Here is a 72,089-nt window from a genome sequence, read left to right as displayed (position 1 = left end):
ACAGTAGACAAAATGAACTTTCATTGAAGAAAGGGAGGTGTTGTGGCGTGAACTAGCAATGGCCTAGCCTAGTGAACGTCTAACCCTGAGGTCACACGTGGCAAGAAGATCTGCCTATATAAGACGTAGAGAACTCTTAGTTGTTGATTCTCACCATGTAATAAATGGTTTTATAAGTCCCATCTCCCGCCACCAGAAGACATAACAATATCTACTTTAGAAAAATTAAATTCTACAACATTAGCTTAGTGACTACTTAATTCTACATCTTCACAGAATCTCTAACAGCAGCTTTCTCATCATGATAATTTCCTTTTTTCCAAATGTGTCCATTCTAATTATCTGTTTAAAAAAATTTAACTGAACTTTTTCGATAGTTATTAAGCTAAAATTTTCCTGTTTAATCTTTTTGTTTTTATTAGATGTACCACTAGAAAGCCATTATTTCATATAAAGGCATTATGCGACCAAACACATATGCTAAACTCGAAAAGTGGAAATAGATGTAAGTGATTTTTTTTTCAGAAGAAGTTCTAATCGAGCGTCATAAAGAGGATAATTTTCGAGCATGGAGATAGAGATCTGGAAGGAAGTGGGACAGTCGTGAATGATTTAGTAGAATGAGTGAGGGTTCATTTTAATTTTCTCTTTGAAATTTTTTGGTTTTTTCGGTTTCAGTCGGCTCATTCATTTTTCCCCCGAAATCCAATTTTCAATCGTATATATTTTTCAACAAATTGTCTCATCAGTTCTGATTCGTTTTGTAGTTATGCACCAATTTACAGTTTCAATACATATATAACTCTACCAAAACGCAAATTCCTTATTCATTAACTGCAAAATAAAACAATGGCTCTGAAACAGATTAACAAAACAAAAATTGTTAACGAAATAAATCCATTTCAGTTTTTCAATGTACTCATAATGGATCAGAGTTTCATTTGACTACTTTAAAAGTTGCATGTTCAAAAGCACTATAAAAACTAGCGAGTGAGATTTCCCCCTTAGTTTTCATGTCCGTTTTCAGTGCGCCTTCTTCAATTATAATGTTTTTAGGGATTTCCGAATCACTAGGGGGTAGTAACACTATTTTGGTTTCACAATGTAGTTGGAGTTTTATTTTATTGATGTGACCTTGAACTGGTGAATAAATAAAATGAAAACAAGAGAGTCAAACATCCGTCCAACCCAATTCTCGAAACTTGGAAAACAATATCCTCTGAATTAAACATAAAATGACTATTTTTAAGATTCTTTTTGAAATTTTGGAGCGGGTTATAAGGTCATGCGATGGTGTGCTTTACTCACAGTTCTCTCATCACTGGCTACATAAGTTCTAAAAGCTATCAGGAGGTGCCAAAAACACAATCTGCTCTACTCTAGTTCAATAGAGCGCACTTGCTTTCTCACTGTCAAAAGTCAGTTTTCGGAGCGAAAATAGAATTATCATTACCCAAAATGCCTGAGAAAGATTGAGACCCAAATGAAACAGAATCACAAAAAAACGCGATTTCAAAATTTTCTTATCATTGGAATTTTTTGAAAATTTCATTGACTTTTTGTTTTATTCTTGCAGTTCTAATCTCTGAATTTTTTTTTGGAAGTTCTGGCTTCTCAACTGGTTCGAAGTCCTTCAAAGCGTCCGCAGTTCCCCTTGCTTTGCAATTGACAGAAGACGTTTTTTTTCCCCAAGTTTTGGTTAGGAAAATGCGCTCTCATACCTAGGTATTTAAGTAAATGTACTTCACAATTTTAATCGCGATAGAGCGCATTTGTACTGAAAACAACTCCGACCCCTATGTCAGATTAGAATGTTTTCGTTTTGTGTTTTCCTGATAAAAAACAAAGTTTTCGGATTCCAATATAAAAGTAAAAAATAGGAACTTTAGTCTTTCACCAAACGATTATGGAGCATTCATTGAAATTGAAGCGCTACTATCTAGATTTTGGAAATCAGCAAATAATTTTTCAGAAATTTTCAAAGAACTTTTAAAAAACATTTCCTAATTATACATATATTACATCTAATATCGGTCGATATTATTAATTATTTGTGGTTTTTATTAAAAATTGTCACTTTTTTCGAACAAATTTTCATGTTTCATTAACTTATTTTTGTCGTTTTTCAATCAGGGGTTTTAATATCATTTTTCGTCGTCTTTCAATCAGGGGTTTTAATATCTTCAATTTGAAACAAAGAACTATTTAACGTTTTTAACATTTATCACGACAGCGCAACACCCTGCTGATAGCCTTTCAAAATCTGTTTCAACTGATGCATGTCTTTCTTGAATCAAAAGAACCGTGTTCCGTAAGCATCTTTTAATTGAAAAACATTGTTGCTCTAGATTAAAAAGGATATCAGTTATCACATGATTTCAATCCTCAAAGCGGCAAATATTTCTATTGGGTTTACTTTTTTGAAAAAGAAACAAGAACTTTGAAGAAATTGAGGATTGGCAATTATATTTTCTGGGAGAATTAAGACGATGAGAACAACAAATGAGTTCTGAAATTTAGAGGAACAATCGAGTGTTGTTGCATTCGTCAAGCTGCTCATAATTCAGTGACTAGAGATGATAATTTTCAGAAACGGGATATGTGTTTTATATGAAAACTTGGCAATGTGTTTCAACATCTGCAGGAAAAAACCTCGTTTACATTTATTCATAATGATACCGTTTTGGTGTACATGTCTTCCGTTGATTTTTCATCAGACGTTTTTCTCTCACTGATAGGTAACTTGAATTTAAAACAGTTACTTTATGCAGTGCTAAATGGATTCAAATTGGAGTGTTTCTGAAGGTGAGCTATCAAAATTTCGATGTGCACATTTTAGGCCAATGCCTTTGTTTTCATCATGATCTACACCTTTCCGTTTCTATGTTCCTTTATTTTCTATCTAGACGCAACTTTATTACTCAACAGCAACAAAAAGTTCATGAACAGAGCGAAAACCAAAAAAATTCATTTTTTGTCACTGTCAAGTGTTGACTTATTTTTTATTTTTGCTATTGACAAAATAAGAAAAACCAGAAATAGATATCGAAAAAGTTTACTTTCCCATTTTCAGAACCGTGAACTGCAAAACTTGAAATATCACATCTGATCATCGAGAACCGACGTCAGATCTCCAATTTCAGCTTGAGCAGATTTCTCCAGTTCCTCCAAGCCCATTCATTAATGGCCGACAACAAACCAAAAGACTTTTCATTTCGGAATATTTTTTTAAAATAAGTTAACTAATTATTTTCAATATATGAGTTCTCCAATTTTCTGATTCATCATGTTGATAAATTCTTAACTCCTTTCTGAAACTTGTTAAGTCACTTTCATCTGTGATCCCGGATAGAAACATTTGGAAAATACCCCGTTTTTGATCATAGTCGTTGGCAGATAACAACTTGGAGACATATTCAACCGCCTTCACTAGCTTTTTTCTATTTTTGGACGTCTTCTAAATATTTGTGAGTTACAGTCGAATGTCAAATACTACCGCCTGGCTAGTTGCTTAATTCACGAATTATTTGTCTAACTCATGTTTAACACAAAAATATACGAAGAAACACTGAAAATATTTACTGTGGTCCTATATCGCAGTTTTATCATCAGAGCGTAATTGTTAATACAGATCTTCCTTCATAACGTATTGCATGTGTTTCACAAACCATACCGACTCAAACATTAGGCATCCACCAGAACTCTACCAATCAAAATTAATCTGAACCAGGTTTTAAATTAAAACATGTCAACAAAAACCAACTTCCTTTGCTTTTCAAAAATGGATAATGTATGAGAAAACTATGTAATCGATACATATGTCTACTACTCAGTTGCAATCACAGTTTCCGATAAAAGTTATAACCAGATTTTGTTTGAAAAGATGATATTTGAACCGTCGCAGTAGAATTCTCCTCTTGTTTTTTTTAAATATTATATAGAAACTCTGCTAACCGAAGAACACTTTTTGCAATGCCTCAAAATGTTGATAGTGAAACTGAAGAAAAAGAACAAAAAGGGAACCTTTTTAAAGACATTTTTAGAATCTTTCTTCAAGAAAATAAGATTTTTAAGGAATAATCAGTCTGATCCCTACCGACTTGACAGATTTCGTTATGAATTAATGGTTAATAGATTTTCCATTAATTACAAACTAAAAAATGAATTCTTTCTGATTCGCAAAGTCAATTAATTAGTTTAAGCTAAACCTCCAAGCATTCAAGTTGGCTTTTCAGAACAATAGTTGAAGACACAGAAAAAAATTATCAATCTGCAACTTCCAAAACACTACCATGGTAAGAAGAAACCTTGGCTTTCTCATTGGCGGCACTAGACGTATCGGCAACATCTCAGTACACGTTTTTTCTATGTAACTTTCGAAACCGTAAGAACTTTTTGAAACAGTAGACACCTTATCATGACAAATCAAAACGCGTCCTTGGCGCGCACAATTGCCCTACAGTTGTTTTTTTTTCAATATCCGGAACCACTACTCCAAATTAACCTCAAGTATTCCCTTATTAATTTGTTTCCCCCCGTTTCAGAGTATTAATATATTTTACCTTCTGATTTACACTAGAATTGAGCAGAATTCCGACTTCCCACTTCCTACTTCCGTTTTGAAAAGTTTGCTTCCGACTTCCGACTTCCGTCATTTCGTAACAGGGGAATTTAGGAGGAATGCATTTTGCAGAAATTCGTGGAAAAATGATCTAAAAAGGATAGGAAATAGGCTTTTCTCCTGCCACAAACTATTTTTCCAATGATTTTTGCGAATTTTATGATTTGTCTCTTGGAGTTGTGAATAGTTGCAAAAAAACTACTACCGACTTTCGACTTCCGTTTTAGAAAAAAATCACTTCCGCACAACTCTGACAGCAATTTTTTCTTGGCGACTGAACGAGCTAAAAGCACACCAGCGATGATATAATTAACAACTTCTATTGATGAAAACAGGACCAGGACAATCAGAGTCAATTAAAATGGGTGAGATTGAATCAGCCTGATATAGTCCAACAGAGTGCGATTGTTTCTTTAAAATCTGTTATAAATCTAGTTGTTCACAAAAAATATGTGTACGCCATTCAATCATACAAACTATCATTCTGAAGTATTGAGTCCATAACAATACGCCTGGTGAAACAGAGTCTTCAAGAAATATACGTACAGTTTCATAATGTTCATTTTCGCTTTAATTTTTAAATACGAATGGTTTTTTTTACCAACAGTTTTTTTTCTGATTTTCATTCTTAAGTACTTAAGTGATCATCAGAGATTTGGTGAATCCAGTACAACCAGACACCATTACATCTCACTTCATGAAAGGGATTCCACATATTCGTCCTACAGTAGTTTAATCACGCTCACAGAGTTCTGCAACTCTACTCCGAATTTCGTCAAGTACTAATACGTAACATGGATTATTTTTACACTTTAATTTACACTACAGCGGAATCTGATCTAGTTCGATAGAGAGCACTTTCTCCTTACAAGGGAATTGACTTTCCGTACCCGTTCAGAATTCTCTATAAAATTGCACACTGATAGTTTCGAGTCTGCTCTTTTTAATGATAATAGGCAAAAAGTGCAAAACTCCCGAAAAGTTGGATTTTTTTGCTCTGAAAGTTTGCTCATTTTTTCAAACGTTTCGGCTTGCCTCTCAGTTTCGAAATCCTCTCACTCAAATACGCCCCCAAAGAGGAGAGAAAAGCGAGCATCGGTGGCCGAGTGGCAAACGCTTGGACTGCCAAATGGAAGGTCTATGGTTCAATTCTTTCCCCCGGCGTTATTTTTTTCTTTTTTGTTTTTTTCGATTTTAATTTAAAAAAATTTGAAGTGTAAAAGTTTAAAAAATAGGTTTTCATGGTAGTATGTTTTTTAAAAATCAAAACCGCTAACTTCTTATCAGTCGCGGTAAAAAGCAAAGTCTGGAATGTTCTGAAAGAAAGGTATAAAAGGATTCGAAATCCGTCTCCACTGACTTCATTTTTATTTTTTTCTACAATTTTGCACCCCCTCCCCTTATGTCTGCTGATCGTATTCTTGACTACTGTACCTCATATTGGCGTGGCCTCTCTAAACGTCCTAAACTGGATGAGCAGGAACAGCGAGCAGCTACGGCTGTTTTGGAGATTTTGAACGCTGCCGAGGAAGGAGACTTCCAAATCGACTCCGAGGAGTTTTTCACCGAATTTGAGGATGATGCTAGGGACATCAGTGAGTTTCTTATATTTTTCTTCAGAAAAGAGTAAGACTATTTGTAATATCCCAGGCTGGACACCTGGAGATGAGGTCTACGATGCGATGAAGGTCTACGATGACGTCATCCAGGAACCTGGCAAGCCGAACATGATCCAGTTCAGTCTGGGAGAGTTCGTGGAGTTGGATAAGGTCGAGGAAGCTGTCAAATATTATGGATCGAAAAAAGCCTTCAACAACAATGGGTCAAAAGCTCGTCCTCCTCTCGAAACGATGAAGAAGCTGTTTCGTTTCATCAAAGACACCAACCATCTTAAAAAACTTCGAAATTACGAACAAATTGGTAAAAGCTCAGAAACCCCATTTTTTACAAACTTGGTTCATTTCTAGGTAGCGTCAAGTTCGCTCGTGCCAATAATCTTCAATTCTTATCGGAAGAGCTGAAGAAAGAAGTTACCAAACACCTTCACAACGGCAAGATTCTACATGATGCCACTCTTCGGTTTCTGATTGCTGAAATTCGAAAGAAGCATAACCTGGAGATTCAGAATTTTGAGGCTTCTGATACATGGATTGCCAAATGGAAAAGAGGGTTCGGGCTCTCTTCCAGAAAAATAACAAAGTTCGTTGCTCGTATTCGACACAAAAACAAGGATCAGATGGAAAAAGATTCCAAGAAATTCGTGAGGGTCGCGAACAGAGAGATGGCTTCTTATCCACTTTCGAATGTTTTCAATGCGGATCAGAGTGGCTTTCAACTGGAGATGCACACCGGAAGGACACTTGCCTTTACAGGAAGTAAAGACGTTCCCTGTGTAGTTCAAAACGTTTCGTCAACCACCCACTCTTATACAGTGATGCCTCTGATTGCAGCCGATGGAACACTTCACAATAAGTTGTTCGTTACATTGAAAGAGAGGAATGGGAGATGGCCGAAAAATGGACACTGGAAAGCTGATAACTTGGTGGTCACCTGTCATACGAGTCATATCATGACCAAGAATTTGATGAGAACTTTCTTCGAAAAAGTTGTTTTCGACTCTTCTATGCCGGACGATATTTTACTGTGTGTCGATTCCTGGGGCAGCTGGAAAGACGGAGCAGCAATCGATAGTGTCGAGCCACCTTCTCACAAATTGAAGATCATGATCATTCCACCAGGATGCACAGGATCCGTACAACCGTGTGATGTTGGAATTTTTGGTGGAATCAAAAAAGTTGTCAAAACTGTCACTGGATATGCTCAACTAACTTGCCCGGATCACAAACTCTTTTCACGGGATCAGACGTTGAAGGTATGAATTTTCATTCAAGTATTTCTTTAAAATCATATTTTTCAGATGCTATCCCAAACTTGGCAGCAAATGTGTTCCCCAAAGTTGAAAGATTGGGCGCGGAATGCTTGGGCAGCATGTGGATATGATGTTCCTCGACCTCCATTCTTCAAGACACCAGCCGAGGAACTATTCCCACGTGACGTAGCAAGACCATGTGATGAACCCAACTGTACTGCAACTTCCATGATTCGCTGTCTTTACTGTGATAAGTACTTTTGCTTCAAAGACATGTTCATCAAATTCCATGAGTGTTAAACAGTTATTTCAATCAATAAATGTTTACTTGTTAACCAGGAATTTACTGATAAAGTTCCATGTTGAAGGCAACCGTTACAAGAATAAAATCGAAAAAAAAAACAAAAAAGAAAAAAATAACGCCGGGGGAAAGAATTGAACCATAGACCTTCCATTTGGCAGTCCAAGCGTTTGCCACTCGGCCACCGATGCTCGCTTTTCTCTCCTCTTTGGGGGCGTATTTGAGTGAGAGGATTTCGAAACTGAGAGGCAAGCCGAAACGTTTGAAAAAATGAGCAAACTTTCAGAGCAAAAAAATCCAACTTTTCGGGAGTTTTGCACTTTTTGCCTATTATCATTAAAAAGAGCAGACTCGAAACTATCAGTGTGCAATTTTATAGAGAAATCTGAACGGGTACGGAAAGTCAATTCCCTTGTTAGCTAAATATGTGGAAACCGTTCGAGGCATCATTCTAAGATTTTGAGTGCAGAACAATAGCCCAGATGAAACAGATTATTAGAATAAATATGCAGTTTCAAAACATTCATTTTACAAGGGAACCCCAAGCACTTGTAAATTTGGAATTTAATGAAACTTTGGCAGGAGGTCAAGGACCCCTCCAATAGAGCTCCCACAAAATATTGGAACACGCTCGACACTCTGCTCTGAGTTATGGGCTCTCAAAGTTTGGCTCAGATTTAACATTTTTTTTTTTTTTTTTTTCCTACAGTACTTTGTGCATTTTCTTGAACCCCTAGCCTGAATTTCTTGAAATGTTCCCTTACTACTTTGCTCTTCTGTTTCATAACATGGATAGATTTTAATCTTTGAATTTCACCAGAATATTAACCGATTTCAGAAGTCTTTATCTACTTTTCATATAAAAAATTGATGAAAATTGATTCTTTCATTTTTCCGCTCACAACAACTTTTTCAAGAAATGATGATGTGGCTAAAATAGATATGGGGCATGTACGAGTTCTTGAAAATGTGCTCCACGGCAAAACAAGGTTGTCTATGAAGCGCACTTGCATTATTCCTTCACGTTGATTCGTTTTTGGTTACGAGTAGAGCCCACTTGCATCAAAACTCATTCCAATGTAAATTACTTGAAATTTTCGGTTTCTCAACCTTGTCTTCCACAGACAGTTCTATATTTTTCAGTGCTATCAATATCTTTGAATTTTATCTCTTTCACTCACTCTTCAAACTGAGCACTGCTTTGTACTATCGTTATATTGTGCGCCATGTTTTCCAGAGCTATTCCAACAAGTAACGTTGAGTTATATTAGTTAAAAAAGTTAAGACCCAGGTGAAACAGGTTAAAAAACTGTCCTATTTCTCAAACTCCTTTTGTTCTCTTTCGCAATTTCTCACTTTTTCTACACATCTTTGAAAATTCTCTAGTTTTTTTCAAAAGTACATGCACTCTAAGTTGTGAAAAACCCATTAGTTCTCCAATTTTCTGTTTTATCATGCTGATAAATGGTAAACTTTCTCCTGAAACTAGTACTGATTATCATTTGACCGTTTTGTTAATGGGAATCCTTCCACCTTACTTTGTTTTCTGATGTCACTGTGCTACTCTCTAATTGTGAGATCAACAAGAATTTTGATGATTTACAACTCTGGAACAGCTGTCTATTATTTCTCAATCTGCTCCGTGGGAATACTGTAGCCATCATCCTCTACTCAGCCGCACTCCGACCCATTAATATTGGTACTAATTGTAAGACAAACAGATTTTCCAAATGGCCATGAGAACGACAACACAGACTGCACAAGCCACGCCCACTTTTTCCCTGGAGCATGATGGGCGTGGTTTAGTATTAGAAGACATCTTTCTTCCCGTTTCTCATTCATTCCATGACTTGCCTCCCGGACATGGCAGTCGACAATCGGCTATTTGATTTTTATTGAATTACTACAACTTTTATTCCTTTTTTCGGTATTTGCTGTCCTGCCCTTCACAAATGGAAGCCCGAATTATTGCATCCAATCATGCACCAGTTGCCTCAACCGACAACCTCCAGCTTCAATCGTGATGATAAAAATGGAATCCAAAGAAATGGACGATCACCGGCAACGTAACTGAAAAAGGTTTTCCACTCAAAACCTTTGTGGACTGGCTCAACAATGGTATCAACTATGCCAAAGAAGGTCAGTATGCAAAGATGAAAGAAAGTCATATGACCGACCTTGAAATCTTTCGAGCCGAGACTAGAGACATACTTGCACAAGAATCAGTTTTCAATAAATGGACAACCTCACAATACCAATGCAAGTCTGATTGCGTTCGCCACCAACATTGAATTGGAAACACAAGATTTCACTTTCGTGGAACGTAAAAACGTGAGTTCCGCGCTTCTCACTTTCAAATTCAAGATGTCTTGTTTACAGGAAGTTGACAAGTTGCCGTACATGCTCTCACCAAATGGAAAAGGAGACCTTCTCAATTATGCTGGAGAAAACATTGCCGGATTGAACAGTGCTCAACTCTACGTGAAGGTTCCAGGATCCAGAACCAGCATTCACCCAGAAAACAGTGCTCTCGCGTCCTTCAACCACAATATCGGTCCTGGCGATTGTGTTAGGTACTGTGTCCCATTGAAGTAGATCTCTAATAAACCATTCAAATGTCTTCTGTGAAACATAATAATTAAATTATTTATGTCAACACAGCAGTTGTCTGTTGACTTCATTATTTAATATGATTTTACAGAAACGTGATCCTATGCAGATTGCACTCATTGTGCTAAAATTTTCAGCCTAAAAGTGTTTTTCCCGAAAGTTATCTCCAACTCTCCGTTTCATCGTGAACATGAAATTCAAAGTAACTTTTCTAATTAATCGTTTAGTTTCTATGAAACTCTGAAAATGGTTAATTGGAATTCAAGTGTTTTCCATGATGCACGTTTATTTGAATCACAGTGCTCTTATGATAAGCAAAATCTGACAGAGAAACAAATATAGATATAAATGTATACGAAAAAACGTCGAGTTCTATCAGTTAGGAAAGTTATCACCAGGGTGAAACAGGAGTAAAGGAGAATACTCACTTTTCTTTCATCTTTGAAAATTCTCTCGTTTTTTCAAAGGTACATGCGCGAAGTTGTGAAAAACCCATTAGTTCTCCAATTTTCTGTTTCATCATGCTGATAAATGGTAAACTTTCTCCTGAAACTAGTAGCGATTTTATTTTGGCATTTGACCGTTTTGTTAATGGGAATCCTTCCACCTTACTTTATTTTCTGATGTCACTGCGTTACTCTCTAATTGTGAGATTAACAAAAATGGTGATGAATTACAAACGTCACAGCTGTCTATTATTTCTCAATCTGCTCCGTGGGAATACTGTAGCCATCATCCTCTACTCAGCCGCACTCCGACCCTTTAATATTGGTACTAATTGCAAGACTAATGGGTTTTTCTAATACCCATGAGAACGAGAACACAGATTGCACAAGCCACGCCCACTTTTTCCCTGGAACATGATGGGCGTGTCTTAGTGGTATTTATAGTCCTGCCCCATCACCAAAGGATCAAATCGAAATCCTGCAATCATCCTTCAAATATATCCCAGAGCCGACGTCAGATCTCCAATTTCAACTTGAGCAGATTTCTAGCAGCGCCAGTTCCTCCAAGCCCACTAATGACCGTCAACAAACCAAAAGACTTTTCATTTCGGAATATTTTTTAAAATAAGTCAACTAATTATTTTCAATATATTAGGTTGTCCCATAAGTTTTCGAACATATTTTTGTTATTCTGCTATAGGAAAGAGAGCAAAAATCAAACCAAATAGTGCATGTTTTCCATTATATAAGACGTCGGGTTTATTGACAATAACATTCATTTCTTCTGGCTGCCTCCTATCAATGAACGCGGCACCAATCTTTGTCCCCGACCGACTTCATATTCGTCATGTGATTTTATTTTTGTTTCTATCTAACTCCAAAATCACTGAGATTGAAGAACGTATGGTTGAAGTTCATAAGGATAATGCCCCTCAACGGCAGACAATTAGCCGTTGGGTCCATCGTTTCAAAAATAATGATTTTTCTTTGGCCGAAGAAGCACGTTCTGGAAGACCAGTGGAGTTGGATATTGACAAGCTACGGGAGGTAGTGGAAAGTGACCCATTTCAATCCATTCGTGAACTGGCAACAGTAATGGGCTCTACTCACTCTGCGGTAGAAAGAGGACTGGGAGCTCTTGGCAAGGTAAAAAAAATGGGAAGATGGATACCACACAAATTGTCTAACTTTGACCTTGAGCGCCGAGTGGACATGTCACGGCATCTTCTAACCCACCATCCTAATTTCAACTGGCTGAATCATTTGGTTACGTCGGACGAGAAGTGGGTCTTATACGAAAACCACCACAGGAGAGCCCAGTGGGTTGATGCTGATAAACAGCCAGAGGATGTCGTCAAACAGGAGTTACACCCTAAGAAAATATTGCTCTCCGTCTGGTGGTCTGTTCATGGAGTGCATTATTGGGAACTGCTTCCCGAGGGGAAAACTATCACCGCCGACTACTATTCTTCTCAATTACAAAAGGTGAAGTCCAAACTGAAAACCTCCCCTCTACACGGTCACAGAGTCCACTACCTCCATGACAACGCAAGACCACACACCGCAAAGACGACCAAGTCTCTCCTGGCTACATTCCACTGGACAGTCCTTGCTCACCCTCCGTACAGCCCTGATCTCGCTCCTTTGGATTTAAATCTGTTCAGCGACATGCATCGATCTCTTGAAGGCCAGGACTTCAAAACAAAGTCAGAGGTCGAGAAATGGTTGAAGAAGTATTTTGACTCGAAGCAGCCTGAGTTTTGGCGAAAAGGTATTGAATCTCTACCTACTAAATGGCAAACAGTCGTGGATAAAGGTGGTCACTATGTTTGATTTTTGTAATATTCTGGCTTTGAATAAATTTGATTTCAATAATGTTCGAAAACTTATGGGACAACCTAATAAATGGGAAAAATTTCAACAGTTTCAGACAACTTATTTTATTTCATTCCCTTTCGTCAGCCGTTTCTGTCTATATTTTACAATTCTATATAGTATACATCTTCATCCTTCTCGCTCACACCCGATCTTTCTTGACAATATCCAGGCCAACTGAAAAATAAACAGAACACAGTGCTAGTCTGCATTGGAGTATCTCACTACGCTGTCACGAGGCTTGTTCGGAGTCGGAGAATCGGATTTCCGACTTGACAAGTCACTGCTCTATTTATTTTTCATCCAATCTTCACAAGGTTCTAATTGCACTTCTAATGTACAATACGAAATCGTTGTTGTCTTGAAAAACGTATTAGTTTGTTTTGAAAAGTGGCAATAATAGTAGCGTCGTAAAACAGTATCGATTCAATAACTCCTTTTTTCCAATGTGCAAATTCTGAATATCTGCTTTAAAAAGGTTTTATACTTCTTTCGATGGTTCACTAATTGAAAAATTTACTGTTTAGTTCTATTCTTTTCTTATTAGATGTATTTTTAGAGTATTGGTGCCTTAACATAGACTGAAATTACAGTTAGTTGTTATTTTTTGAGAAAACGATCCAATCGAGAGTGATAAAAAGGATGATATTATCGAGAGTGATAAAAAGGATGACAAAATCATATTTTCAATTATTTGCCTTCATCAATTCTGATGTCTGTTGTAGGTAGAGCCGTTTACAGTTTCAATAAATTTATTTGTATTCAACGCTACCAAAACAAAATAATTCATCGATTCCATTAGACATGAATTTTGTGAAAGCATTAACTAGAATCTAACTGCACTGACATGAGTTTCGAAGTAAATACAAACAGGATCAATTTAGTGTGACACCGTTTCAGAACTGCCTCGTCTGCAATGCGTTTCTTCAAAAAACATTCTCATGCCGTGCCACTCATCTCAAAAATGCTTCTGAAGATCTAGTTATTTCGCATTTTTTCGCTTTGTTTCGTTATTTTAATCACATTAAACACTGAGTTCATTGTCAAATAAAACAATGTCTATGAAACAGATTAACAAAAACAATCGTAAACGGAATAAATGATTTTCAGTTTCTCAAAGTTCTCATAATGGATCGGAGTTTTATTTGATTGATGGGACAGGTTCTTGGTCTAGAAATAATATGAAAAATAGCGAGTGAGATTTCTTCCTTATTTTTCATAACCATTTTCAGGTTGCCCTCCTCAATTACAAGCTGTTAAGGGATGTGTCAATCGGCCTGCCTTGTCAATTAACCCTTCAAAATCCAAGGAGAGCATCTTAGGTTAAATTCAGTCTTCGCTGTTTTTTGTTTACTTGGTGCCTTACTTAGCATTACTGGTTGTAAAACTAAGCTGTGAAGCACTGGTCCACACAATCCATTATCATACTTCAGATGACCCTTCTACACTGGTATTCCCCACGCTCCTCCCCTCCAACACTGGCATCCAGCTCCATGGTGTGTGCCCACAACCCAAAATAGTGATCAAGAGTAGATGTGAATGCATTCTGATGAAAACTCTTAAATCACGTGTATTCTTGTCGAATTTTCAATGTTTTATCAAAGTTAGAAAATTTCTATTCTATGTATATGTATCTCGTTTCATATTACCTTTGGAATTCGCGTGCACTGGGTTTTAACATGATTCAATCAGATGTGTAGGTTTCACAGGGAGAACTCCCCGGTTCACTTCTTTTCTAACTAACCAGTTTTTCTAGAATCAAAAACAAATTATCCGATGATATCAAGAATGTTTCATCAGCACGTCAAATTTCTGTTGCTTATCGATACCAACATTGAATTCTTTCACTTTTTCTCATTTAAACTGACACTTTCCTGAAATATCATACATTTTGAACTCTAAAACTTGCCACAATCCCTTCTCTCTAACAGTTGTCTTCTCGAAATGATACACAATTTTTCTTCCGTTTCTCTATAGTATTATTTTCATCTGGATGCAGACTGATTCCAATGACGAATCTGAAAATTATGCAATCGAAGACTGTTGAGCTGTGTATAATGATGTGAATGATATCTAATGAATGGCCTCAGTCTCCGATTTTCAGTGGTTTGTTAGAGTGATGCCTTTGGGTAAAAACATTCGCTAGTGTTATCAAATGGTTTTCGCCAAAGCAAACGAATATTATTTCTGTTTCGAAATGGTTACTTGCTCTCAATAATGAAAACTAGTAATGATAAACATATCATTAATTTTTTGGAATGAAATCGTTCTGAATCCGAATGTCGGGGAAATGAGAGTTGTTTGTCATTCGAAAAACACAAGTGTTATTAATAGCTAATGCGGCACAAACAGTAATGACAAGTTTCGAAATTCAGAAAAATATTATTTAGATGAGACATATGATCTTGGGAGACTTTTCAACTATGTTCATCATTCTTCAACTTTCTTTTCCACACCCAAGTCAGCTATCAAAAAAAAAATTCAGCTACTCAGAGTCTTTATTGCCGAAATTTTCCTATCCAAATCGATTTCATATAAGACGAATCAATGAAAGGTTATTACACTATTCTGTTTCACATAACTGATAGAACGTTGATTTTTTCTCTGAAATTGTTTCTACGTCCAATTCCTTGAGTAAAACAAACAACTGAATTCACAAGGAATTAGTCGCTAGTTTTAGCTAAAAACTATGAGAAATACACAAAAGCAAGAGAAGAACGACGCATTCAAGAGAGAATCAATACAATTTATATCAAAACCACGTTTTGATAAAAATTAACCTGGAACGGTCAAACCCCACAAAACACAGCTTTTTGAGGAATAATCTATTTATTACAACCACACGGCTGAAAACACACTAAAACACAAGAAAACTATAAAAATGGTCTAAAAACCAAAGAGAGAGGTAAAATCTACTAACGAGAATAACGGAGCACCTAACGTGCCTCCGCCAGCGCCCAAGAGTGCCGAAATTCTCCATTTTGAAACGAAATTGACAATATAGCTGCGAGAAATGCACGCGCGCCCGTAGGTCAAACGCGGCAACACAGTGACATACGGAGTGAGTCTAGAAACTCAAGCGACTTTAAAGAAATGTTTTTAGAAGAGCACACGGTGCCAACCGTACACTTGTTTTCAGAAAGACATTTTAAAATAGACAGATTGTTAGATAAATGTTTTGTATTATATCAGAAACCTGCAAGCATGAAAATGACATTTTAAAGTAGACAGTTTGTGAGATTTATGTTTTTTATTATCTGCTAGCATGACTTACTTATGTAACTAAATTCTTTCTTCTTTTCTTCTTACTTCATACACATTTTGAGTCAAATTCGTAACGAAAGTATGAAAAAAGTATAACTTTTTACTCTCAATTTCCATCGACTTTTTACTGATTGAAAAGGCGTTATATTATAATAATATCACTCCTTCTGGAACTGCACTTACAACAGAACATTTATGAACACAGTAGTACATAAATCATCAAAATAAGCAACTTACTTCAACAAGTGTATTTCGAAAATTCAGTAATTCTAAAAAATTATGTATTTTGTTTACACTGCACAGTCTCCCAGACTCCGAGTAAGAACTGCAAGGAAATTTTTGATCTACTCTCATGAAACGAAAAATTTGAGAAATTTGCAGGTCTAAAAGTGAATTTTTTAATTTTTAGCGTAAAGCTAAAGATGAAAAAGTCACTCCAATAAAGGCTAATGTGATGAATACACCAAGGAAAAACTATTATTTTTATAAAAACCATGATATCATGTCTTTTGAGTGTTGCATTTGATAATTTTACACAAAATTTTTTGGCGAATTCTCGGTTTCAAACTGTATCCAGCTCTCTATTTCTTGACGTTTACACCTCTATTATAGCTCAAAAAATCCGCAATAAATAGGTCTTCATTTCTGATGGATGGGTCACTTTTTTGCCGAATAAGTTTCGGGAAATAATGAAAAAACTGATTTCTCAGGCCAAAACTTCGATCTGTATCAGGGCCTTTATTTTTGCTTCAAAAATAGTTTTCTTTTTTCCGAAATGTTGCTTTTGCCTTTCTCGTTTTTTGTTATGGACAGTTTTCACTTTTTATTTCCTTTATTGTTCGTAATTTGAATAAAATCAAAATTTTCAGTTGAAAAATTAATAAAAAATTATTTTTGACTACTGTAGCGCGCGGCCTTTGCGCTCTACTGAGAACTTTCGCTTGCAGTTGTTTTTCGGGGTTTGGGAGACTGTGCACTGTTAAACAGAATCACAAAAAAGTTTGATCTGTGATCTACACCGAGTGAAACAAAGATACGGTAGGGGTTTAGTATGTACAGGAATTTAATATTTATCACTGTTTTAAGAGCATGACAAACAACGTGTCAGTTGATCAAGTTATTGATGCTAAGTTAGATTTTATGATGAATGCAGCGAAAATTGAGAATTTAGAACTTTCTTCCTGTAGTGCTTAAGACAACTGATATGAAATGAATAACTAATCATCTCATTTTGGGCATTGAGAAACGGAGCAATAACCAGGAGTGTTATCCCCGTGAAACCAACACATTGAATCTGGGGATTCTAATCTCCTAATTTTTCACTGTCGCTCAATTTGCATTAAAAAAAACTTTTTTTGAAGATATACATTTCCATAAAATTTTAATAGCTAAAAACACGTTTCGGGCTCACAATAAATTACTTGAGTTCATACTCTCATTGATTAAATTGGATTAATCGCTTAGAGCGCATTTACACTTCTTGGGAGAATCTGTATTTTCAGATAACTAGGTAGATTTTATTTATTATTTCAGTGGATTATCTCTCAAAATCTTTTTGACAATATTAAAAGATTTAGATGAAACAGTACCCGAAAATTTACATTTTCAGAGTTTTCATAATTCTACTCACGAAAATTCCTACCATTAAACTCAAAAATAACAGTCTATTCTGAGCCCTCCCCTATTTCGTTGGAATCTTTCACATTCCTGTTGCCTTCTTCTATCCATTATATTCGCCCTATCAACCGCGACTTCTGTTTTCCTTAATTAATTATTATTAAAACAGTTCAAAAATTTCATGATCCAAATAAAACAGATTCCCAATAAATTACACATTTGTTTATTTAATTTTGTCCAATCGTCCTATTTCTCTCCACTTTTATTCTCCACCAAAACTGCGTGGACTACAAGAAAAAACAATGTCTCAGAAACAGATTAACATAACTTAAATTGTTAACGAAATGAATGTTTTTCAGTTTCTCAATGTACTCATAATGGGTCGAATGATTATTTGATTAATGACGCAGTTTCCTTGTCTTGTAAAATTAGTATCAAAAATAGCGAGTGAGCTTTCCTCCTTATTATTCATAACCGTTTTCAGAACTCCTTCCTCAATTGTAAGGTGTTAAAGGATTCGTCAAAAAGCCATAACCCAATTTTCGAAACTTGGAGAACAATATCCTCCGAATGAAACAGATAAGGACCATTTTCAAGATTATTTAATTAATTCTAGAGCGGGTAAAAGTACATCGTTGTACTCTAACTACAGTCGTCTCACCGCACACTAAAGAAGCTCTAGAAACTATCAAGAGGGACCAAAAACACGAATTGTTCTGTTCTAGATCAATAAAGCGCACTTGTTTATTCACTATCAAAAACCTATTTTCGAAACGAACACCCCAGGTCATACTTGCAACGGGCCGGGCCGGCCTGGCCCGGCCCGGCCCGGTCGGCCCGGGTCACAGTACGAAAATTTGAAAATTTGAATTTTTTTGAAAATTTTTTGATTTTTTCGCAAAAAAGTCGAATTTTCGACTATGTTTTTACATATCGATAAAACTCAAGTGTACATAGGATTTTTGACTATTTTTGATGAAAGTTTCAAAAAATTTCGAAAAATTTTGTGAAAAAATTGTGCTCATTTTTTGACTCCGGGCCGGGCCGATATTTTGCAAGTATGCCCCAGGTGAACTATCAGCACAAAAATTTTGAGAAAATTGAGATTCCGCTGAAACAGAATCTCAGAAAAAAGCGATTTCAGAACTATCTTATTATCTTAAATTTTGAAAATTCCAATAATTGTTGACCATTCCAATAATTGTTGATTCTTCCTTCTTTTTTCTTCTTATTCCGTTCTTGCCGTTCTTTTCTCAGAATTTTTCAAATTTTTGTCAGTTTTTGCTTTTCAACTGGTTCTAAGTCCTTTAAAGCGTACGCAGTTACCTTTGTAAGAGACGGAAGATGTTTTTTTCATTAGTTTTTGATTAGGAAAGCGATCTCTAATATCTATTACCGTCACATTAGACCTATGACCGTCACATCCTATTACCGTCACATTATACCCGTCACATTAGAATTTTTTGGTAATGTCTTTTCTGGAAAAAATGTAATGGTAAAAAAGTAGGAAGATTAGTGGGGAGAATTAAGATTCAGATGAAACAGTACCCGAAAATTTACATTTTCAAAGTTTTCATACTTCTACTCACGGAAGCTCTTATTATTATAGTCAGGAAAAAGTGATCGATTATTATCATTATTAAATTATTTCACTGGTATTATGCTCCGAATGAAACAGATTTTCAATAAGTTATAGATTTGTTTATTTTACTTTGCCCATTCGTTTTATTTTTCTCCTCTCTTCTTCTTCTCCTTCTCTTTCAGTTTCTTGGATTCAAGTTTTTTCGGCTTCACATTTTCTTCCACTTCATTCGGTGTCTTGTCTGATTCCTCTTGAATCGGTGCGTGGACGAAAAGAGAGAAAAATTCACTCATAAACGTTTTTGCGGCGGTAGAGCGCATTAGAATACCTCAATGACCCCATTTACCTCATTGCAACTTTCGACATCTTTGGTTTCTTCTTATCATCTTCTTCTGCAATCGATTCCATCCTGACGGTGGGCATCGAAAAACGAGATGACTTTGGTTTTCGGGTTACTGGGAAAACAGTCTCTAGACTTCTTCTCTTCCGGTCGTTTTTCACATTGCTCATGTTTTTAGCAGAGGAGAAAATGTGAAATGAATTGATTTTTCAGAGAAAATGTCCTTTATATTAGCTAAAAATGCTGACAATTCAAAACTGGAAGGTCATCCCTTGTACATATGTAGTTTGATCAGGGTGGAAGAAAAAATTAGTACGTGATAAATTTAAATAAAAGGTAAATTCTATTTATTGTTTTGATAAAAAATTCAAGCATTTCTTGAAAGTGCAGTATTGTTGATTTAAATACAGGACTTTTATCTAGAGTTTGAAAAACAGAAAATAATTTTTTTGGGTAACTTTCCCGTGAATGCAATGAGTAGGTGCTCAGCTCCAAATGCGGACCAAGTGGGCACGCAACTCAACCGCAGCGCTTTTCAAAATCCCACGAAAGACCAATTGGCCTTTCCGGCCAGCCTTTGACCATGGAATTTCTTGTTGAATTTTTAAAAACAGGGTTGTTTCACATGTTTCCCACTTACGGCACAGAAAACCGTAAGGCTGCTTGTTGAAGTTGGTTTTGCGTTGAAAAGTTCAAAAAAAACCAAACAAGTGTAAATGTTAATGCGTTCCGATGAGAACTCTTTGAAATCGAAAAGTATTTCGAGATCGAGGGACTCACTGTTTCAACCTGAGCAGAAACAAATTATAATAGATCACTTGCAATCCACTAGCCATGTGTCAAGTTTTATACTTCTGGTATTACTTTGTCTTTGTAATTCGTATGGGGTTTGAACATAATTCAATAAGATGTGTAGGTTTCACAGGGAGAACGCCCCGCTTTACTTTACTTTTCTTCCAACTAACCAGTTTCTTTAGAAGCAAAAACATAATATCCTATGATACATATCAAGAATGTTTCATCAGCAGGCCAAATTTCTGTCACTTGGTGACAACAACATTGAAACTCTATTTTTTTCTGAAAATTGAAACTTTCTGATGATATTGACTTTTGTAATTATACATCTTCACAGAATCAGTAGCAGCTTTGTCACTATCAACCTGATACCCAATTATTCTTCCGTTTATCGATAATGTCATTTTTCATACAAATACAACTTGATTACTCTGATTTAGAGAAATATGGGCCTTGCTATAGAAAACTGCCAAATGAAGAATGTCGAGTTTTCCAAAGGATAAACGGGAATGTTCTGACATTTTTGGTTATTTTAATAGGTTATGAGGATCAAACGAAAATGACAAAATTTCGAAATTCAATAAATATAACATTTATATGGAACATGGGATAATGTTTTTCCCCGTTATTTCATTATTCTTCCATTTTTCAGCATTACCCTAATCCTTATCATGCTTGATATGTATATCGAAAAACGATGGAAAGTCAAATAATACCACAATTCTGTTTCGTCTAGCTGATATAATATGGTCTTGTTGTTTGAAATTGTTAAGAAATACACGGTTGTTGGTTATTCCCAGAATGATGTTTCAAAAAAGAATAATGTTTCTCAGATTTTTCGTGTCTTGGCGTCTTAGCAATTTGCCGCACACTCTTTCGGGCTACTGTTAAATTCCATGTTTTAGCTACTTTTTTGCAAATTTAATAACAAATTCTGTCTTTTGCATTTAAAAAATCTAAAACAACAATTTTGCTGTAAAATATAGTTCGATATGATCCAAAACGCGCCGCACAATTGCCGAAGTAGGAGGAGCCTATTAAGCCCCTCTCACAGATGAGAACACACACTACTCGGAGATACAAATTATCACAAGACAAAACTTTTCTGTTTCTCAAACTGTACTTGAAACTCCAATGACTCTTCAATTCTGGTTATTTTACAACTATCGTTTGTTGAAAAGTACCATCGGAAAGATTCACATATTAGACAGAAGTTGGATTTGCACATGTTGAAACAGAGTTACAGTGGGACTTGACATGATGATTTTTTGAAAATTCAATAACAAATTTCTGTGTTTGGGTTATAAAACAAATCAACATGATATCAATATTTTATTGAAAGTTCATAAATCTTGCACAGATGAAACAGGAGACCGAAAAAAGACAGGTTCAAGACTAACTAGGGAAGGCCTCCGGATGACCGTTGAGTTAGGGGCTATATCGTTGGAAAGCTGACTAGGGAAGGCCCTCGACTCGGTCTGGAGTTATGGGACGTGACCTATATCATTAGAAAGCTGAGAAAACGCTGATTTTAAATGTATATTCAGTTTTTGCCCTCGAGGACTGGTATTCGAGAAAACTTACTTACTTAGTTACTTAGGTCAGTTGGTGTGGGCGCGGATCACAGCAATCCATTTTTTTTCCGATCATTGGCGATTGTGCTCCAAGGTTCGATCAATTGAGTTCCTTGTCGCACTGAGATTTCTTTTCTCAAGGAGTCGGCCCATCGCATTGGTGGTCTTCCTACTGGCATTTTCTCATTTCTGGGTATCCATTCTTGAAGTATCGTTGTCCACCGATTATCGTTTCTTCTCATCGCGTGGCCAGCCCAACCTAACTTTCGTTTGGTGATGAAGACAAGAGGGTCTTTCACTTCCGATCAAACAATTCAATGTTTTATTTTAAATTATTCAATGTTTTCACTGCTCTATTTCTTTTTCACCTGATCCACTCACTTCGTTAATAGCACTTCTAATTGTTTCTCACGAAAACTTGGTATATTTTGAAAATATATATATTTATAAGCGTCGTAAAACAGTATCAAATCGATTACTTTTTCCAAATATGCACATTCTAAGTATATGTTTTCAAAAACTTTCATACTTCTTTCGATAGTTAACTAACTGAAAAATTTACTGTTTTATCCTATTCTTTTCATATTAGATGTACCACTAGAAAACCAATAGTTCTCTTACTGTCGAAAAAATAAAGTTTAAGTTCTGGGCGGAGCTTAAATTTCAAGCTTAATTAAGCGGCGCGGTTCTAATTCCAGTTGTTCTTTTCCAAATTAAGAACCGCGCCGCTTGCAGTTTAAGCTCCGCTCACAAATTCATGCGCTTGCGTGTTCTAGCCCGCGAATTTTTTTTTGAAAATCCTTGTCGAAACTTTATTTTTTCGACAGTATGTCACAGTGCCCAAACTCATATGCTAAACATGAAAATTGAAATTGAATGTATGTTGTTGTTTATTTCAGAAAACGTTCAATTTGAGAGTGGTAAAAAGGATAATCATTAAGAACTAGTGACGGAACCGAGAATGAGAGCTGGTAGGAAGAAGGCCAGTCATGTCTGATTTTGTCAAATGATTGAGGTCTCATTTTTCATTTTCTCATTGAAATTATTTAATTTTTTTCAGTTTCAGTGTGTTCATTTGTTTTTCCCCGAAATCATATTTCCACTGATACACGATGAATTGGAAAAATAAAAATAAAAAAAGTTTGTGTTTTATATATTTGAACTGCACTTTTTAACAATCAAGCACGTAAGTCACGGTGGGGGTTTGATATGCTGGAACATTTCGCTCTGTTTTAAAAACATGACAAACTAAGTCTCAGTTGATAGAGTTATTGGATGAGAGAGTAGCTTCAAATGATAAATTTTATGATGTATGCAACGAAAATTGGGAATGAAGAACTTTTCGCAATTGAAAGTATTCTCGGATATGAAAAAATCTGGCACACAGTAAGTCATACAAATGACTTTTATGTTTTTCTTGATAAAACTCGCAATCCGTGTGCAATCCGTTATCCTTGTGAAACCAACTCATTGAATCTTGGGATTCTAATCTTTAAATTTTTCACTGCCGCTCAAATTTGCAAAAAAAAAATTTTTGAAGATATAATTTTTCCATAAAATTTTAGTATTTAAAAAACGTTTCGGGCTCACAATAAATTACTTGAGTTCTTATTCTCATTGATCATAAAACATAAGTTTAGTTGCTTAAAGCGCATTTACACTTCTCGACAGAACCCGTGTTTTCAAATGAAGTATCTCTCAAAATTTGTGATAATCTGAAAAGATTCAGATGAAGCAGTATAAGAAAATTTGCATTTTCAAAGTTTTCATATTTTTACTCACGGAAATTGCTACCATTACATTTAACAATAGTTAATTTTCATCCCTATTATTCTTCTTTCTTATTTCGTAGGAACCTTTTGCCTGCTTCCATGATCCAGGTCAAAGGAGCGAATTTGCAAATTTGCAAATTCGTCCGATGTCTTTTATGGTTCCTCTTGAATCGGTACGTTGGCGAAAAGGGAACATCTACAGACAGGGCGTCTTAAAATTTAAAGTTTATTTTCCAAACTTTTTATTGAAAATCGACTCAAATACTTTTTAGCATTAGAGCGCATTAGTATTGACGATGAATATTCGAAAGTACTGTTGATTTAAATAAAGGGTCTTTTATGTGTATTTCAAAAAACAGCAAATGATTTTTTGGGTACATGAGTTGGAATTAAGTTTTCTGTTGTTAAATTGCAATAAATGCGATATTGACCAAAACCTTTATTGACGTAATCGGATAAAAAACGCGTATCTTCGGGCTACGATAGACTTTTACCCACTGGCAAAGCAAATTTTCGGGCGCTCGTGGTTCAAAATTTGTAAAACTTTCTCTTAAATACAATGAGTAGGTGCTCAGCTACAAATGCGGATCAAGTGAACACGCAAGGAAACCGATAAGATAAGGAGATTGTGAAACTCACTGTTTCAATCTCAGCATAAACAAATCATTGGAGATCTCCTGTAATGATGCCCGCATCTGTCAAAGTTTTAGAGTTTTATACTTCTGGCATTGACATTGAAATTCGTGTGCACTGAGTTTATTCAATCAGATGTGAACGTTAAACTGGGAGAACGCCCCGGTTCACTTTTTTTCCCACTATACAGTTTTTCTTGAATCAAAAACAAAATGTCCGATGATATAATTTATGTTTCGTCAGCAGCTCTAATTTCAATCACGTATTGATAACAACAATGCTGTCGATCTTTTTTCATTCATTGAAACTGACATTTTTCTGAAGATATTCACTTTTGAAATCTACATCTTCACAAAATCCTTAGCAGCAGTTTTCTAAGCATGATAAGCAATTTTGCTCCCGTTTCTCAATAATGTCATTTGTCAAACGAATATAACTTGATTACTATTACAAACTGAAGAAAATCTTCGCAATCGAAAACTGTTAAGATTATGACGAAAAAACTATCTATTGAATAGGCTCATTAAAAAATTCAATTGCTAGTTTGAGTGGCACATTTGGTTTTAAAAAAGTTCGTTGGTGTATTCGACTGGTCTTCACCAGTGCAAAGTTAGCAACTGGCGGATATTGTTTCAGTTTCACTGTTATTGCTTTTTTCCAGAAAGAAACTAGTGAGGATTAATTGCCATAAAAAGTTTGACTTGAAATAATTTCGGAAATCGAATTTCGAATAAAAGGGAATTTTCTGACATTTTTTGTCATTTTTTTAAATAGATTATGTCTCAAAAACTGCAAGCTTTCGAAATTCAATAAATATATTATTCGGATGAAACATGTGCTACTACTGTAATGATTTCCCTGCCATTCCTCCACTTTCTTTTCAACACCCAATTCAGCCCTTCGTAAATAATTCTCAGATATTCCATACACTTATGGAGCTTGATATATGGGAATAATGTTTCAAACCAGTCGGTTCACGTCGCCTGACGGCGACTAAACCTCCTTCTCTACACCACCCTTCTAGGTGTTATAGTAGATCGTGATTGACCCGGAAAGGAATCCTCTATTCAATCCGAAAACGAACTACACGTTTCGAATCCCCTATTTTTTCTGAATCCGATGATATCAAAAAATCCTTCACGTCGTCACTTTTTAGAAAACAGCCCGTATCTTTTTATGACGTGGATCAATCCGAAAACGAACTACACGTTTCGAATCCTCTTCGAATCACCCACGTAATTCATGCGGGGCATGGAAAACGCTGGCCCGGCGAGGAAAGAAGAGCCGACGCTTTGCCGACCGTCTCTCCCCCTTTTTCCGCTGCCGATTCTCACGTGTTTTATCAATGTTTCTGCTCCAGAAGACGTCAATTTGAGAATTTTGAAAAAAGAAAAAGACGGGAATCATTAAGAGAAAATTTCTGATCTTTTGGTCGTAGTTCGAAGAAAATCGGTTCAGTAGGAAGGGCGGTAGGATCGGCGACAGACAGACAAACATACAGCCGTTTGCGTTTGTTAATAGTAAAGAAGATACTAGTAATAAGACTATACTGTTCCGTCAAACTGATATGTAATATGTTTGATTTCTTTCACATTATTATTACTTATTTTGAAATAGACACTTGCTTTGATTTATTTTTCTGTGTTTTTTACAATTATCAGAATGACCTAGCTTCTTCTCATTCACTTCATTCTAAATAGGCATTTTGTGTAAAATCATTGAAGCCAAACATGAGAGAAAAATTATATTGAATGAATACTGACTATCAATTTCCACCAATTTTTTTTCAACAATGTTTTTGTCCGAAACTCATTCAACTAACGTGCAAACTATAAAAATTACTATCTCTGTTACTGGAACTGTACTTGAAACAGAAATTTTATGAACACGTTGATATGTATAAAGTAACTGGAAAATAGCAATTTCTTTCGAAACAAGTCACACAACTCCCATAACTCTAAAATTCTGGTTTTATGTAAAATCTCAATTGATCAAAAAGCGCACCTTTAAAAAAATAATAGTCTAATCAGATGGAAGTTGGATTTCGATTCTTCTTTACTAAGAAGAGCTCAGTAATCAAATCAGTTTTAAACTTGATCTGTAATCTAGACACAAAGAAGCAGAGTTACAGTGCGGGTTTAATATGATGGAAACGAATGTTTTTCACTGTTTCAAGAACATGACCAATTAAGTGACAGTAGATTGAAGGCAGTCTGAGAAATTTTTTATTTATTTTACGGATAGTTTTTCGAAATTTCGTTTTTGTGATGTTACACCTGTCATACAAACTTATGGTGGGACAATTTCAAGTATGAACAACTTTACTATTTCAAAAATTTTATTTTTCTTGCGGTAATTCATAAAATCAATTGATTCGTGGACAAAACCTAGTATTATGAAGACGTAGGGTGCGGCCGCCGCGAGGGGCTGGGCGAGCTTTCTTTGAACAGAAAAATTTGAATTCATAATATCTTCTTTAGAAATACTAAATTCTACAACATTAGTTTAGTGACTATTTAATTCTACATCTTCACAGAATCTCTAGCAGCAGCTTTCTCATCATGATAATTTCCTCTTTTCCAAGTGTGCCCATTCTAATTATCTGTTTAAAAAAAATTTAACTGAACTTCATTTGATAGTTATTAAGCTAAAACTTTACTGTTTAATCTTTTTGTTTTTATTAGATGTACCCCTAGAAAACCATTGTTCCATATAAAGACATTATGCGACCAAACGCATATGCTAAACTCGAAAAGTGGAAATAGATGTAAGTGATTATTTTTTCAGAAGAAGTTCTAATCGAGAGTGATTAAGAGGATAATTTTTAAGCACGGAGTCGAGAATGAGATCTTAGTAGGAAAAGGACCAGTCGTGACTGATTTAGTAGAATGAGTGAGGGTTCATTTTAATTTTATTATTCTTTCAAATTATTTGATTTTTTCGGTTTCAGTGGGCTCATTTATTTTTCCCCCGAAATCCAATTTTCAATCGTAAATATTTTTCAACAAATTGTCTCATCAGTTCTGATTCGGGTTGTAGTTATTCACCAATTTACAGTTTCCCTACATATATAATGCTACCAAAAAAAGCCTATTTCTTATTCGGGCTAGGATGCATTCTCAAAGTATTAACTAGAATCTAACAGCACTGGCAAGAGTTTCGAGAAAAAGACAGATAAGAAAAGAACAATTTAGTGCGACACCGTTTCAGAACTACCTCGTTTATAATGTTTCTTCAAAATAGCACTTATCTCTAAAATGCTTCTGATAACTTATGTTCTCATATTTATATTTTTTCAATGTACATGATGGTATATTAAACACTACATTAACTGCAAAATAAAACAATGTTTCTGAAACAGATTAACAAAACGAAAATTGTTAACGAAATAAATCCATTTCAGTTTCTCAATTTATGGGTCGGAGTTTTTTTTATTGAAGAAACTTTTCTTGAAATATTATAAAAACTAGCGAGTGAGTTTTCCTTCTTATTTTTCACAACTGTTTTCAGAGCGCCTTCCTCAGTTACAAGGTTTTAAAGTCAGCCAGCCTGTCAACCCAATTTTCGAAACTTGGAAAACAATATTCTCCGAATGAAACAGAAAATGACCGTTTTCAAGATTCTTTATGAAAATTCTAGAGCGGGTAAAGATCATACGATACTGCACTCTACTCATAATGGACAATATTCTAGTACAATAGAGCGCACTTGCTTCTTCACTATCAAAAACCAGATCATCATTACACAAATGTTGGAGAAGTTTGATCCAGATGAAACAGAATCTCAGAAAAATAGGCAATTTCAAAATTTTCTTATAATTTGAATTTTTTTGAAAACTTCATTAACTGTTGAGTGGGGATTCTTCCTTCTTTTTTCTCTTTGTTCCGTTCCTTCAGTTTTCTTCTTTATATTTTTTAAATTTTTTGCGCTTTTGGTTTCTCACCCGCTTCAAAGTCCTCCGAAGCGTCCGCAGGGTCCTTTGCAATCTCACCCCTGCGTCAAATTTAGTTGTGGTTTAGAATAAGGCACAATTGAGATTTTGTTTTATTCGTCGAGCTGGTAATAATTCAGTGACTAGAGTTGATAATTTCCAGAAACGGAATATATGTTTCATATGAAAACATGGCGATGTGTTGCTGTTTCAACATCTGCAGAAAAAAAACTCAAATGAATTTATTTATCTCTTTTTTGGTCTACCTACCTCTGCATTATCAGACATTTGTTCTCTTTCCGGTAACTTGAATTTAAAACAGTAAATTGATGCAGTGTTAAATGAATTCGAGCTGGAGTGTTTCTGAAGGTGAGCTTCAAATTTCGATGTGTACAGTTTCCGCCAATGTCTTTAGTTTTTATCATGATATATATATATATATATATATATACAAGACACTTTTTTTCTTTTTTTCTTCTGAAAAGTGTCAGTTTAAATGATTAGAAAGAGAGGGTTTCAATATTGTTATCAATCAGCGACAGAAATTTGACCCGCTGATGAAACATTCTTGGTATGTATCATGAGAAATGTTGTTCTTGATTCTTGAAAAACTGGTTAGTTGGAAAAAAGTAAACCGGGGCGTTCTCCTTGTGAAACCTACACATCTGATTCAATTATGTTTAAACCCAGTGCACACGAATTACAAAGACAATGTAATACCAGAAGTATAAAACTTGACAAGGTTGAAACAGTGAGTACCACGATCTCGAAATACTTTTCTGTTTCAAAAAGTTATCATCGGAACGCATTGACATTTACACTTGTTTGATGTTTTTTGAGAATGACATTTTCTTATCCGGAAGTCGGAAGTTCCATGCAACTCTGGAAGACACCGGATGAAGTGGAAAAAAATGAGAAGCCGAAATCAGAAGATTTGGAAAAACTTAAATCTAAAAAAATGAATGATTCCATGAAACAGAAAAAAGGAGGAGAAGAAGAGTGGAAAAAATAAAACTATTAGACAAAGTTGAATAAAGAAATGTATTATTTATTGAGCGTCTGTTTCATTCAGAGCATAAAATCATTAAAATAATTTAATAATGATTGATATAAAAATCAATAATAAACAAAACGAGTATGCTGAACCGTGTTGACAGTCTCCTGGTCCCCGAATCAGGTTCCTGTCCCAATCCAAACTAAAATGTAATTCGTATCACTAAATTATTCTAATTTAGTTTATACTTATTACGTATTTAACTTTCTGTTAATTAACTCCCTTCTTCCCTGTCCCTTTAACCCCATTTCAGGCGGAAGTAAATCCATACAATTCAAGTTGCCGCCATTAGTCGTGTCTGTGTCTCTCCAGTCAAAGGCGCACGCTGTTTCGACGTCCACAGGTCTCGCCACGCGCACACCTACTCAACGACTGTGACCGTACACGACCGTCTCCCCTCGCTTGGCCTAAAGTCATTAATAATTTAGTCTTTGTTTGTGTTCCTTTTAAGTGTGTTCTTATAACCGCTATTATTGTGTTTTGTAAGAGAAGTAGTTTGAGAGCGCTAAGGCGTCACTCAAGAAAAACCTTTACGTGTATCGGATTCTTGCAGAGTTTCCTTTCGCTTCCCTCGATAACTCTTTTCGCCCCATTCTCTCTTGTATTGTAAAAAGCAGAACCGAATAGGTTTTTAATGCAGTTCCTCACGGGACATGCTTTTTCCCTATAATAAACGGTTCTTGTAAACAATTGAGTTATCAGCACCTCGGGCGCTTCCATTACCACTGAACCCCCTGATTGGAAGTATAAATTGGTCGCATGTTTCCACCCCACTTACCGGCGGCCTTCTGGAGACAGAAGGGGTGGCCACAAACCGCGATTCCATAGTGCGAATTCGCTCTAACGAACAGGACCATGGGAACAAGCAAAAGGAATCTGGAAACTCAAAAGACCAAGAGTGTAATGGAAGTAATTTCCGTAAGTAGAATTATGAAAACTCTGAAAATGCAGATTTCCGGGTACTGTTTCATTAAAATCTTAACTGCCACAATGATTTTGAGAGACACTACATTTCCTGGAAATCTAACTATAGTTATTTGAAAATACCGATTCTCCCGAGAAGTGTAAATGCGCTCTAACCAACTAATCTTATGTGATCAATGAGAGTATGAACTCAAATAATTAATCGCGCACCCGAAACGTGTTTTAGATATGGAAGTAATATGGAAAACGATATTTTCAAAAACATGAGTTTTTTTGCAATTTGGGTAACAGTGAAAAATTTGTAGATTAGAATCCCAAGATTCAATACGTAGGTTTTACATTCACAGAATCTCAAGCAGTTGTTTTTCTTCCGTTTCTCGATAATATTATTTTTAGGTACCTGAATGCGACTTGATTTTTTTGACGCACCCGGAGTTAAGTTTTGCAATCAAACACAGTTAAGCTAAGGATAACGATGCGAATGATATCTAATGAATGTGCTCACTAGTCACTAGTCAGTCTCCGAATTTCGGTGGTTTGTCAGAGTGGTGCACTTGGTTAAAAAGATTCGATAGTGTAATCGATGGTTTTCCCCGGAGCAAACAAATATTATTTTTGTTTCGAAATTATTACTTGCTCTCACAAAATGAGAACTAGTAATGATACAGTAGCGAGCATAGGTGAGGGCAGATTCATACTTTCATATGTAACTCAGCTGAATCGTGTCCGTTTTGCATAAACTTTTTTTTGAAAGATTGCTGAAATATCCAGTAACAAGAAAATAAGTTTTTTGTAAAAGTTTCAGTTCTGATTTTTTTCAATAATTGATTTTTCCTGATCGTGATTTAAAAATTCGAAAAAAAACTTTTTATTTTTCTCTTGGAGTTATTTAGTTTTTAATGTCAAAATGATGGAAAATGCTCAAATAAACAAAAAATTATGTTGAATTGATTTCTAAAACCGTAAGCATCGTGCCAGAGCTCCAGAAGTCAAATGTAGTGTTCTCGGGAAAATTATCATAACTCATCAAAAAATGCTCCAAATAAGCCAAAACATGTACCAAAAGACGTGTTTTGAGTTTTTCTACAGACCAAGATCAAAAAATTTTAATTTTAGAAAAAATAATTTTTCAAATTTTTTTCACTCAAAAATTTCTTTATTCCAATTTTTCCTGGATTTCCGATATTTTCTGGCAATAAAACGAACATACGTTTCAAATACTGCATGCAAAGTGCTTTATCACAAATATTAAAACACATGTTTGTGCTTTTTGTTCGTTTTATTGCCAGAAAATATCGGAAATCCAGGAAAAATTGGAATAAAGAAATTTTTGAGTGAAAAAAATTTAATAAATTTTTTTTTCTAAAATTAAAATTTTTTGATATTGGTCTGTAGAAAAACTCAAAACACGTCTTTTGGTACATGTTTTGGCTAATTTGAAGCATTTTTTGATGAGTTATGATGATTTTCCCGAGTACACTACATTTGACTTCTGGAGCTCTGGCACGATGCTTACGGTTTTAGAAATCAATTCAACATAATTTTTTGTTTATTTGAGCATTTTCCATCATTTTGACATTAAAAACTAAATAACTCCAAGAGAAAAATAAAAAGTTTTTTTTCGAATTTTCAAATCACGATCAGGAAAAATCAATTATTGAAAAAAATCAGAACTGAAACTTTTACAAAAAACTTATTTTCTTGTTACTGGATATTTCAGCTATCTGTCAAAAAAAAGATTATGCAAAACGGACACGATTCAGCTGAGTTACACATGAAAGTATGAATCTGCCCTCACCTATGCTCGCTACTGTACGTTTTTTCAGTTTTTGGACTAAAATCATTTCTATATTCGAATATTAAAGAAATGAGAGATGTTTGTCATAAGGAAAACACAAGTGTCTTTTTATATCCAACAAACAAGAATGACAAGATTTCGAAATTCAGAAAACAATATTTTTTAGATGAAACATATGACACAACTTTTAACGCTTTTCTACTATGCTCATCATTCTTTAACCTTCTTCAAGAAAGCTATCCATAAAAAAATTTCAGCTTCTCAACACCTTCATAGCCGAATTATTCCAATCCAAATTGATAAAGCTGATACAATGAACAGTTATTACACTAGTCTGTTTCGGATAACTGATAGAACTTTGACCTGTATTTCGAAATTGTTCTGACGTCTGATTGTGATATCTTTTCTCCACAAATAGCTGCAAGCATTACTTACTTCACACAATTATTTTTTCTTACTTTCTACGCATTTTGCGTGAAATCCCTAAACAAGGTATGAAAAAAATATAGAGATTTACTCTTAATTTCCATCGACTTTTAACCGATGTCTGTTGAAAAGTCGTCGTTCACTTTCAAAAATATCACTCTTTCTGAAACTACATTTACAACAGAAAGTTGATAAACACAGTAATATATAATGAATTGGAAAAAAAATCTTTGTTAGTTTGTCTTTTATATATTTGAACTGCACTTTTAAACAATCAAGCGCGTAAGTCACGGTGGGTGTTTGATATGCTGGAACTTTATATTTCGCACTGTTTCAAAAACATGACAAACTATGTAAGTATCAGTTGATAGAGTTATTGTCTGAGAGAGAAGTTTCAAATGATAAATTTTATGATGTATGCAACGAAAATTGGGAATAAGGAACTTTGCATCATTGAAAATATTCTCAAACATGAATAAATCTGGCACACAGTCTAAAGTAAGTCATACAAATGACTTTTATGTTTTCCTTGATGAAAATCTCATTTTCAGGTAATTTCCAAAGTCTGTTGACTCACTGATCATTATAGATATCTGATAGATCACTGGCTTCATTGTGTATCTGGAGAAAAAACTAATGCGTCCTACCAGAATTACTTCAGTTTCATAACGATTTCATAAACCGTCAAGTCATGGAAAAAATGCTAAACACATTAGACAAATGTAGTGGTCAGCTTGCATTGACTTCGAACCATCTCACAATATTTGGGAATTTACGAATTGAGCAATGGCCATAGTCGTTATCCTTGTGAAACCAACACATTGAATCTTGGGATTCTAGTCTCCTAATTTTTCACTGTTACCCAAATTGCAAAAAAACCTCATGTTTTTGAAAATATCGTTTTTCATAACATTTCAATATCTAAAAACACGTTTCGGGTTCACAATAAATTACTTGAGTTCTTACTCTCACATAAGACATACAGTAGCGAGCATAGGTGAGGGCAGATTCATACTTTCATGTGTATCTCTGCTGAATCGTGTCCGTTTTGCATAAACTTTTTTTTGACAGATAGCTGAAACATGCAGCAATACGAAAATAAGTTTTTTGAAATAGTTCCAATTCTGATTTTTTTTGATAATCGATTTTTCCTGACCGTGATTTGAAAATTCGAAAAAAAACTTTTTATTTTTCTCTTGGAGTTATTGAGTTTTTGATGTCAAAATGATGAAACATGTTCAAATAAACAAAAAATTATGTTGAATTAGTTTCTTAGTTCCAGAGCATCGTGCTAGAGCTCCAGAAGTCAAAAGTGGCGTCCTCGGGAAAATCTTCATAACTCATCAAAAAATCATCCAAATTAGCCAAAACATGTACCAAAAGACGTGTTTTGAGTTTTTCTACAAACCAACATCAAAAAATCAACATTTTAGAAAAAAAAATTTTAAAAAATTTTTTTCACTCAAAATTTTTCATTCCAATTTTTCCTGGATTTCCGATATTTTCTGGCTATAAAACGAACAAAAAATACAAACACGTGTTTTATTATTTGTGATAAAGCACTTTGCATGCAGTATTTGAAACGTATGTTCGTTTTATTGCCAGAAAATATCGGAAATCCAGGAAAAAATTGGAATGAAAAATTTTGAGTGAAAAAAATGTTTAAAAATTATTTTTTCTAAAATGTTGATTTTTTGATGTTGGTCTGTAGAAGAACTCAAAACACGTGTTTTGGTACATGTTTTGGCTAATTTGGATAATTTCTTGATGAGTTATGAAGATTTTCCCGAGGACGCCACTTTTGACTTCTGGAGCTCTATCACGATGCTCTGGAACTAAGAAACTAATTCAACATAATTTTTTGTTTATTTGAACATGTTTCATCATTTTGACATCAAAAACTCAATAACTCCAAGAGAAAAATAAAAAGTTTTTTTTCGAATTTTCAAATCACGGTCAGGAAAAATCGATTATCAAAAAAAAATCAGAATTGGAACTATTTCAAAAAACTTATTTTCTTGTTACTGGATATTTCAGCAATCTTTCAAAAAAAAGATTATGCAAAACGGACACGATTCAGCAGAGATACACATAAAAGTATGAATCTGCCCTCACCTATGCTCGCTACTGTAAGATTAGTTCTTTAGAGCGCATTTACACTTCTTGGGTGAATCCGTGTTTTCAAATGACTATATATATACATAGTTATTTCTGTCGATGAAGTATCTCTCAAAGTTTGTGATAATCGGGGTAAAAGTATGGAATCGCCCCCCACTCCATTATTGCCCCCCATCAGTCGGAATCACCCCCCAATCCATGTTAATTTTTGGATGGGGGTGAATTCCATACGATGAGGTAGTGGGGGGAAATTGTGTACTGCGAACAGTATATTTTGTCCCCCCACCAGTTGAAATGGGGGGCTTTTCCGAACTCTTCGGTATACTTCAACATTCGCCCCCCTAGTCAGTTTACAATCTCCCCCCACCGGATCCGTCTAGATTCCCCCCCCCCTCCAGGGGGCTGATTATAGACTCCAAATTAAAGCAAGCTCCTGGGTGTCCCTGTTTTAAGGTATTCGCTACTTCCAGGGTGCTGAGCAAGCGGGTGCGTGCAGAGCAAGCTTCTGGGGATGATCAGCTAGGTGGGGAGCTATTATAGACTCTAGATTCGCACCCCCTCTCCCACGGGGGCTGATTTTAGACTCTAGGTTTACCCCCCTCCCCCCAATTGTTCTTACGGTAGGACGCATTTGTACCTCATCGGCATTCAATTTCCATTCATCCACATTCGAGAAACGGGGCTATTTTCGAGTGACAGAGTGAAACCGGCGTGCGTATTGCTTCGGATATTTTAAGAGAAATAACTTTCTTCAGATTGCGCGAAGGCAAAGTAAAGTAGAACAAGGAATAAGTTCACGTTGTCATAAAACGTTTTTTGATTTTGTGCTTTTATGCTAATATGAAAAAAGGGAAATGAGAAAGGGGGGGGGGGGGGGGGCAATTTCCTATTCTTCCAGTGGGGGGAAATTCCCGACATCGATGGGGGGAGAAAATATACTGTTACCTATTTTGCCTGTTTCCATGATCCAGGTCAAAGGAGCGAATTTGCATCATGTTCTCCTCGATCATTCAATACTGTTCAAGAATGTTCCGATCCGAACAGATGCAAAGTAAATGGTAACGCTGATTGTTAAAGTTGGTTTCGGGCTATCCAGCATCAATGAAATTTTGAATGCGTTCTGATGAGAACTCTTGGAAACCGAGAAGAATTTAGAGATTGTGGGACTCACTGTTTCAACCTCAGCTGAAACAAATCATTGGAGATTTCCTGTAGTCACGCCCCCATCTGTCTAAGTTTTAGAGTTTTATACTTCTGGTTTTATATAGTCATTGAAATTCGTATGCACTGGGTTTATTCAATCAGATGTGTACTTTTCACAGGGAGAACGCTTCACTTTTTTTCCAACTATACAGTTTTTTTTTGAATCAAAAACAATATTTCTGATGGCATTGATTATGTTTCATCGAATTTCTGTCGCTGATTGATAACAACAATATTGTCGACCTTTTTTCATTCATTGAAACTGGCATTTTTCTGAAGATATTCACTTTTTAAATCTACATCTTCACAGAATCCTTACATTAGCAGCAGTTTTCTAAACATGATAAACAATTTTGCTCCCGTTTCTTAATAATGTCATTTTCTGTCAAACGAATATAACTTGATTACTAGGGTAAACTGAATAAAATCTTCGCAATCGAAAATTGTTCAGATTATGATGAAAAAAACTATCTAATGAATAGGCTCAGTTTAAAAAATTTCAATTGCTAATTAGAGTTGCACATTTGGTTTAAAAACAGTTCGTTGGTGCTATCTAATGGTCTTCACCAGTGCAAAATCAGCAACTGGCGGATATTGTTTCAGTTTCACTGTTATTACTTTTTTCCAGGTTAAAATTAGCCAGGATAGATTTTCTGTGAAATAATTTCTGAAATCGAATTTCGGATAAACGGGAATTTTCTGACATAATCTGACATTCAAAGAGCACTTTTGGAACATATTTATATCAAATCAGGTAGAAGTTTTATCTGTAATGTACACACGTTGAAACAGAGTTACGGCGGGGCTTTGATATGATGGAACTGAATGTTTCTCACTGTTTCAAGGACATGACAAACTAAGTGTCGGTTGACAGAAGGCAGTTTGACGCAATCTAATACAATTCTCTTGAATCTGATAACTTTGACGAATTCAGTTCCAACAAATGTATGGTTTTTCGAATTACCGTTTTTGTGATGATACCCCTATCAAACAAAGTTATTATCGGACATTATGATAATTACCAAATTCAAACATGAACAGGTTTACTATTTCAAAGAATTTATTTTTCTTATTGTATTCAAAGAAACCATTGTTACTAGAAAAAAAAACAAACGACGTTGATCAACTTTTTATTGAAAATACATATATCTGGCACAGATGAAACAGGAATCCAAAACAAGACATGTTCAAGATTTTCCATCTAATCTACGTACTGTTCAAATTGCACTCCCAATGTATACGAAAATGTTTTTTCTTTAAAACACGTAATGGTGGATGTTGAAGAATGACAGAAATACAGTGCGCGTCATAAATATGCGCCACCCCTCGAAATCGGTGTTTTCGGGAAAGTGAGCTGTTTTTTTGGGAAATCGTTATTAAAATCGAATTCAGCGTATCAAAAAACCTATATTCCCAAGTTTTGAGAAAAAAATGTCGAAAAATACGTTTAGACCACCAAAAAGTCGCTAAAACGGCCGCGTCATAAATATACGCCACCTCCCAAAAAATGAGAAATAGTTCAAATTTTGCCGAATTTCTTCAAATTTTTTGGAGAGGTTTGTTTATGAAACAGAATTTAATGGTGTTTCTGAACACTTACTCGACAGTTCTCAAAAAATTCTTGTGAGATTTTAAAAAATCAGCACTTCTTGGCGACTTTTCTGATTTTTGAGAAATTACAGTTATTATCTGGTCTCGAAGTACAGTACTTGTTTGTTTTTTAACATTTTTAAAACAAAGATTACTCAATCTTCCTATTTCAACCTTATTTGAAGCCAGAAATTGATATTCCAGGTCTTATTTTAATCGATTCAGGCAACTCGAGTCAACTAAGTCTGTAAGCATTGTGAGTTATAGGCTAGGAATGAGATTTCAGGCGTACTGGAGGACCGAGTATAGGTTGAAAATGCATGGATCATCTAAATTTGGAGTTACTTCTTCAATTCGCCTCTATTTCTTGAATATCAACCCTTGGTAAGAACCACTGATATACTTTCAAGTGAGCGAACGAAGCTGCTGTGTATTAGGTATTTGTTTCACACCTGTTCGTCACAGATCTCGTCTGTAAACCCTTATCAGGCTATCAATTGCTCAAGATAACATGTTTAGTTAATACAAACTACGTAATTAAACCCATATTTTGTTTATATACACAAATGAGTACGTGACATAAGCTGCAGTTAGATTAGTTGTTCCATTTTAATTACCATGAACTTGTGAAGAGCTAGGGCTTTCCCCCGGGGCGAATCAAGATAAGTTAAGAATGTTTTGATTTGTTCAAGTTAAGAGGGAACAGTTTCGTGCATTTTCAACCTATACTCGGTCCTCCAGTACGCCTGAAATCTCATTCCTAGCCTTCAACTCACAATGCTTACAGACTTAGTTGACTCGAGTTGCCTGAATCGATTAAAATAAGACCTGGAATATCAATTTCTGGCTTCAAATAAGGTTGAAATAGGAAGATTGAGTAATCTTTGTTTTAAAAATGTTAAAAAACAAACAAGTACTGTACTTCGAGACCAGATAATAACTGTAATTTCTCAAAAATCAGAAAAGTCGCCAAGAAGTGCTGATTTTTCAAAATCTCACAAGAATTTTTTGAGAACTGTCGAGTAAGTGTTCAGAAACACCATTAAATTCTGTTTCATAAACAAACCTCTCCAAAAAATTTGAAGAAATTCGGCAAAATTTGAACTATTTCTCATTTTTTGGGAGGTGGCGTATATTTATGACGCGGCCGTTTTAGCGACTTTTTGGTGGTCTAAACGTATTTTTCGACATTTTTTTCTCAAAACTTAGGAATATAGGTTTTTTGATACGCTGAATTCGATTTTAATAACGATTTCCCAAAAAAACAGCTCACTTTCCCGAAAACACCGATTTCGAGGGGTGGCGCATATTTATGACGCGCACTGTATTAGCGTCGTAAAACAGTATCCAATCAATAAATCCTTTTTCCAAATGTGCACATTCCAGGTATCTGTTTTAAAAAATTTTCATACTTCTTTCGATAGTTAACTAACTAAAAAATTTACTGTTTAATCCTATTATGTTTATGGTAGATGTACTACTAGAGTAGTGGTGAGTAGCATATATTTGAGACTACAGTTCTGATGAGTGTTAGTTTTTATTTTTTCAGAAAACGATCTCATCGAAAGTGATAAAGAGGATAAACGTCAAGAAAGGAATCACGAATGAGATCTGGGAGGAAGAGGGCCAGTCGTGCCTGATTTAGTCGAATGAGTGAGGTTTCATTTTTATATTTTTCGTTTTCTCTGCGAAATTATTTGATTTTTTCGGTTTCACTGTGCTCATATATTTTTTCCCCGAAATCCTCTTTTCAATATTTTTTTTCTTCATCAGTTCTGATTTGTGTTGTACTTAGCTATTGACTCTAACTGCACTGACATGAGTTTCGAGAAAAAGACAGACAGTAAACGAGAAAATTAGTGTAGCACCGTTTCAGAACTTCCTCGTTTATAATGTGTTTCTTCAAAAAACATTCCATTCGCAGTTTTCTCAAAAATGATTCTGAAAACTTATTTATGTTCCTTCTCATTTTTTGGCTATATTTTTTTAACATGTATTAATACAATATTATTAAACTGCGTTGACTACCAAATAAAACAATGACTCTGAAACAGATTAACAAAACAAAAATTGTTAACGACATAAATGTTTTTCAGTTTCTCAATGTACTCATAATGGGTCGGATGTGTATTTGGTTAATAATACAGTTTCCATGTCTTGTAAAATTAGTATGAAAACTAGCGAGTGAGCTTTCTTTTATCCAGCATTCCAACTCAATTTTCGACACTCGGAGAACAATATCTTCCGAATTAAACAGAAAATGACTATTTTCAAGATTCTTAATAAAATTCTAGACTGGGTAAAGGTCATTCAATGTTGTATCCTACTCACAGTCGTCTCGTCGCTGACTAAATAAGCTCTAAAACTATCAGGACGGACCAAGAACACAATTGGCTCTTTTTTAGTTCAATAGAGCGCACTTGCTTCTTCACTGCCAACAACCATTCTACCAACATACAAAACGTTTGAGAAAATTGAGATCCAGATGAAACAGAATTTAAGGCAATTTCAAAACTTTCTTATCATTTTTAATTTTTTGAAAATTACATTAACTGTTTGTGTAAAGACTATTTCTTATTTTTTCTTCTTATTCAGGTCTTGCCTCTTCTCTGAACTTTTCAAGTTTTTAGCAGTTTTGGCGGCTTCTCAACTGCTTCAAAGTCCTCAAAGAAGCGTCCGCTCTGGGAATCGGGAATGAGATCTGGGAAGGTCCAGTCGTGATTGATTTAGTCGAATAAATGAGGTTCTACTTTCCATTTTCTCTTTGAAGTTATTATACAGTACCGCTCAAAAATATATCAAGTTTAGCCTTTTTCAGTTGAAAACGCCCAACTTTGAGATTGTGCCAAAGTAAAACTAACGGTCCCTCAAAATAACTTTTTATGAAATCGAACAGACCAAAAATAGAACACCATTTTTGTAGTTGACAACTGTTTTGTACAGACACTCCCTGGCAAGTTACATATCGACAAAGTAATTTCTCCCTCAAATCGACCCATTTCAGTGCAAAATAGTGTGATTTTTGAGCTGTCCTTAAAATGACCATAACTCTCTAGGGAGTGTCCCTACAAAAGCGTTGTCAACTACCAAAATGGAGTTCTACTTTTAATCAATATGATCCATTAAAAATCTACTTGATGGGACAATCAGTATTGCCATGACAAACTCTCAAATTTGGACCTTTACAACTGAAAAAACCAAAACTTAATGTACTTTAGAGCGGTACTGTATTTGATTTTATCCGTTTCAAAATGGTCATTTATTTTTCCGCTAAAGTCCTGTTTTCAATAACTTTGTCGTCACCAGTTCTGATTGATTACCCGTTTACAGATTCAGTATATATATTTAACGCTTGTAGTTAACGCTAGCAAAACACACAATAACTAATTCCATCATATTTCATCAGGCAGAAATCTTTTTGAAAGCTTTAACTAGAAATTGACTACACTGACACGAGATTCGAGAAAAAAGGACAGACAGGAAACTAGCAACTTACAGACAGGAAACTAGCAACTTGGCACCGTTTTAGAACTACCTCGTTTACAATGCGTTTTTTCAAAAAACATTCCTTTGTTGACCGACTCATCTCAAAATGCTTCTGAAATATATGTTTGTTCCTTCAAATTTATTTATTTATTATGTATACATATTAAACACTTTTTTGACTGTCAAATGAAACAGTGTCTCTGAAACAGATTAACAAAACAAAATTGTCAACGAAATTAACGCCTTTCAGTTTCTCAATGTACTTTGGAGTTTTATTTTATTAATGCAACCAGGTCTATCAATGATATGAAAACTAGCGAGTGAGCTTTTCTTTTTATTTTTCATAACCGTTTTCAAATTGCCTCCCTCAATAACAGCGTCAAAATTTTGAGGACAATATCCTCCGAATGAAACAGAAAATGAGCATTTTTAAGATTATTTAATTAATTCTAGAGCGGGTAAAAGGCATACAGCGTTGTACTCTAACCACAGTCGTCTCACCGCACACTAAAGAAGCTCTAAAAACTATCATGAGGGACCAAAAACACAATGGGATCTATTCTAGTTCAATAGAGCGCATTTTCCCCTTCCCCATGAAAAACTAGTTTTCGGATTCTTGAAATTGAATTGTCATTACCCAAAATGTTTGTGAGAAAGATTGAGACCCAAATGAAACAGAATCTCAAAAAAACGCGATTTCAAAACTTTCTCATCATTTGAATTTTTTGAAAATTTCAGTTGTGAGTTCTTCCTTCTGTTTTCCTTTTTTTTTAGGTATTCATGTAAATGTACTTCACAATTTTATATCGCGATAAAGCGCACTTATAGTGAAAACGCCTCTGACCCTTGCATCACATTAGAATGTCTCGGTTTGTCTTTTCCTGATAAAAACAAAGTTTTCGGATTCCAATATAAAAGTAAAAAAATAGGAATTTTAGTCTTTCACCAAACGATTATGGAGCATTCATTGAAATTGAAGCGCAAATATCTAGATTTTGGAAATCAGAAAACAATTTTTCAGAAATTTCATAAGAAGTTTAAAAAAACATTTCCTGTTTTAATTATACATATATTACATCTAATATCGGTCAAGATTATTGATTATTTGTTGTTTGTACTAAAAATTATCACCTCATTTCAAACAAATATTCATGTTCCATTAACTTATTTTTGTCGTCTTTCAATCAGGGGTTTTAATATCTTCAATTTGAAACAAAGAACTATTTAATGTTGTTCTCATTTATCACGCCAGCGCCGAAGACGCGACATTCCCTTACTGAGAGCCTGTCAAAATCTGTTTCAACTGGTACATGTCTTTCTTGAATCAGAAGAACCGTGTTTCGTAGTCATCTTTTAATTTAAAAACATTGTTGCTCTAGATTAAAAAGGATATCAGTAATCACATGATTTAAATCCTCAAAGCGGCAAATATTTCTATTCGGTTTACTTTTTTGAAAAGGAAACAAGAGTTTTGAAGAAATTGAGGATTGGCAATTATGTTTTCTGAAAGAATAATAGAATAAAGACGATGAGAACTTTTGAGCTCTGAGGTTTAGTGGTAGATTGGAATAATCGTAGTTTGTTTCAATTGTTGAGCTGCTCATAATTCGGTGACTAGAGCTGATAATTTTCTGAAATGGAATATTTGGTTCATATAAAAACATGGCGATGTGTTGCTGTTTCAACATCTGCAGAAAAAAAAACTCAATTGAATTTATTTATACTGATTCGCTACTTGGCTATTTTATTATCAAACATTGTTCTCTTTCTGATGTGCACAGTTTCCGCCAATGTCTTTGTTTTCATCATAATCCACACTTCTCTGTTTCTATGTTTCTTCATTTTTATCTAGACGCAACTTAATTACTCAAGTCGCAATGAAAAGTTCATGAACAAAGCGAAAACCAAAAAAAATGCATTTTTTGTCACTGTCAAGCGATGCAAATCCACTCCTATGGATGTAACTAAAAAGTTGTTGTTTTAAGAACACCAAAAACAGGATTAAAAATGAAATCGACAGTGGAATTTACATTCTTAAAAATAAATACTCATAATTTTCTTGATTTCTTTTTATGAAGTCCTATTTTTTCTGTTTCCGTTTCTGGTTATGTCGTGTTATCTTCCAAACCGATTGAGCATTAATCAATTCAATATTGAAAATCCACCGTCCCGAAAGCGATTAGAATCTTTGTGAAATTCATTAGAGTGTGTCAAGAAATCGCAATACCAAACTAAACCCCTAAACCTGTAATAGATAATCTGAAACTGTAGACCTTTATCTAACTGAACTTGTGAAAAGTGTGATGTCAATTTTCACACCTTCAACTCTAAACACGATCAAAAAAGTAAATTGGCACACTACAGAAAAACTGAAAATTATTCATGTTGTCAATAACACTTGAACATTAATATTCTGTTTCTTCGATTTCACTTGAGATTTTACTTAACAAACAGTCTGATATCACGAATGAATTACCCGTTTTCTATCAAGATTGCTTGTCCTCAGTGTTTTCTACAATCTTACACCGAGCCACAGGTGCCAGAAGTCTGCAAAAAGGTATGAAATTTCGTTTATCTGGAAAGCCATATTTTCAATTATCACAAATTTTATCCAAAATCACTGAAAGTGCTCGAAAACGAAGTCATTGACCCAATTTTTGAACATGTCAAAACGCAAAGGATGCTAGGCGGAACATTTGGCAAATTCATTCAAAATCCGAAGAGAGCATCTTCGACAAAATCCAGTTTTCGCTGTTTTTGTCATTTCAGTAATCACATGATTTCAATCCTCAAAGCGGCAAATATTTCTATTGGCTTCACTTTTTTGCTGTGGACGTATTGCCATAATCTTTAAAAAATTTGAGGAGAGCGTCTTTGAGAAATACTAGTTTGAAGTGGGTTTTTTTCAATTTTTGTTTTTCCGATTTCTCAAATTGTGAGAGGTTCATTCAGAGAGTTTTAGCACTTTTCTACAAATTGGATTTGATTGGCGACGTTTTTGAGTATTATTTTTTCTGAGTCTGCAAACTATTCTGAGTCTGCAATTGGGCAAATTCTGCACAATTTGTGTTTTTGGCCACCTACCATAATTATTTTCAAAATTTTTTGGTTTTCTGTAATGTTTTATCAATTTTCAACAAACCAGCATCAAAAAAATTTTAAAACAATAACCAGAAGCACCTTTTTTTCACGCTCGAAAGTTTGCAATGATTGAGGTCTAGGTGGCCGAAGTCACTTATCTTCCTAGGCTATGAGTAGAAAAATCACGGCCGGGGATCTCTTTTGTTTACTCAGCAAGTGCACTCCATTGAACATATTCCAATGAAGAGAGGGACACTTCCCCATTCAAACATTATTCCATCATGTTTTCCCCCTTGTGAGCGGCCGGTTGCTGCTCTACCCAAATTTTTAAAGTTTTCCTTATGAAAACTACTTATTTTTATTGAATTCTAAAAGGTTAGTTGAGTGAAATTCAAAAACTATACTAAACTTGATAAATTAGCTGCAAAACTATTGATTTTCCAATAATTAAGTTCAAATTCGAATTTATCCTCATATTTTCTGTTTTTATTGCCGAAAACCTTTGTTGTTGTCTCTTTTTGTCTCAATTTTCACACGATTTTCAGCTAAAACCTTCAAAAAACGCTGAAATCGTGATTTTCAGGTGAGAAACATTTGAAATGCGAGGTTTTTGATGCAAAATCACAGAATTTACTGTATTTTGGCAATTTTCAGGCTAGATTTTGTAAAAAATTACATTTTCGGCTAAAAAATTTCAAAATCAGTGAAAAATCAACGTTTTTAGCTTCATTTTCATGAATTCCAGCTCAAAAAGTGGCAAAATCAATGTGAAATTCACATTTCCTGCACTATTCCCTATAATTTTGATATTTTTGCAGTGGTCGAGTGTGTTGGTCGGATTATTGGAAGAAATGAAGGAAGTCAATACATCCAAAAAACACACTTCGTAAGATTTTATTCAAATCTTTTAATGTTACTTAAAGACTTGTTTCAGACCCACGAGATGACTGTTGGTCACTTTTTAGTTTGTATAATATGTATGGAAAGCATATCGAACTAAAATTTGTTCACCGTCACGCAAGGGACTTTGTCTTCTCCACTGACTCTGTAGATATTTCTCCTCAAGTCTTTGGACAGGCCGGGAAAAATCGAATGACACCGCTAGAGTAAGTTCGAAAAAAAATTTGTGTATTCTAGATTAAAATTGGTATGTTTCAGGGCAATTGCAAAAGAATTCCTCAAAATCTTGAAACTCGGCCAGCTGCAGAAGGTCATAATGTGGTTCCTGTGGAAAGATGCACCAAGATCTACTGCATCGAGTGCGCCAAAAAGTGAGTTTCTCTCAGTGAAATTTGTAGAGGTAAAATATAATTTTTCAGGAAAGACACGAAGTTTACTGGTATGGCCGCCCCTACTACCGTCAGAAAATGAACTACTGGATGGAAAAACTGGACGAATTCAATGCCTTGTGGCGTCAAGAGGCACCACACGACGCAGCACCACACGACGCATAATGTATATATTTTGAAAATTCCATGTTCTTAATTTTTCAATGAAATAAACAGTTAGGACCTTCTAGTGTTCACAAAAAAAAGAACTGTGAGCCGTCAGTCTGTTATATAATTATTCAACTTCCTCCGAATTTCTTGGCACGATTATCCTCCACTGTTTTAATTTCCTCAATTTTTCTGAAAAACGGGGATTGACATTACTCATCGAGTGATAAAGAATTAATGTTTTGTGTCTCGTATCTCTGTGACTTAGTTGAATTTGTTGACATCAAACTGATAAAAAGAAATAGTTGATTGATAAGAAATTGGGTTTCATGTGATAAACTTCTTATACATTTCTTATCACAATATCCAATTTTTCTCTCATTTTTGTACTGTCTTATGCTTACCTTCTATTGTTTTTCTCTAATTCTCCAAGACACTTTACTAAGCACTTTAAAACTATCTTTATTCAGAAACACCCAACTCATTTGTGCAAGCGATGGATCTTCCTGAAAAGTTTATGCTATCTCATACTTTTCGTAATGTACAGCATTCAAACAGAAACACATTTTGTGGACCAAGAGAAACGATCAACGGAATAGAATGGTTAGTTTATGAGGTAAACTAGTTGAGAGTGTGTCATGGTAATACTGATCGTCCCAGATGTTTAATGAATCATGCAGATCAAAAATAGAGCTTCGTTTTTGTAGTTGACAACTTTTTCGTTCGGGCATTCCCTTGGGAGTGCCATGACACACTCTCAAAGTTTGACAATTTCAACTCAAATTGCCTTGAGGAAAAAAAGTTAATAGTACAAATTTGGAATCAGATTTTACTCAGCTTTCAAAATATATGAGTGATGTTCCCCAGCCACTCTCATAACAAATTAATCTCACAACAACAACTTTTTGAAAACAACCATTTTTTTACGTTTTCAGTTGCCTCATCTGTCACAAAACAAATGAATCAGAGTGGCAGTGTTGTTTGGGAAGTTCGAACTATCCACCTTCGCCGCTTCACTGGAAAGTCGAGTACAAAATCAAAACAGAGAATGGTCTTGAGACAGTTGGTACGACAGATGGAACAATTCAAGACAGTGCCAAGATCACGTTCCAAGACGATCCGAAGTATTACGTTAATGGAAACATGACATTAGAGTGTCATGTGGAATTCTATGAGAAATGTGAATAAAGATTTCAGAATCTTCACAACAATCTGAAGGGAATTTCCGTTTTCACAAAAGTTAAGAATCACAGATGAGAGAAATTTGATATTTTCAGAATTCACATATAGTTTTTGTTCATGATAAAACCCCCATTCTGATAAAAAATACACACTTTCTTCATTTTAATTATGTGATATGCTATTTCAGTGAATTGATATAAACTTCTCACTGTAATCGTGATCATTCGGGTTGATTTCTAAATACCAGTCGGTTCACGTCGCCTAACGGCGACTAAACCTCCTTCTCAACACCACCCTTCTAGGTGTTACAGAAAATCGTAATTAATCCGAAAACGGACGACTCGTTCGGAATCCCTTGTTTTTTCTGACTCCGACGATAACAAAAAACATTCATATCTCCTCTGTGAATCAATCCGGAAACGGACGACACGTTTCGAATCCTCTTTTTTCTATAACTGAGTATAAGAAAAAATATTTCATGTCCCCACATGGCTTTGAATCAACTGATTACAGTCAACGTTGCCGAATTTGACAGATAGGGTTCTTCAACACCACGACCTTCGCCATTTGAAAGTCGAACTTAGCTTTGAAGTATAGCCCCTCACAATATGAACAAATTTGATCCATCCTTCTGGTGTAGTGAAGATATGGTTGTACATCAGTAGTAGCTACTCCGAGAAGACCTCCTTTCTTCTCGCCGTCACATCATCGTGCTTTTTTGATCGTCTGGCAGCTGTCCGGGAAGCTACTGAAGCCCTTCTAGATCATCTTCAGACCTTTTTTCACTGCTGTTTCCAATTTTTTGGTGTTGGTTCTGTTGCTGTTCGACTTCTCAGTGTCCGACTGTAGAGATCTTTGGACTGCTGTATCAGTTGCCATGATTTTCAGCAGCTTTATTTTTCTGAAGTCAGTAAAAGTTGATCTTTCTTTCTCTCTAAAGCGAGGTTATGCGTTTTTCTTATCTCGTTTTCGTACTGACTCCTGTATCATCATCTCGTCCTCAATCCCTTCCATTCCGTCAAGCTCTAAGATCATATGTGAACCGAGCCAAGGCTGTCAAAAAGGCCGTTGGGCGATTTTATATCTCAGTTCCCAGCCATGGAAAATTTTCGCTTCTTTAGGCGGCCTTTAGAGGACCCAAAGATTAGTCGATATGAAAAAAATTCAACCCATTTCGTTAATCCGCGGCCTCGACCGCCCTGAAAGCCGCGGTCGGCCGTACGATAGCCTTGATCCGAGCTGATATCAGTACTGTATTCATCTTGTTTCTTTCTGCCGATAGGTGAGCAACATTTGCCATGGATTCTGGACAATCTCAAGTCCAAGTAGCAGTGCCCGACGTCTTCTTTTTGTCGTTTTTCTTCACCGACTTCTGTGTCATGAGTTGAATGTCCTGTATCCCATCAACTCCTCTGAGCTTTAATCTCCCATCTGATTCTGAGCGATGGAGCACGCCTTCATCGGAAACAGGAGAAACAACACCATAATCGTCCACTAAATTGTCGGCAGGAACAGTAGTTGTTGAAGACAGTGACGCCATGAGGGGAATAGGAAAATGATAGTTATCAGCAGTTCAAAAGAAGGGGCTCCATGTCTGGACTTCACGCAACTTCCGCTTTTCACTGTATTTTATACGAAAAGTAGGCGGAGCTAAAACCGTGGTAAGAAGGAGAAGGTAAATTCTAGCCAGATTGGCTATTAATACTTTTAAAAACGTGGACCCATATCCACAATCTCCTTTTACCTGTCTCCAGAAAACTGCCCGTATTTGAATGATATTGATCAATCTGGAAAAACGACACGGTTGGAATCATGTACTTTTTTGAATCCGATGATACCAAAACATCTTTCACGTCTTCGCGTTTTAGAACGCGGACAGTATTTTTCCTTATTGGAAGCAGACGACACGTTCGGAAATCTCTTTTTCCGAATTTATCAACAAAAAAATTGAAAATCTTTCTTCGCCCCCGGGATCGAACTAAAAACTAACTGTAGTCAACGACGCATTACTTGCCAGATCGGACGCGGCGACACGTCAACCCTAACCATGCGGCCACGGGAAATGCAAGCAGAAGAAAGGAAAGAAATGACGATGCTTAGGCCGACAGTTCACGCCACTTTTTCCGTTTTTCATTCCCCTATGCTTTATCAGTGTTTTTGGCTCAGAAGGCGTCATTTTGAGAATTTTGAAAAAAGAAAAAGACGGGCATCATGCGGGGGGAATTTCTGATCTTTTGGTCCAAATTTGAAGAAAATCGGTTCAGTAGGAAGGGCTGTAGGATCGGCGACACACACACAAACATACAGAATCTGGTGTTTGTTAATAGTAAAGATGTATGAAGAAATGTATAAAACACTTACTTTCTCCACCAAAAGATTGGATTATTAGTTAAATTTCCGGAATATCGCTCATGAACAGTTTTTTTTAACAAAACTGTGTTCTTTTACTCAAAAATCATCGTTGAAAAGTTGATAAATGTATCACTTCCCAAAGTTAATTTTTTTGAATCTTTATTAGAGCGCATCTGCTCAATCACTCTCTCATTTCTTGAGCTCCGGAAAATTTTTGTTTCCAGGAGTATTCATCTGTTCTTGTCTCAAATCTTTATTGTTTTCGCTACTTTTCAGCTGCGACGGACGGCCTACAATTGGATTAGCTCTCTAATAAACAATTCAAATGTCTTGTGAGAAACATATTAATTAAATGATATATGTCAACACAGCAGTGCAACGCGCTCCGTCGCACAACGGTTGGCACTGTGTCAAAACAGACTTGACAAAGATTTTTACGTTTATTCGTCAAAATTTTCAATATAAACCGCAACGTACACGCAACGCGACTCCGAAAAAATTCAAATCTGTTCATTGCGGACCTTACGCCTCGTACTGTTGTGTGTCAATAAGAAAACAAAAAACGGTTTCAGCTTTTCCATCTAAATAGCTCCGAATGTTGTTCGATTAATTTTTTTGTGCGATTTTCATGTCTCCTTTTTCAGTGAGCTTGGCTACACATTTGGACCATCACAGCTCATCTTTGTCATTTGTCTTATCAATGGAGGTGTCTTTCACCCAATCGAAATGATAAATTCCATCCGTTTTCAAGAGTATCAAATCGTCTGTTCATTTTATTGTTTTATTTGATTTTTGAGAAACGTGGGATCCCTTGTATTGCATTTTCAGTGCTAAAAGGGGTTTTTTCGAATTATGTATCTCCAACTGTCCGTTTCATCGTGAACATGAATTTCAAAGTAATTTTTATAATTACTTCATCCATTCTTTCTTGTGTAATCTTTGTCAGTAAAACTCTGAGAATGATTTGGTTTGTGAACGAGATTCAAGCGTTTTCGATTATGCACTTTTATTTAAACCACTTTCCTCTTATGATAGGCAAAATCTGACAGTGTTACAAATATACAAATGCTATTCCAACAAGTAACGTGGAGTTCTATTAGTTTAAAAAGTTAAGACCCAGGAGAAACAGGTTAAAATTTGTTCTATTTCTCAACCTTTACTTATTCTCATTCGCAACACTTATACTTGTTCAACATATCTTTGAAGGTTCTCTCATTTTTTCAAAAGTACATGCGCTCTAAGTTGTAAAAACCCATTAGTTCTCCAATTTTCTGTTTCATCATGCTGATAAATGGTAAACTTTTTCTGAAACTAGTATTGATTACCTCTCTGTGCTTGACATCTGACCGTTTTGTTAATGGGAATCCTTCCACCTAACTTTATTTGTTGATGTCCCTGACTCACTCACTAATTGTTAGATCAACAAGAATGTTGATGATTTACAACTTTGGCACAGCTGTCTTTTATTACTCAATCTGCTCCGTGGGAATACTGTCACCATCATCCTCCACTCAATCCCACTCCGACCCTTTAATATTTGTACTAATTGCAAGACTAATGGGTTTTCCTAATAGCCATGAGAATGAAAACACAGACTGCACAAGCCACGCCCACTTTTTCCCTGGAGCATGATGGGCGTAGTTTAGTATTGGGAGACATCTTTCTTCCAGTTTCTCATTCATTCCAAGACTTGCCTCCCGGACATGGCAGTCGACAATCGGTTAATTGATTTTTACTGAATCATTCACTTTTATTCTTTTTGCTGGTATTTATCGTCCTGCCCTTCATTCTGGCTAAATGGAAGCCCGAATTATTGCATCCAATCATGCACCAGTTGCCTCAACCGACAACCTCCAACTTCAATCGTGATGATAAAAGTGGGAATCCAAAGAAATGGACGATCACCGGCAACGTAAATGAAAAAGGTTTTCCACTCAAAACCCTTGTGGACTGGCTCAACAATGGTATCAACTATGCCAAAGAAGGTCAGCCTATTAGAATCTTTGAATTTCTAGACAAGCCGTGGTGCTAAAGATTTTAAGACAAAACTTTTTCAGTTTATGCAAAGATGAAAGAAAGTCAAATGACCGATCTTGAAATATTTCGAGCGGAGCTAGAGACATACTTGCAACAGAACCAGCTTCCAATAAACGGACAACCTCACAACACCAATGCAAATCTGATTGCGTTCGCCACCAACATTGAATTGGAAACACAAGATTTCACTTTCGTGGAATGTAAAAACGTGAATTCCGCGCTTCTCACTTTCAAATTCAAGATGTCTTGTTTACAGGAAGTTGACAAGTTGCCATACATGCTCTCGCTAAATGGAAAGGAAAACCTTCTTAATTATGCTGGAGAAAACATTGCCGGATTGAACAGTGCTCAACTCTACGTGAAGGCTCCAGGATCCAGAACCAGCATTCACCCAGAAAACAGTACTGTCGCGTCCTTCAATCACAATATCGGTCCCGGCGATTGTATTTGGTACTGTGTCCCATTAAGTAGATCTCTAATAAACTATTCAAATGTCTTGTGTGAAACATAATAATTAAATTATTTATTTCAACACAGCAGTGCAAGGCAGAAGGTAGCGGAAACGCGTTCCGTTGCACAACGGTTGACACGGTGCCAAATTCGATTTTTCCGTTTATTTGTCGTATCTTTAATATAAACCGCGACTCGCACGCAACGCGACTCGGAAAAATTCAAATCTGTTCATTGCGGACCTTACGCCTCGTACTGTTGTGTGTCAAAAAGAACAAAAAAAAGCGGTTTCAGTAGTTCCACCTAAACAGCACCGAATGTTGTTCGATCAATATTATGCGTGTTTGCAATGTGCGAATTTTTCGTCTTCTGTTTCAGTGAGCAATGATTGTCTATTCATCCACTCTCCGTTTCATCGTGACATGAAGTCAGAATAATTTTTATAGCTAGTGCTATAATTGTGGTGGGTAAAACTCTGTAAACTATCTGTTTCTTGAATGGCTACTTCACATGCTTTGTGCTAAAAGGGTTTTTTTTTCGAATTATGTATCTCCAACTGTTCGTTTCATCGTGAACATGAATTTCAAAGTAATTTTTATAATTAGTGCACTTCATCCATCCTTTCTCGTGTAATCTTTGACAGTAAAACTCTGAAAATGATTTGGTTCGTGAACGAGATTCAAGCGTTTTCGATTATGCAGTTTTCTTTAAACCACTTTCCTCTTATGATAAGCAAAATCTGACAGTGTTACAAACAACAGAATGCTAATCCAAGAACCGTTTTGTTAATGGGAATCCTTCAACCTCACTTTGTTTGTTGATGTCCCTGTCCACTCAACCCCACTCCGATCCTTTAATATTGGTACTAATTGCAAGACTAACAGATTTTCCTAATACCCATGAGAACGACAACTGCACAAGCCACGCCCAGTTTTTCCGTGGAGCATGATGGGCGTGGTTTAGTATTAGAAGACATCTTTCTCCCCGTTTCTCATTCATTCCAAGACTTGCCTCCCGGACATGGCAGTCGACAATCGGCTATTTGATTTTTACTGAATCATTCACATTTATTCCTTTTTCTGGTACCTGCCGTTCATGAAGGTTCTCCGCTATCGGAGGATTAAGTCGAGAGCATGCAATCATGCTACAAATATATCCCAGTACTGAATATTTTCGAAAATGAGCAACTTGTTCATGTCGCATGATTGGAATATTCAGAGTTCATTGCGGTACAGACGATTAATGTGAGTAATTGCGTTATGAATGATTTGGATATCTTACTGGGCTAAAATGAAAAGTGTATTGCGCACGGCATTGAGAAAAAAGATTGTTGAGATTTCATACTGAAGAAACACCAGAAATAGTCATATGTAGAATAAACTTACTTTTCCATTTTGAGAACCGTAAACTGAGTGACTTGAAATATCACATCAGATCATCAAGAGCCGACGTCAGTTCTCCAATTTCAACGTGAGCAGATTTCTACCAGCGCCAGTTCTTCCTAGCCCACTAATGTCAACAAACCAAAAGACTTTTCATTTCGGAATTTTTTATAAAATAAGTTAACTAATTATATTCGATATACATCCACTATTCACTCGTATTCTTTCACCTCTCCTCTTCTATTTTCATACTTCATTTCATACCTCATTTCTAAGAACCCGTAGTACTCTAAATTGTGAAAAACGCATTAGTTCTTCAATTTTCTGTTTCATCATGCTGATAAATGTTTAACTTCTTTCCGAAACTTGTTTCTTTTTATTGTCGGTACTTCACTTTAGTGATCTTGGAAAGAAACATTTTGAATATATATTCTGTTTCGGAATATAGACGTTTTCAGTAAACAACTTGGAGACATATTTCCAATCACCTACAGTAGTGCTCCTTTCTTTGAATACGCTCCCTATTTTTTGACGTCTTCTAAACATTTGTGAGTTACACTAAATATTCGAATACCCGCCGGCTGGTTAGTTGCATTTACATCAAATTACTTGTCTTACTCAAGTTTATCACAAAAAAATACGGTGAAGCACTGAAAACCGTTTTTTGTGGTCCTATATCAATTAGCGTGGATTTGTCATCAGAGCGTATTTGTAAAAAACAACTCTCACCTTGAAGTTACGTTCAAATTTTTAGTCTACTGCCACCTCCCTTTATATCATCTTACATTTGTCAGACTCATAATGACCAACTTAAAACGACGTTGCCTCAAGTACTAGATATCCTCTAGTCCGGCACCAATTAAAATCAATCAGAAACAGGTTTTAAATAATACCATACTTGCAAACCGGGCCAAAACGGGCCGACACCAGAGTTGAGCGGAATGCGATTTTTGAAATGGCGGAAGGCGGAAGGCGGAAGTAAAAAAAATTGGTGGATAGCGGAAGCGGAAGGCAGAAGCGAAATTTTTCGGCGGAAGGCGGAAGGCGGAAAGCGGAATGAAAAAATTGGCAAAAAGTGGCCTTATTTTGTTGTAAAAAGCTTTTTACTTACTTACTTACTTAGTTACTTAGTCGATCCGTTCTTCGCTCAGTTGGTGTGGGCGCGGATCACAGCTATCCATTTTTTCCGATCTTTGGCGATTTTGCTCCAAGGTTCGATCAATTGAGTTCCTTGTCGCACTGAGAATTCTTTCCTCAGGGAGTCGGCCCATCGCATTGGTGGTCTTCCTACTGGTCTTTTCTCATTTCTGGGTATCCATTCTTGAAGTAACGTTGTCCACCGATTATCGTTTCTTCTCATCACGTGGCCAGCCCAACCTAACTTACGTTTCGTTATGAAGACAAGAGGGTCTTTCACTTGGGACATCTTCCTTATATCTTCTCGGTGGAGGTCTTTCTCTCGTTGTTCCGTGAGGGTAATTCCGACGAGTTTACGTTCCAGTGCGGCATGTGTTATTCTTACTCTTTCGGATAGAGCTTTAGTGAAAGTCCATGTTTCTGATCCATATGTCAGTGCGGGGAGAACAATGGAGTCGAAAAGTTGCGCTCGGATTTTCGGACATGTCAAGGCATCTGTTGTGTTTTTGATGTTGTTGAGTGCCGCCCATGCTGATCGTCGTCTTCTGTGAACGTATTCCTCAACATCTTCAATTGCAGTCATGGTGTTGTTTTTTCTGATATTTATTTGGTGACTTGACGCAAATTTGTTCCTCAGCACTTTTGTTTTATTCGCGTTTATTTCCAGACCGACTGTTTCACAACTGTTTATCAGCTCTTGTAGCATTTTTTCCGCTATTTGTGGAGTTTTCGAGATGAGAATGATGTCGTCGGCGAATCGTAGATGTGTTAGGTTTCTGCCGTTAATTCTGATACCAGGGGAGTTATCATAGTCATCTTTGTCTTCTTTTATATGTGGCCATGACATTCGACTAAAGGCCGTTTCGAGACAAGCAGAAAACAAGTTTGGTGAGATGGGGTCACCTTGTCTGACACCTCTGGTAATGGGGATATTGACTGGGTTATAGAATGGTGTGATTGTGGTGGAGCAATCGTTGTAGCACTCTTTTAGGAGTTTTATGTATCCAGAGTCTATCCCTTGAGTCTTCAGGCTTTCCCATAGAGCGGCAGGTTCGATCGTGTCGAATGCCTTTTTGAAGTCGATAAATATCATTGTGATTGGTATTTGGTATTCTCGACCTACTTCCAGCAGTCGTTGTACTGAATGGATGTGGTCAATCGTCGAGAAGGATCTTCTGAATCCTGCTTGTTCGACCGGTTGTGCTTCTTCCAATGAATTCCGGATTCTATTCAGAATACATTTCGTGAAAGCTTTATATAGTACGGGAAGCAGGCAGATCGGACGATAATTTTCTAGATTTTCTTTGTCTCCTTTCTTGAATATTAGAGTCGTTTTTGACGATTTCCACTTTGTTGGAACTTTTCATTTCCTTTTTTGGTAAAAATTGTTAGTTTTGCTTCAAAAAACTCATAAAATATCAGTAAATTCGAGTAGGCGAACAAATTTTTCAAGCTGATTTCATTCTAGGCGGAAAGCGGAAATATGCAAAAATTTAGCGGAAAGCGGAAGGTGGAAGGCGGAATTCCGCTCAACTCTATCCGAAACGGGCCGGCTCGTAACTCGCTTAAAACTTAATGTTATGAGCTGAAAAATATTCCAAAATGTAGATCTTGACGAGTGCTATGTCAGTGTCCTACTACCGTCCGAATGGCTATTCGTTAATTTGCCGCGGGCCGGGCTAGAATGACTTTTTTGGCCATTTTCGCAATTTTTGACACTTTTTCCCGGCGTTTCGGCCCGGTTTGCAAGTATGAATAATACCAAGATCCTTAGTTTCTTAAAAATGAATAATGTATGAGAAAACCATCTGATTGATACACATGTCCACTCCTTATTTTACAGTTTTCGAGAGAAGTTATAGTCATAATTAGGTATTATAAAACGCTAATTCACGCACGTTTTCTGATTCGCAAAGTTAGTTAATTAGCTTGACAACAACCTCAATCGCGTATTTTTGAGAAATCAAGTTGTTTTTAGAACACTAGTTGAAGAAACAGAAAAAATAACGTATTTGCAACTTTCAAAACAGCACTATGGTCAGAACATAATTTGTTTTCCAAAATACAGTAGTGTCGGCTCCGTGTGTTCCTTAATAATATTCTTTGAACTCGCTCAAACATTAACAACATTTCAATTCGCCGATTTTTAAAACTTTTCAAAACGTAAAAAACACCGAATGCGCTTCGTCGAACCAAATGCGGTTTCCAGCTAAACTAGCTAACGATAGGACACGTTTGCATAGCATTAATTCTCAGAAGGGGATAATTGAACGTTTGGTTTTTCAATCCTTTCTTTCACTGTCGATTTTATTTTTTAGTTCGTGACGTTGAACATAATGGTTTCTTTTTCGACCACTCTTCCTATAAAAATTTGCATATAACCTTATTAATTTTCATCCATTAGCAAACAGGGTGAGTAAAAAAATTAACAAAAAAGCAATCGGATTCAAAAAATGAGATCAATAACATTTTTCCGCTTGACAATAATTTCATTTTCTTTATTGCAGAATATGAAAATTTTGAAACTGCAAATTTTTGGAACCTGTTTCATCTAGATCATTTATTTTTTAAACTAGAAATGATAATAGTCGAGTTTCCGCAGGCTGTCTAGTCCGTTTGGACAAGAGGTTTGGCTCAATTCTCCGTTCGCCCGTTTTTAAAATAAATTTTCATAGTTTTTTTTTCAGAAAATTTAAAACATCATTAGTATCATCAATCCTAGTTAAAACAAAAAATAAATGATCTAAATGAAACAGGTTTCGAAAATTCTCAATTTGACATTTTTCATATATTCATTTTCGGAAATCCCAATCCATCTATTCGCGAGAATTTTATTTTCTCACTTAACTTTATCAATTCTTTCTTTTATTTCCCATGAAATATTTCAATATTCCGATTCCCTCATATTAGCTCAGGATTATCGACAGCTTTAGTACACGCTTTTTCTGTGTAACTTTTGAAACCGTAAGAATTTTTATATTGTAGTAAACGACTTATCGTGACAAATCATGAACATTTCAAAACGCGTCCGTGGCGCTCCAAAAAACATTGTTTTCGTAAAATGGCACTCGCACAATTCCGCTACAGTAGTTTCCTCAATATCCGAAAGCACTACTCATTTTCCTGTGTAACTTTCGAAACCGTAAGATGTTTTGTAACAGTAGACGCTTTACCATACCAGCGATAATATAAAATAGAAAACAACGAGTTAATATCATTCTGAAATATTGAGTCTGAGTCAATAATCACCATGATGAAACAGAGTCTTTTTCTTATTTTTATTCTTGGTCATCAGAGATTTCCTTACAGAACACAGAACATCCTGGTGAGTCCAGTACAACCAGACGCCATTACATCTCCCTTCATGAGAGGGCACTCATATATTTGTCCTACAGTAGTTTATTCACGTTCAAAATGTTCTGCAACTCTACTCCGAATTTCCTCAAGTACTCAAGTCAAGCATAACATCGGTAAATTTTACACTATAATTTACACTAAAACGAAATCTCATCTAGTTCCATGGAGCGCACTTTCTAGTTTGCTAAATATGAGATAACCGTTCTTAGCGTCCATTCACCTAACTGGTCAGAAAGGTTCACTATCATTTTGAGATTTTGAGTCCAGAATAATAACCTAGATAAAACAGAAATCTGCACTTTCAAAACCTTCATTTAATTTTTTCTTTTGAAATCCTATTCATTTTTCTAGGGCACCGAGTTTCTTCTGTTTTCTTTTTTTCGGGTTCTCCAGCAACTAGACTCCTTTCACTACAGAACACAGAACATTTGGGGACTCGATTACAGTACAGACAGTAATATAGCTAACTTCCATCACTACTTTGCTCTCCCGTTTCTTGAAATTGATAGGTTTTAATCTTTGGTTTTCACTGGAATTCTGATAAATTTTCGAAAGGTTTTTTTCAAATCAATGCAAATCGATTCTTTCATTTTCTCGCTCACATCAGCTTCGCTTCCTCAAGAATTGATGATTGGACAGAAATGCCAAACAAGGTTGTCAATAAAGCGCACTTGCATTATTCCCATACTTGTCACGGGCCGGGCCGGGCCGGGCCGGGCCGGGCCGAAATCAGGAAAAACCTCGGCCCGGCCCGGCCCGGCCCGGCCCGTGGCCCGGCCCGGCCCGCTCGGCCCGTTTTGAAACATTTTTTCAAAACATTTTGAGTTTTTGAATTTTTTTTGGAAATTTTTTGAAAAAAGTATAGTTTTCGAATAAACATTTAAAATTGAATCAAAATGTGAATATGTAATGATAATTTAAGCATTTTTACTGTTTTTTTTCGAAAAATTTCAAAAAAAAATTGGTAAAAATGGGTACCCATTTTTGAATCCGGGCCGACCGGGCCGGGCCGGGCCGAGAGAAATTTCGGCCCGGCCCGGCCCGGCCCGTGGCGGCCCGGGCCGGGCCGGGCCGGGCCGGGCCGACGGGCCGAGCCGGGCCGGCCCGATTTTTGACAAGTATGATTATTCCTCTACGTTATTCAGTTACGGTTGCGACTGGAGCGCATTTGCATCAAACCTCATTCCAATGTAAATTATTTAACAATTTTCGGTTTCTAAACCTTGTCTCCCAATCAGTTCTATGTGTTTTCAGTTAAGTAGTATCGCGTTTACTCACTCTTCACAATGAACATTTCTCGATACTATCGTTATAAAATGACCAGATTATCATTTTCTGAAAGCCTTATAGATTACTTTTCGATAAAAATCGGCAACCCCTTAAAACGCGTCTAACGCGCACCAGCGATACTTTGAATTGAGTGATAACTTTTATTTTAACCGTTGTGGAACTACCATCACGAAACTTTGAACACCGAATCATGATCAAAATGAAACAGAATATTTTTTAATTGTGCATTTTCAGAATCTTCATTTTCGAAATACTGGAAACTTTCGGTTTCTCATCCTTTTCTTACATTCTCACAATCAGTTCTAATTTTTTCAGTTCATCATCACGAGTCTTATCTCACTAACTCTTCAAAATAAACTATGCTTGATACTATCGAAAGCGCAATACATTATTCTTACAAATCGGGAACCCCTTGAAGCGCGTCTAACGCGCACCAGCAATGCTTTGAATTTAGGTAATAACTTCAATTGATAACTGCAAAACACAAAGAGTCAGAAGTCAGAACCCAACAAATAGAGAATGGGGGAAAATTCCTTAAAATCTTATCATTCCGAAATTTTGGGTCTAGGTAAATGACCAAAATGAAACAGAAGATTTTTCAAAAATTATGCATTTTCAGAATGTTATTTTTATTACTATTTTTAAATCCATTAATTTCTGAATCCTTCAATTCTCTTCAAGTAATCCCTCACTAAACCGTCTCCCCGTTTCTTACAATAGCTAAATTTTACACTTTTGTCGGCTTTGTAGTTATGGCAATAATGTGTTAATCTAAATATTTCTGAAAATGTGTTTTTTTTTTCCATTTTCATTGGGAGCGTTCTTTATGTTATTCTCAAAAATAAATAGTGGGACGAAAAGCAAATGCGCCCACAACTATAACCTTGTCTATAAATAGCAGTTGCAGTATTCCTTATTGTTGATTTATTTTTCGTTGCGATCTGAGCGCATTTGCATCAAACCTCATTCAAATGTAAATTAATTGAAATTTTTCGGTTTATAAGCCTTGTTTTCCATAATCAGTTGTATACTTTTTAGTTTATTGGCTTCACTTTCATTAACATCTTCAAAATTTATCTCTTTCACTAACTCTTCAAAATGAACACTGATTGATACTATCGTTGTAAAACGACAATCTTTTCCAGATTATAATTTTCTGATAATTTTCATTTTTTTTGCCCTTCAGAATTCGTCTTGTTAATAACATTGTACGATTGTTCTGAAACTTGTTTCTTTTTTGTTCTCGGTATTTGACTTTTGTGGTCTCGGGAGGAAACATTTTGAAGATATTATGTTTCTGACGTCTTCCAAATATTTGTGAGTTACACACTCAAATTTCCAATATCTCTGCCTGGTTAGTTGCTTCTATCGCAAATTATTTGTCTTACTCAAGTTTATCACAAAAATATACGATGAAACTGAAATCTATTTATTGTGGTTCTATATCAATTAGCGCAGTTTTATCATTACAGCGTATTTGTTCAAACACATCTCACCTTGAAGTTATATTCAAATTTTTTGTCAGCTGTCACCTCCTTCATAACATGTTACATGTGTTTGGCAAACAAACTGACTCAAGTATTAGGTATCCACTAGCCCGCTACTAATCAAAATTAATCAGAAACAGGTTTTAAATGAAAACATGTGAATAAAAGGCGACTTCTTTAGCTTTTCAAATATGGATAATGTATAAGAAAATGGCACATGTCCAGTACTCAATTTACAGTTTCCAAGAAAAGTTATAACCGATATATGTTTTCAGTCCATGTTTTTTTCCACAATGGTTTACTTTAATTCTCCCATTCGTTTTTTAGAATATTATTAGGACAACAGCCACGGAATACTTATTTTAATGCCTCAAAATGTTGATGTAATTGAAGAAAAAGAACAAAATGAAAACATTTCTAGAATCTTTGTTCAAGAAAAAGGATTTTTGAGGAGTAATCAGTGTAATCCCTTCCGACTTGATACATTTCATTATAAATTAATGGTTAATAGATTTTCCATTATTTACAAACTGAAAAATTCATTCTTTCTGATTCACAAAGTCAATTAATTTTAGTTTAAGCTAAACATCCTGGCTTCAAATTGGTTTCTCAGAACAATAGTTGAAGAAACAGAAGAAAAAAATTATCAATTTACAACTTCCAAAACACTACCATGGTAAGAAGACACCGTTTCTTTCTCATTACTTGACGTATCAGCAACATCTCAGTTCTCCCATTTTTAAAACTTTTTAAAACCGTAAAATATACCGAGTGCGCTTTAGTCTGACAAATTGGCTCTCCTGCTGAGCTAGTTAACGATAGGACACGATTGCATAGTAGTAAATATCAGATGAACATAATTGGAACGTTTGGTTTTTTTTATTTCACCGTCAATTAACCTAATTGAATAACCGTTCTGTACAAGAATCAATTAAAAAGCTTCAACGAATGAGTTCAATAAGATTATTCTACTTGCTTTTTTTTTGAAGGAAGGACTGAATTCATGTTTTTTATTGCAGATTATGAAAATTTAGAAACTGCAATTTTTCGGAACCTGTTTCATCCAGATTATTTATTTTTTCAACTAGAAATGAATATAGTCGAGATTTAATTATGTCACAATATCCGTTCTCTCAGTCTGGATAAAACAGATTCGGGAAATTCCCGATTTCAAATTTTTCATATAAGACAGGCCAAATTTGAAAATTTTTTTTCGTCGTCTGTTTTTTCACAAATTTTCAACTTTCCTGTGAGTTTTCACAGAAAAAATTGAGTGTTGCGAAATTCCAAGAATTGATGTGGAAATTGAATGAATCTCCCAAAGTTGTTAGAAAACGGAAAAATTTTAGAACTTCTGGGAAATTCAACAGGATTTCTACGAAATTACAGTTTTTCCTCAACTGGTTTGTAGAAACTGATTAAGGTCAGCTGTCAATTTGATTTTTTGAAACAGTTTAAAAAAGAGTTACGTAAAAATTCGACCAGTTTTTATTGAAAAAGACAAACACAGAAACGTAACAGTTACACTTTTGTGAAAAACAGAAGAAAAAAGTACGTGAAAATTAGAATAATTTTGATTTCACGTGACGAACTCGGGCCTCCCCAAAATCGAAACTGTTACAACTCTGGGAATTATCCACGTATCGTTGTGTATGAGTTTCAGAGAGCTACCTGAAATTAAAAACGAATTGAACGTATTGACACAAAAAAAGAAAACGACAAACCTCATTGTGACTTAGAAGACCATTTTGTAAGATATCAACATAAACCAATAACAACGATAGATTGATATAAATAAAATTTTGCTCCAAACACAATATAATATATCTGAAAATCTGAAAGGATTATTCTTGAAACCGTAATCGTTCAGTTACCTTCTAAACACTATTGAGAAGTCCAATTAGCATTAAAAAGCCAAGTAATAGAATTGGGAATTGAAAATTAGATGAAAAACCTGCAAATTTGTGGTTGTTTCTTACCTGGATTCAATAATTTTCTCTGGAATAGGCATATTTCAATGTATAGAGCTATATCTCATGTCACATCAAGCAGCAAATTTACCAGCAAGAAGGAATAAAACAAATCATCAAAACGTGGTTTTCTTTCCAGAATGTATTTTTTTATAAACGTGGCAGAATTTTAAATAACAAGCCACGTTGAAAAACGTCCTTTGTTTTTTGAGTGACACGACATTTGTTTTCTAAAGAGAAAAAAGAGAAAGTTTCAAGTATGAGTTAACTTTTTCAGAAAAATTCGACTAGCTGAGAATTCATAAAACTCTGGTAAAAATCACATACTTTTCAAAAATCCGCCAGATTTTAACAATTATGAGTTTCCCATTTTTTGCCAAATACAAAGAACAAAGAGAAAACTGTCGAGGAAAAAAAATTTTCAAATTTGGCCTGTCTTATATATCTATTTTCGGTACTTTATGGTTTAACGGGTGTTTATTTAATTAACGGGTGTTTATATAATAGACGGGTGTTTTGAGAATTAACGGGTGCAATACCAAAATCTAAGAATTAACGGGTGTTTATAAATCATTTTTTCAGCAGTTTTTATTTTTTCTATTCATTCACTGTTTTATCATTTTCTGTTATTTTCTACCGTTTTACATATATATTTTTAATTATTCCGCCCGGAATCCCTGATAAGAGTCTTCAGGCATCGCCCACGTTGAACTGCTAAAGGGTTGTTACTCAATACGTAGTACTGTAAGTGTGGAATCATTTTTAACACAGATGACCGACTGATATTCAAATCTCATATATGTTTATTCATAGATAAAAATGAAGAACTTCAGAGAATATAATACAAATACTTATTATTCTTCATAACTTCCATTGTCCGCTTCGCCTTCATCGAGTCGTGAATATTGATAAAGTTGGGCACCTTCTACCATTACACGTATACGTTTTGTGGTCAAAAATTGAGTATCGTTTTTATTGACATTCCAGCACCGAAAACATAATTCATGACTATACAGTGCGTGCAAAAAGTAGGACACCCCTCGATTTTGGGCTTCCTGACAAAACCAAGAAAGATATCAAAAATCTGAAAGCGTCATCGGATTCAGGGTACAAAATAACCCCAGGAACCAAATGTTTGTTATCATACCACTTTCAATACCCGCGCACCGTCCAAAAGTCACTTTTTTGGGCGTGCAATAAGGGTAGGACACCCTTGAAAAATCAGTGGACTAGTGGTTCTTTTTGAGTCGCGGTTGTGGCAAAGTAATAAAATAATGTTTTATTTATTGTTTTGTTGGAAAACAAGTCCCTGAGAAAGGCACTTCCACGGTGGTTGTGGCTAGATCGATTGTAAGGATCTCATCTGAAAGAATTCAACGCAATTTCCTGTCTATCGGAAACTTCTACCTCACTCTCCATGCGCCTTACCTTATACGTCACACCATACGACCTGAGAATGCTTATCGATATGCCGGAATCGTTTCTCCACTATGTCAGATATGCTCAACATTCCTAGATAGAAACTAAATAGTTCCTAGACGAAACTAGATAATGAGCTAGATAGTTCCAATAGCAAGGCTCTCACTCTTGTACTGAAGTATCCAGCACTATGCTCCAGCTCAGAGATTCGCATCAACAATGTTCTGGAACTGGCCTATCACCTCAAAGATAGCGGATATCCTGCTCTAATCAAAAAATGCTGTGTTAAAAATGTTAACACACTTACAGTACTACGTATTCAGAAACGAACATTCATCAGTTATACGCGTGAGATGCTATGAGACTCTTTTCAGTGATTCCGGACCAAATAATTGGAAGTATGTTCATAAAACGGTAGAAAATAACAGAAAATGATAAAACAGTGAATGAATAGAAAAAATAAAAACTGCTGAAAAAATGATTTATAAACACCCGTTAATTCTTAGATTTTGGTATTGCACCCGTTAATTCTCAAAACACCCGTCTATTATTTAAACACCCGTTAAATAAATAAACACCCGTTAAACCATAAAGTACCCTATTTTCGGGAATCCCAATCGCTCTGAGAGTCTTATTCTCCTACTCAACTTTATCAATTCTTCCTTCACTTTCGCATGAAGTATTTGAATGTTTCGATTTTTTCATCATGTATTCATCACCTTCAACTTTAGTACACTTTTTTTTGTGTAACTTTCGAAACCGTAAGAATTTTTTGTAACAGTACACACCTAATCATGACAAATCAAAACGCGTCCGTGTCGCGCCAGGCACTCGCACAATTACCTTGTAGTAATTTTCTCAATATCCGAAACCACTTTTCCGAGTTTACCTCAAGTATTCTCTCAATTATTTGTTTTCCACCGTTTCAGAATATCAATGTATTTTACCTTCTCATTTACACTAGAATTGGAAACGTTGTTTTAACTTGTCTCACCCATTCTAAAATATAATTTTGAAAAGATCAGCATTCAGAGTTGAGCGGAATTCCGACTTCCTACTTCCTACTTCCGACTTCCGTTTTGAAAAGTTTACTTCCGACTTCCGTCATTCCATAACAAGGGAATTTAGAAGAATGCATTTTGCAAAAATTCATGGAAAAATCATCTAAAAGGACTTTCAATTTCCAATTTCCGACTTCCGGATGTTTTTTCACTTCCTACTTCCGTTTTAGAAAAAGTCACTTCCGCACAACTCTGTCAGCAATATTTTCTTTGCGACTGAACGCGCTAAAGGCACACCAGCGATGATATAATTAACAACTTCTATTGATGAAAACAGGACCAGGACAATCAAAGTCAATCAAAAATGGGTGAGATTGAATTAGTCTGATATAGTCCAACAGAGTGTGAATGCTTCTTTAGAAAATGTCGATAAAAATCCGCAAAACTATCATTCTGAAGAATAGAGTCCAGAATAATAATCCTGATGAAACAGAGTTTTCAAGAAATATACGCACAGTTTCAAAATGTTAATTTTAGCTTTAATTTTTAAATACGAATGGTTTCCGTATTTCCAAATCTATTACCAAATCGTAGTTCTTTTTTATTTTAAGTGGTAGTCAGAGACTTGGTGAGTCAAGTAGAGCCACGCGCCTTTACATCTCACTTCATGAGAGGACACTCCCATATTCGTCCTACAGTACTTTATTCACGCTCACAATGTTCTGCAACTCTACTCCGAATTTTGTCTAGTACTCATGCATAACATGGATTATTTTTACACTTTAATTTACACTACAGCTGCCAAATATGTGAAAACGTATGAATTGGAAATATCATTCTAAGATTTTGAGTGCATGATAATAGCCCAGATGAAACAGATTATTAGAATAAATATGCAGTTTCAAAACATTCACTTTAGTTGTGTTTTTGAAATCTTATCATAAGTCATTCGAGGGGGCAACGGGTACTCCAGCCGATTCTGAATCCCTCCCACCATTTTTTTGAATATTTTTTTCGGGGGGAGGTTTTTTTTAGGAAGTAGACTCCTTTCCATGCAAAACATAGAGCATTTGGGACTCGAGTTTAGTACCTTTGACTTCGTAAGAATACACTCTCTCAGTTTTCCTACAGTACTTTGTGCATTGTCTTGAACCCCTAGCCTGAATTTCTTTAAGTATTCCTTCACTACTTTGCTCTTCTGTTTCATAACATGGATAAATTTTAATATTTGGTTTTCACCAGAATTCTCTCCCATTTCCCAAGTGTTTATCTACTTTTCATATAAAAAATTGATGCAAATCGATTCTTTCATTTTTCCCCTCACAGCCACTTCTTCAAGAAATGATGGCTAAAATATATATGGGGCATGTACGAATTCTAGAAAATGTGCCCTACTGCCAGACAAGCTTGTCTATGAAGCGGATTATTCCTTCACGTTGATTTATGCCCAGTTTCGACTAGAGCGCATTTGCATTACACCTCATTCCAATTTGAAATACTTGATATTTTCGGTTCCTCAGATTTGTCTTCGTTTAGTTTGATATCACACTATCTCTTCAATATGAACACTGCTTGATAACATCGTTATAATGTGCGTCATTTTTTCCAGATTATCGCTTTCGGAAACGCAAAATAGATTCTTTTTTCGGTACAAATCGGGATCCTCGGTAAACGCGTCTACCGCGCACCAGCGATGATTTGAATTGAGTGAGAACTTATAATAAGGACTTCAATAACCAGACTCCAACTTGGGTGTAAATAAATGACCCAAATGAAACAGAATGTTTTTCAAAAATTATACATTTTCAAAATGTTATTTTATTACTATTTTTAATTCCCAATCATTCCTATCCTTGTTTGGATAAATTTTACACTTTCGTTTGCATTGTAGTTTGTTCTGAGGAATCCAAAATTTGTTTCGTTTCTTCCATTTCACTGGCAGCTTCATGTTATTCTCAAAAACAGATACTGCGACGAAAACAATTGTGGGGCGTATACAAATGCGCTCCATTGCAAAACGAGCTTGTCAGTCAAGCGAAATTTCTTTATCCCTTCACGTTGATCCATTTTTGGTTGCGATCTGAGCGCATTTGCATCAGCCCTCATTCCAATGGAAAATACTTGAAACTTTCGGTTTCTCAGCTTTGTCTTCCATAATCAGTTCTAAATATTTCCAGTTTATGGGCTTTCCTGTCATTAACATCTTCAAATTTTATCTCTTTCACTAACTCTTCAAACTGAACACTGCTTTGTACTATCGTTATATTGTGCGCCATGTTTTCCAGATTATCGTTTGCTGTATAGGCTCTTCTTACAAATCGAGAACCCTCGTAAAACGCGTCTAACGCGCACCAGCGATGTTTTAAATTGAGTTAGAATTTCCATTGATGACACAGTACCCAGTTAGTCACAATACAACAAATAAAGAATAGAGGAAAATTTTTACACTGTCGCAGATTAGCATTCCAAAACTTTGGGTCTAGATAAATGACCAAAATGAAACAGAAGATTTTTCAAAAATTAGGCATTTTCAACATTTTCGTTTTATTACTATTTTTTATCGCAATCATTATTGTACTTCCACATTGCGGGTTTTCTGGGCTCCCCGTGAATATCAGAATCCGTCAATTTTCTTCAAGTACTCCCTCATTAAACCATCTTCCCGTTTCATATCATGTGTAAATTTTACACTTTTGTTTGCTTTGTAGTTTGTTCGGAGTAATTAACATTTGTTTCTTCTCTTCCATTTTCACACTGCCGGCAGCCTTTTTCATATATTTTTCAAAAATAGATACTGGCGTGTTCGAGTTCTTGAAAATGCGCGCCATTCCCAAACAAGAATGTCTATGAAGCGCACTTTCATTATCCCTTCCCGTTGATTTATTTTTGGTTGCGATTAGAGCGCATCTGCAAACAAAACTCATACCAATGTGAAAACATGAAACTTTCGGTTTGTCAACCTTTTCTTCCACAATCAGTTTCGAATTTTTTAAATGAAATCATTAATTTTTTCCAGGTGTTCGTTTTCTGAAAGCGCAATAGATTCTTCTTCGATACACATCAGGAACCCCTTAGAACGTGTCAAACCCGCACCAGCGATGCTTTGAATTGAGTGATAACTTCAATTGATGACTACAGTTCCCAGATAATTAGAATCCAACAAACAAAGAGAAGGGGAACTAAATACAGTCTTATCAAGTCCAATAGAGCGCACTTGCTTTCTTACTAGATACGAAATTCCAGATCTCATTCTTCTAATTACGATACGTGTCAAAATGTTTGTGAACTATCATTGCAAACTTTGAATCCCGAATATGTAATACCCAGCTGAAACAGAGTGTCTTTCAAAAATGAAACATTTTCAGAATCTTTATTTTATTTTCATTTTCGGGATCTCAATCATTTTGAATCGGTTTTTTTCTTCTTGTCCTTATCTTCCATTTTCTTGGTCTCCGGCATCTCCGAATCTTCAGAATCCTCAGAAACCTCTTCAGATTCTTCCGCGATCGGCGGAGCCACTAAGATCGAGCGGCCTCGTACAGGAGGTCTGGAAGAATAGGATAAGGTAACTGCGCTCTATCGCTTAGATCCTATTTAGCTGTAGAGCGCGTTTGCATGAAGAAGTCTGCACCCAGGAAAGTTCGGTAGAGCGCAAAGGGAACTGCGCTCTATCGTTCACTACCTATTTAGCTGTTGAGCGCGTTTGCATGAAGAAGTCAAGGAAACTTCGGTTGAGCGCACTTGCCTCGTTGTCACATTTTTGGATTTCTCATTTTTTTGGCCTTCCTCTTCTTCGATGGACGCCATGGTCCGTGCCGGCATTGAGAGGCGCACCCCCTTCGGCTTCCGACTCACAGGGAGTACCGTTTCCAGGCTGCATCTCTTCCGCTCGTTCTTCACATCCGACATGTTTCTAATATGCAAAATAAATCGATTTCTATCGTTTAGATTTAAAAAAAAAGAAAATTTTGTGAAAAAATAAGAACTTTTCGTTTTCGCCGCTTCGTTCAGGATTGGATGAGGGAGTACGGAACAGTTTAGTGAGGGAGTATTGTTGAGCGCGAAAAAAAAAGAAAACAAGAAACAGCAATTTGGAAAAAACCATGATTTCAAAAATACTTATAAAATGTAAATTTTGAAAACACTTATTTTTTAAAGCCACTATTTCATTTGGAACTTCCCCTCTCTTTTTTGTTGGATACTGATTATTTGTCATCAACAATTGAAGTTATCTCTCAATTCCAAGAATCGCTGGTGCGCGTTAGACGCGTTTTACGGGGATTCCGACTTGTATCAAAAAAGAATCTATTTTGAGTTTCAGAAAGCGATAATCTGGAAAAAATGAGGCACATTTTAACGATGTTCTCAAGCAGTGTTCATACTGAAGAGATTGAAGAGTGTGATATCAAACTAAAAAAAACTGTTTATGGAAGAGAAGGTTGAGAAACCGAAAGTTTCAAGTATTTCAGATTGGAATGAGGTTTAATGCGAATGCGCTCTGTTGGCAACGAAAAATAAATCAACGATAAGGAATACTCCAAGTGCGCTCCATAGATAATCTTGCAGTGCAAAAACGGGGAGATAGCAGAGATGTTGGGAAGTGAAAATATTCTTATCCGGAAGTCGGAAGTCGGAAGTCGGAAGTAGATTTTTTCGCAAATATTCAAAAACTCCAAAAGAAAAATCATAAAATTGCCGAAAATCAGTGGAAAATTAGTTTTTGGCTGAAGAACATCTTATTTTCTGTCCTTTTAGATCATTTTTCCATGTATTTCTGCGAAATTTACTTTTCCGAAATTCCACCGTTATGGAATGACGGAAGTCGGAAGTAAAGCTCCTTATCCGGAAGTCGGAAGTCGGAACTAGGAAGTGAAAAAAACCCGGAAGTCGGAAGTCGGAATTCCCAACAACACTGGATGACTCCAAGGAAATTGAAGGATTCAGAAAATTGTGGTGAGCCGGAAAAAAAGGAAAACAACGAAGAACGAGTGGTGTTTCAAAAATAGAAATTAAATAAACATTTTGAAAATGTATAATTTTTTTAAAGGCACTGTTTCATTCGAGTCATTTATCTTGACACAAAGTTTCGCAATGATAGGCATATACCGAAACATTTTTAGTTCCCCTTCTCTTTATTTGTTGGATTCTGATTATTCGTGTCTTTTCGTCATCAATTGAAGTTATCACTCAACTCAAAGCATCGCTGGTGCGCCTTAGACTCGTTTTACTGGGTCCGTATTTGTATCGAAAAAGAATTGCCGTGGAGCACATTTTCAAGAACTCGTACATGCCCCATATCTATTTTAGCTACACCATCAATTTTTGAAGGAAGCGAAGCTGATGTGATCGGAAAAATGAAACAATCGATTTTCATTATTTTTTCGTGAAAAGTAGATAATCATGAATCCATCAGAATTCTAGTGTAAATCAAAGATTAGAACTTATCCATGTCATGAAACAGAAGAGTAAAGATGTGAGTGAAGTACGCTGTATAAGCTTTTGTTCTGTACTCGAGTCCCCGTTTTGTTTTGTATGGAAAGGAGTCTACTTCCTTTAAACAATTATTTTTTTAAATGAGATGAAATGAAAAAAGAAGATTCTCGGTGTCCTAGAAAAATGATTAAGATTGTAAAAATAATAACTTTATTCTAATAATCTGTTTCATCTGGGTTATTATTGTGTACTGAAAATCTCTGAATGATATTTCCGACGGCTATTTCATATTCAGCAAATTAGAAAGTGCGCTCTATCGAACTAGATCAAACTCCGCTGTAGTGTAAATTAAAGTGTAAAAATGATCCATATTATGCATGAGTACCAGACGAAATTCGGAGTAGGGTTGCAGAACTTTGAATAAACTACTGTAGGACAAATATGTGAGTGCCCTCTCATAAACTACGCCACACTGTCTCACCATGATGTTCATTGTTTTGTATGAAAATCTCTGATGATCACTTAAAAAACAATACAAGAAAAAGGGCTCCGACTTTGTAATACAGAAACAATACGGATTTAAAAATTAGTGCTAAATTGAACGTTTTGAAACTGAACGTATATCAATACTTTAGATTGATATTTGGCGGATATTTATCGACATAAAACAATCCCACTCTGTTGGACTATATCAGGCTGTTTCAATCTCACCCATTTCTGATTGACTCTGATTGTCCTGTTTTCATCAATAGAAGTTGTTAATTATATCATCGCTGGTGTGCCTTTAGCGCGTTCAGTCGCAAAGAAAAGATTGCTGACAGAGTCGTACGGAAGTGATTTTTCTAAAACTGAAGTCGGAAGTCGGTAGTAGTTTTTCGCAACTATTCACAACTCCAAGATACAAATTGTAAAATTCGCAAAAATCAGTGGAAAAATAGTTTTTGGCAGGAGAAAAGCCTATGACAACATAGTGATTATGATTTCCGAAAGTGAATATATGAAAAGTTTGAAATTGCAAATTTTTGGAGCCTGTTTCATCTGGATCTTTTTTAGAGCACAATAAATATCGTTTAGAGATTTTGAGTCCATAATGATAGTATGAAACAGATTATTTAAATAAATATGCATTTTCAAAATCTTCATTTTAGTTGTATTTTTGAAATCTTAATAATTCTAGTACATCTTTCCCCGTGCTTCTTTTCTTTTTCTTCGCGGGCTCTCCAGCCACTTTTGAATCCGTCCGACCAGTTTTTGAATAATTTTAAGGAAGTTGACTTCTTTCCATACGAAACACGGAAGATTCGGTGACTTGAGTACAGTACAGACTCCAATGCAGCTCACTTCCCTCACTTCTTTACTCTTCTGTTTCATGACATGGATAGATTTTTATCTTCGATTTATACTATAATTCTGATTAATTTTCATGTTTATCTACTTTTCATTTTAAAAACCAATATACAAATATATGTTTTCATTGTTCCGCTCACAACAGCTTCGCTTCCTTCAAGAATTGATAGTATGGCTAAAATAGATATGAGACACGTACGAGTTCTTGAAAAAACGCTCAACTGCCAAACAAGCTTGTCTATGAAGCGGATTATTCCTTCACGTTGATTTATGTCCGGTTACGACTGGAGCGCATTTGCATCAAGCCTCATTCCAATTTTGAAATACTTGAAACTTTCGGTTTCTCAACCTTTTCTTCCATAATCAGTTCTATATTTTTCAGTATATCATCATTTCGAGTATTATCTTAAAATGTTATCTCTCTCATTCACTCTTCAAAATCCCAGTGCTTGATAATGTGAACGGGTAGGCCCCGCCTTAGGCGCGGCTCCCCGTTTTCTTATGCCCTCTCCTCTAGGCGCTCTTACCACCAAGAGGAGAGACGGAGGAGACGAGTCCCGCCCCTTGCTCCTCAGGAGCTGGGACAGGACCCTTCTCTTCAGTCATGCTTTAGGATCTAGACTCTGGAGGTTGCAAATCCAGAGGTTGAGACCCAGCCCTACGTGAACATGTTCTCGTGAACTGGATCTCACTAGATTCCTCATTACTCATATTTATTCACCATTACTACTCTTTATTTTAATCCATAATAAACCTTATCACCCCGAGTCCAAGAGATCGGATAAAGGTTGAGATAATCTGAAGGGCCCAGGAGCGACCCCTTCACAATAACATCGTTAAAAGATTATCCTTTCCTGAAATCGCAATGAATTCTATTTTGATACAAATCTGGAACCCCA

At 35.8% G+C, this 72,089-nt stretch overlaps 3 protein-coding genes across 3 annotated transcripts; all 3 read left to right on the top strand.

Annotated features, from left to right (window-relative positions):
- Positions 1 to 9,771: 9,771 nt before the first annotated feature.
- GCK72_012458 (uncharacterized protein) lies at positions 9,772 to 10,386 on the top strand (the record flags this gene model as incomplete). The annotated part of the gene is made up of 3 exons (XM_053729131.1): positions 9,772 to 9,857; positions 10,056 to 10,122; positions 10,171 to 10,386. 3 exons carry the CDS (start codon positions 9,772 to 9,774, stop codon positions 10,384 to 10,386), a joined length of 369 nt encoding a protein of 122 aa, XP_053583903.1.
- A 34,499-nt stretch (positions 10,387 to 44,885) lies between these two features.
- On the top strand, positions 44,886 to 46,534 carry GCK72_012457 (uncharacterized protein; the record flags this gene model as incomplete). Its single annotated transcript, XM_053729130.1, has 4 exons — positions 44,886 to 45,016; positions 45,069 to 45,181; positions 45,817 to 45,949; positions 46,282 to 46,534. 4 exons carry the CDS (start codon positions 44,886 to 44,888, stop codon positions 46,532 to 46,534), a joined length of 630 nt encoding a protein of 209 aa, XP_053583902.1.
- A 4,171-nt stretch (positions 46,535 to 50,705) lies between these two features.
- Positions 50,706 to 51,428, top strand: GCK72_012456 (uncharacterized protein; the record flags this gene model as incomplete). The annotated part of the gene is made up of 2 exons (XM_053729129.1): positions 50,706 to 50,865; positions 50,938 to 51,428. The coding sequence occupies 2 exons, from the start codon at positions 50,706 to 50,708 to the stop codon at positions 51,426 to 51,428; spliced, it is 651 nt and encodes a 216-aa protein (XP_053583901.1).
- Positions 51,429 to 72,089: the final 20,661 nt, after the last annotated feature.

This window comes from Caenorhabditis remanei, chromosome IV (assembly GCF_010183535.1).
Source record: "Caenorhabditis remanei strain PX506 chromosome IV, whole genome shotgun sequence".
Classification (NCBI taxonomy): Eukaryota; Metazoa; Nematoda; class Chromadorea; order Rhabditida; family Rhabditidae; genus Caenorhabditis; species Caenorhabditis remanei.
Note: the sequence above shows the minus strand (reverse complement) of the source record. Positions and strands in the feature narration are given on the sequence as shown.